The sequence below is a fragment of the Hevea brasiliensis genome, chromosome 7, assembly GCF_030052815.1.
Source record: "Hevea brasiliensis isolate MT/VB/25A 57/8 chromosome 7, ASM3005281v1, whole genome shotgun sequence".
NCBI lineage: Eukaryota > Viridiplantae > Streptophyta > Magnoliopsida > Malpighiales > Euphorbiaceae > Hevea > Hevea brasiliensis.
Genome location: NC_079499.1, coordinates 102,198,729 through 102,270,056, shown reverse-complemented (window position 1 = coordinate 102,270,056; position 71,328 = coordinate 102,198,729). Strand labels below are relative to the sequence as shown.

The 71,328-nt window shown below is 32.2% G+C and overlaps 5 protein-coding genes across 9 annotated transcripts; 4 read left to right on the top strand and 1 right to left on the bottom strand.

The window, feature by feature from the left end:
• The first annotated feature begins 12,295 nt into the window (after positions 1-12,295).
• LOC110642783 (protein HEAT INTOLERANT 4) lies at positions 12,296-20,872 on the top strand. Of its 2 annotated transcripts, XM_021794929.2 has the most exons (14): positions 12,298-12,706; positions 13,355-13,393; positions 13,500-13,553; positions 13,662-13,725; positions 13,974-14,032; positions 15,012-15,136; positions 15,240-15,299; positions 16,660-16,718; positions 16,998-17,077; positions 17,190-17,228; positions 17,870-17,932; positions 18,025-18,072; positions 18,938-19,066; positions 20,380-20,872. In XM_021794929.2, exons 1-14 carry the CDS (start codon positions 12,521-12,523, stop codon positions 20,425-20,427), a joined length of 1,053 nt encoding a protein of 350 aa, XP_021650621.2. In that variant the 5' UTR covers positions 12,298-12,520; the 3' UTR covers positions 20,428-20,872. The 2 variants fall into 2 exon arrangements, with proteins under 2 accessions (XP_021650622.2, XP_021650621.2); XM_021794930.2 differs by lacking the exon at positions 17,190-17,228 and having other exon boundaries at positions 12,296-12,706.
• Positions 20,873-21,423: 551 nt separating this feature from the next.
• LOC110642782 (protein CPR-5) lies at positions 21,424-25,549 on the bottom strand. The gene is made up of 5 exons (XM_021794928.2): positions 25,026-25,549; positions 24,172-24,228; positions 23,740-23,775; positions 22,858-23,577; positions 21,424-22,300 (listed from the first exon to the last, which is right to left on the bottom strand). The coding sequence occupies exons 1-5, from the start codon at positions 25,404-25,406 to the stop codon at positions 21,767-21,769; spliced, it is 1,728 nt and encodes a 575-aa protein (XP_021650620.2). The 5' UTR covers positions 25,407-25,549; the 3' UTR covers positions 21,424-21,766.
• Positions 25,550-29,920: 4,371 nt separating this feature from the next.
• LOC110664195 (somatic embryogenesis receptor kinase 2) lies at positions 29,921-39,212 on the top strand. Of its 3 annotated transcripts, none has more exons than XM_021823769.2 (11): positions 29,921-30,493; positions 31,466-31,598; positions 31,699-31,770; positions 33,220-33,363; positions 34,334-34,405; positions 34,510-34,581; positions 34,662-34,774; positions 35,153-35,284; positions 35,365-35,706; positions 37,349-37,743; positions 38,714-39,212. In XM_021823769.2, exons 1-11 carry the CDS (start codon positions 30,382-30,384, stop codon positions 39,026-39,028), a joined length of 1,902 nt encoding a protein of 633 aa, XP_021679461.1. In that variant the 5' UTR covers positions 29,921-30,381; the 3' UTR covers positions 39,029-39,212. The 3 variants fall into 3 exon arrangements, with proteins under 3 accessions (XP_021679461.1, XP_021679462.1, XP_058006343.1); XM_021823770.2 differs by having other exon boundaries at positions 29,922-30,466; XM_058150360.1 differs by lacking the exon at positions 34,334-34,405 and having other exon boundaries at positions 29,922-30,493.
• Positions 39,213-39,707: 495 nt separating this feature from the next.
• Positions 39,708-54,238, top strand: LOC110664194 (protein ACTIVITY OF BC1 COMPLEX KINASE 8, chloroplastic). Its single transcript, XM_021823768.2, has 21 exons — positions 39,708-40,349; positions 40,905-41,040; positions 41,411-41,577; positions 41,810-41,930; positions 42,039-42,139; positions 42,228-42,326; positions 46,225-46,335; positions 46,440-46,519; positions 46,662-46,731; positions 47,934-48,007; positions 48,114-48,183; positions 48,314-48,402; positions 48,969-49,093; positions 50,077-50,157; positions 50,243-50,303; positions 50,420-50,474; positions 50,597-50,695; positions 50,810-50,899; positions 51,395-51,454; positions 51,551-51,674; positions 53,775-54,238. The coding sequence occupies exons 1-20, from the start codon at positions 39,870-39,872 to the stop codon at positions 51,665-51,667; spliced, it is 2,286 nt and encodes a 761-aa protein (XP_021679460.2). The 5' UTR covers positions 39,708-39,869; the 3' UTR covers positions 51,668-51,674; positions 53,775-54,238.
• Positions 54,239-59,193: 4,955 nt separating this feature from the next.
• Positions 59,194-67,074, top strand: LOC110664193 (probable inactive receptor kinase At5g10020). 2 transcript variants are annotated; one of them, XM_021823766.2, is made up of 3 exons: positions 59,194-60,384; positions 61,185-62,855; positions 66,625-67,074. In XM_021823766.2, the coding sequence occupies exons 1-3, from the start codon at positions 59,427-59,429 to the stop codon at positions 66,657-66,659; spliced, it is 2,664 nt and encodes an 887-aa protein (XP_021679458.1). In that variant the 5' UTR covers positions 59,194-59,426; the 3' UTR covers positions 66,660-67,074. The 2 variants fall into 2 exon arrangements, with proteins under 2 accessions (XP_021679458.1, XP_021679456.1); XM_021823764.2 differs by lacking the exon at positions 66,625-67,074 and adding an exon at positions 65,819-66,623 and having other exon boundaries at positions 59,195-60,384.
• The last annotated feature ends 4,254 nt before the right edge of the window (positions 67,075-71,328 follow it).

Here is a 71,328-nt window from a genome sequence, read left to right as displayed (position 1 = left end):
GCATGAATTGAATGGTTTGAAAGGAGTATATAAACCTTAGTTAGTTGAATGACTATGGTTAAAGGCATGGAATCAAGTAAATGCAAAAATTAGTGTGAATTAGGGTTTGGACATTAGGGTTTAGGGACCAAAACTGTGAAGAAGTGCCAAATGATGTCTTTGAAATAGTTTAAGGAAAGAAATGGCCATTTGTGACCTAATTAAGTGCGTTAGAAGTGTTTGAATCAAAGTCAAATTCGGATTGGGTATGCACCATGACCAAAAGTCAACTTTGAGGGATCAAAAATGAAATTTTACAAGCCCAATTGATATGGGACCAATTGGGGATAAAAATAGGCACTAAATGATACAATTTTCATTTAGGAAGCATGCCCAAAAAGTGACTAAAACCTAGTGAACAAATTGATCAAAGTTGAAAATTTGTAGGCTGCCTTTGCACAAACTGACCAAATGAATAGTGTTTGTTCATTTGGTCATAACTCGATTTAGGCAGGTCAAAATGACCTGAAATTTTACCAGTGGTTAGATGAGATATAGACCTAAAACTTTAATAAAGAACACAAACCCAAATTATGCCATTAACCCACTCAAATTACTGAGCAAAGTTGGTGACCTGAATCTGTGATTTGCCATATGAACAGTAAAGTTTCAATGGCTATAACTCTCTCTAGAAAACTCCGATTTAGGTGATTGTTGAACCGATGGAAACCTAAGACATAGTAGAACATTTCATATGAAGAAAATTAGACTAAATTATGGACTTAACTTGATCAAATTGCTGAACGAAATTGGAATCAATAATCTACCAGAACAAAATTCTGTAGCATGAATAGTAACTGTAATTTGGGTATAACTTGAGCTACAAAACTCAAATTGGAGTGATTAAAAAAGGAGAATAAACTTAAGACAATAGGAAACATTTTCTATGAAGGAAGTTTTGTCAAATTCCAACAGAAAAGTGATCAATGGAACAGTGCAACCTTAGACACCAAAACTGAAAATTTATCAAATTTACCTAAAAGACTTAGAATTTGAATAAACAATCAAAACCAACAAATTTAGTGACCAAAATGTGGTATGTGGGTGAAGTTGGAATTCCCATACCTATTAAGTCTTAGAAAGTCAATAATTTAACTTAAATAGTGTAGTGAATAGTAACCCGAAATACAAAATTTCAAGAACGTCGAGTTAAGCGCGTTAGAGCTAGGTAAAAGTGAAGCTAAATTTATTTTGAATTTATTTTAAGTTCTAATACTGAAATATTGTAAAATTGTGTGTTTCAGTTGGAAAAAATACCGAGAAAGAACCCGAGGAACCGAGTCGAAGCCAAAAGGCGCCTCGGTTGAGGTTTGTGCACAACGTGTAATTTTTGTAAATTATTTGTTGCATATTGTTTTGAATGATTTGAAAAAGTGAATTGAGACATTATTTATGATGCTTTAATCGAAATTGTTGAAAGTTATTATGTATATTTGAAATGACAATGTTTAGCAAATTGTTAAGATAAGTTTTGAAACCACAGTGTCATGACCATATATTTGAACACCTCACTAGCACGACTAGTGGGGGTAATTAGTTTCGAATTTTGATTCCTTCTCTCAAGAAGTGTTGAGGTGTGCCAGTAGAAGAGGATGTGAATGGATATCCATATATTTTAGCTAGCTAGCCTTGTGATGTGATTTCTCTTTAGCCTCTGGCTATTGAGATTCTATTTGTTTCGAATGGCATGAACTAACTGTGGGTTTTATGAAGTGTGATTTGATATTTCAAAATGAAATTGTTTGGGATTAAAATCTCATAAATTATGTTTTGTGTTTAACTCGCATGCTCAGTTCAAATTTTGAATAAATGTGATTTTATTTCTGCATAAAAATTATTTTAGTATGTTGTGCACCACTGAGTCCTAGTACTCAGCGATAGCTTCTATTGCTGTCGCAGATACAGAGACTAGAAGAGCAGCAGACTGAGCTGCTAAAGATTAAAGATCATTCAGCTTGAAGTTATCGGGTATAATTTATACTCTAATTGTAAATATTTCTTTTGATGTATGTATTGCATATAAATGTATGGACATGTAAATGGGTCTTGAGCAGTTTGTACAAAATTTGTATGAAGTTTATAATAAAGTTTAGTTTGTATTTCTTTTGATGTAAATTTTGTAAGAATATATATAAATTGTTTTGTCTCTAATGAAATATGAGTACAACTATTTTATTTAATTTAAATGAAATGTATTGCTAGTATTCTGAGGATTATTGAATTTTAGAAATTGAGAAATGTTGATTGTGAAATCTTGAGATTTGAGATTGATTGAGAATTTGAAGTAGTTGTTGAGAAAACATTTTTAGAAGTACTTTTTACAGGTATTTGAAGAACTGTTTTCTCAAAATACAGACAGAACTCTGCCAAAATTTTTATCAAATTTGCAGAAAAATAAAATGGATCAAAAAATATTAACTAGTTTTAATTTTAATATAATTTTTTAAATACATATTAGAAAATGCTCACCACTTGTTAAAAATAAGAAAATTGTTTTAAAATCCCTTGTAGGGTACTTAATGAGTTATCGGTACTTGAAGTTCGGTAGTTCATTAGGTATTCTACGGGATCATGTTATGCCTTACAGAGGGGTAAGATGTGACAATACGCCAAATGTTAATAAAATAGGGGAAACTCCGTCAGTTTCTCCTTAGAAAAATAATTGATCTTGAAATATAATGAGTTTAAAATTATTAAAGGGATAAAGCAAGATGAGACAGGGTGCTTTGGCATCGAATGTGACATGTCTTGCTTGACTACACTGTGGACGGGTGAGGAGTGTCACATTTAACCTGCTTTTGTTCTTTGCAGGTCTACTGCTATTAATTTTACATTTTATACTGTTAAATACAATTCCTAGCTCTCTGCATGTGTAGAGATATATCAGTTAGTTTGAGACTGTAATATTTATCAATTTGGGATTGTAACTTATAAGATTTATGTATGTGTAATTGTGTGGTTAGATATTTATGATGGATGAAAGAGTTGAGCTCCAATTGATTTTATTTTGGAATTGTAATTGACTGACAGGTGAGCTGAGCTCTCCGAATATATTTTCATTGAGATTACAGATAGGGTGAGTTAATAACTCTCCGTTGGATAGTCTATTTTATGGTTGGACTATGTCCGGTTGGTCACTTGAAATTGGGCTTAATATGGGCTTATGGTTGGGCTAGAGTTTAGTTAGGCTTACTACGGACTTCGAGGGTTTTATGCTGACCCAAGTCCTAGTACCGGTCCAGCCCATGGGATCAGGTCGTGACAAGGAGTATTGAATCAAAGTTTTGTAAAATTAGCACAATAAATTCTCAATGAATAAAAGTACTTTCATTAGGTTAAATTGTAGTAAGTGGGGCCTTTTATAGGTGCTTTTCATTTCCAAAAATGCATGTTAGAGGTGTGTTTAATGGCTCTTTAAATTTCAAAAAATTAGTCTTTAGTTCATTGAAAGTTGTGCAGCAGAGTTATGTCAAGTCAAAGTATAAAAATAATTAACTAAAATTTTTACAGGTTAACTAGTTTTGTAAAATAAAAAATTTAACCGACAGAACTAATTAACTAATTTAGCTACTATCTGACTTGAATTTTGAAAATTTGAGTTTTTGAAGGATGGTTGTAAAAATTATTTTGATCATTCAAAAACTTTAGGAATGATATAAAAACACTTTTTAAACACTTGAATCTAAAAACAAAATTGATTTTAGATCTTAAATGGCATAGTCTCTCCAATCTTATATAATTGATCTAAGAACTTAATTTTTATCCTATTTCTTCATGGACTTTGATTCATCTTGTGTTATACAAGATGATAATCTCCTTTTAGAGTAGTCATTTTAATAGAATAATCTTTCCATCAATGTCTTTGCATGTCATAACCTATAAGATCACTTCAAATACTATGTATAAGAGGTTAAAGTATATTTCATTAAGTTTTGCTATCATTAAAATTAAGCTCATTATAACTTATGGGGCCTACATATATATATATATATATATATATATATATATATATATATATATATATATATATATATATATATATATATAATTTAGGGTAATTATAACAATATTTATTAAGAATTTAATAATAAATTAAAAACTAATTCTTTATTCAAATTTGTAGCTTTTTATTAATACATTTAAATACACACTAATTAATTATAGATATTTAAATTATTTCTTTTTTTTTTAAACTAAATGACCAAAAAAATCCTTTATAGGTTCTTTCCAATTTAAGTAAATTTTTTAATTTTATCAATTTGATGTAAATCTTTTGTATTAGTTTCAATATGAATAATGAAGTTAACTAAAATAGTTGAATCTATTAATTGACAATAATAATTTAAATCTTCTTACTAATTATAGTTAATCCTTTTAATTTTATTAATTTATTAAATAATTTTAATATTTTCTATTAATGAAAATTTTGTAATAATTAAATAATATATTTAATATTATTATTTTAATTTTTAAATTTCTTTCAATTATATATATATATATATATATCCGACTAATTAAGCTAATAAAATTAAATTAATGTGAAAATTTAAAAATTAAATTGATAAAATTAAAAAATTTGACTAAATTTGAAAAAATTTAGAAGTGTTTATTTTTAAAAAATTGTCTAACTTTTTTTTTAAAATTTCAACACTTATATTATTAAGTTTTAATGGTAAATTTTTTTAAATAAGGGTTTTTTTAAAAAAAAAAATAAGTGTATAAATAAATTTATCATATATTCGATCGAGAATATTATATTTTTATAGTCTCTTCAAAGCAATCAGTCACACTATATTAAATATAAATATACCAATATATTAAAATGAAAGTGGCGAGTTTCAAATTAAAAACATTTAGACTAAATGATTTTTTCTTACCATTTAAATCAACCATTTGAAGGCCTAAGGAGAAGTTGATTGCTAATATATTGATGATTAAAAATTAGTTAATAATTGATCAATGTCATGGAACATGTTTAGTGGGTTAGTTTATGGTGATGCGGTGCATGTACATGCCATATGATAATGTCGGTGACTTCCAATCACATTTAAGCACATAGATGCTTCAATTCAACACAACTAAATGGACCAAAGTAGAGGTATTTTCTGTGGTTGATAATCACCTGACCATGTGAATCAAATCATTTATATAAAGATGTAAAAAGTACTTATCGTGTATCTTAATATTTTTATAAATAAATTTTATTATATATTTTATATTTTAAATTGATGATAAATTATATTGACATAAAATTTCCTTTTAACTTTTAGCAAAGGAAACTAGTGATGATGTAGTAGACTAGGGCGGGCCATTTGTGTTATGTGTTGTTTTATTAGGTTGTCTCATCTTCACAAGAATGATACAAGCTACTTTGATAATAATAATTATTATAATTCTTAAATTAAATATTTATTTTCATATTAATATTTATATAAAATCAATTAAGATATATATAATTAATATATGAATATAAATATAAATATTTAATTCAATAGTTATTAAACTTATTTTCATGTGAAGTTAATTTTTATTTAGTCGTACTCAAATTTAAATACAATATAACTATTAATTATATGATAAAATTTTAAAATTAACACGATTTATTTATTAAATTAAATTACAAAATTCGATTTATATTGATACTATAACTACCAAAATGATATTTATAGGTAGGGGTGTGCAAACGGTCGGTTCGATTTCGAACGGAACCGAACTGATAAAATCGAAAATCAAAAATCGAAAATTTTAAAAACCGAACCGATTGATAAGAGAAAATCGAACCGAATCGAACCGATAAATTTCGGTTTGGTTCGATTTTAAACCGATCAAATCGAAATTTATAAAATTTCATATTTTTAACATTAAATCTAAATAATAAAAACATAAAAACAAAAAAAATTAGAAATCAAAACTCAAAAATCTTTAGGTTCGGTTCGGTTTTTTGATTTCGATTCGATTCGATTCGGTTCGATTCAATTTGATTCGATTTTTTTATTTCCTATATATATTAATAATTTCGGTTCGGTTTGATTTTTTTAATTTTGTTATGAAAATAATCGAACCGAACCGATTAACCGAAATTATCAAAATTATAAATCAAATCAAACCGATTAAATTTTAAAATCGAACCGATTGAACCGAATTAATCAATTCAGTTCGGTTTTTCGGTTTAAACCGAAAACTGTACACCCCTATTTATAGGCGAGTATCTGGCAGTGGTGTCCAAAGTTGAGTTGGATTCGAGCTAATATGCATCATTCGGACATTCTCCTTTAAGACACTTGGATAAAGGATACTCGCCTGGGATGTAACATATCCCTAGTTACTCAAATAATCTACAAAGAGATAAAGATTGGAGATAATGGCCAATATTAAAATGGACTCTCAAGTAATGTGGATTCCAAGTCGAACCTGATACTATATCCTAATCACAATAAGAATATACACTAAAACTTATATAAAGGCCATCAGGTATATATATTAATAATTTTTTAATTTTAATTTATTCATAATTTAATTTTTAATATTAATTTAAGCATTAGAGTGATGATTAACTAATTTAATTGATATTCTTTATTATTGCTTGGCAGATCCACGATTTATAATCTATACCCATAAAAGAGGTGAATAACATTGGGTGTAACTCTTTTAATAAACAAAATTAGATGGATCATGTTAATTCTATTCATTAATAAATTAATATAATTAACATAAAAAAAACTATTAGTTTGCAAGAGAGTTGCACATACATTTATAAGCATGCAATTATACATACTCTTTTTTAAATAAGTGAGGTAGGAATTTATTCTACTCCTACATCTTATTTTAAATTTGTCTTTTTAATTTTATTACTAAAAAAATAAATTTTTATTTTTAAACACTAACAATATTTAAAAAGTATTTAAAATCATTATATAATTTTGTAGGATTTATTTAAATAAAAAATTTACAAAATCAAATCAAATAAAGTTTTATATACTATTAAAGTAATATAAAATCTAATTTATTAAATTTATATATACTTGATTGAATTATTTTATTTTTTTAACTGAAAACTGAATTAATTAATTTTTAAAATCAAATTGAATTTAAAAAATTCAATTAAACTAAGTTTGTTTATTCACTTCATTGATTTTTTTTAAGAATAAATTATTATTTAGTCTTTATAATTTAATGAAATTAATTATTTTATTCATGTATTTTAAAAAATACACTATTAGTTCTTGTATTTGACTTCCGTTAAATTGTCTAGTGCTTTGTCAATTTTTATCTTAGTTAATATTGATTAATCTATTATTTAGTCTATTTATTTCAATAAAACCAATTAGTTAGTCATTATATATTAGAAAAATATATAAATTAGTCCTTATAATTAAATTCAATTAACTATTTAATTTATAATTATTTTTTTATACCTAAAATACCTTAATTACCTCTCCCTTATTTATTTTTTATCATCCCTTATTTCTCTATTTATGTTTTTATTTCTCTACACCACACTGTTTTTTCGTCATTTTCTTTTTGTTTTTATTTTTCTATAAAAATAATAAAAACTATTTACATAAAAAAGGTAGTTTATTTCCTTAAATTTCTAAATAATCAATGTTTTCAAGTGAAAAAAAAATAATATCTAAAAAATTAAAAATTAAAAAGAAAATTAATTTCAAATTTAATATTCACATAATAAAATTTTTATTTTTATCAAAAAATATATTTTTCAAAAAATATATATCAATTAATTAGTTTAACTAAAATAAAAAGACTAAATAATAATTTTTTTAAAAATATAAAAATTAATTAATTAATTTTTTTAAAATAGAATAATTAAATGATAATTTAAAAAGCGTGAATAATTAAAAATTTAATAAAAAAATAGTTTAGGTGAAAATAAAATATATACATTAAATATTATATTTTTTAAAATATATAAATTAAATAATTAATTTTATTAAAATATAAAAATTAAATAAAATTTTCTTAATGCACATATTAAAATGCCTAAAAGATGTGGCACGGGACCGCGCCTATAAGGACGCCGTGAAAAGCGAAAGAGCAAGTGACACTACGTGGCAAAATCCATGTGGAATTCCACCGAGCTTGTAACGGCCCTTTTCACGCCATTACAGCAAACTTTTCGAAGTCGCGTCGGGAAAATGCTATTTGTTCGTTAAAATTGCATACATATTTGCGTGTAGTTATTATAAATTTTATTTTATATAATAATTATTTTGATAATTTTAAATTAAATATTTATATTTTAAATAATTTTATATAAATATTTAATTTATAAATTATTAAATTTATTTTTATATAAAATAAAGTTTATATTAATTAAATAAATCTATGTATCTATATTGCTAGCAAATAAATTTTTTAAAAAAATTAAGCATCACTTTGATTTTTTTTTTTTCAGCCATAGGATCACTTCCAATTTGATTTGTTAAAATTGCAATCACTAAGTTGAAAAATAACGAAAAAAAAAAGAAGTAAAAAGTGGAAAGGATTCATCCTCTTATTTGGAAAGGAAAAACAAATAAATAAAATTATATGTTATCTCTCTATAATTAATTATTTGTTTTTTAATCTTTATTATTAATAGTGAAAAATCATTAATATAGGAAAAATAGAATTTAAATAAAAATTAATTAACTTGATTTTGATTAAAAGTTTTAAAAGAAATAACATGGTGAAGATAAAAAGATAATTATTTAGTGTTTGTATTAATTAAATTTATTTTTCATATTTAAAAAATAATAATTTTTTATAAGTATTTATGAAAATGGACACTTTACCTCCTTCACTGTTAAGGGATAAAAGTATTACACCAAAATTAACAAATGCAAATTCCACTGCCAATGCAGCCTCGTTTTGCTGAGCTTTTGAAAGGTGATTCAAGCATTGCAAGAGCAAAATTGATGGCATCATCGTGGACCAGCAGGGTTCTTTCTAGCAAAACCATTTGCCACCCGCGTCTCCTCCTCCCTGAGTTGCATTATCTGCAGGTAGCATTTCAAAATGACCCTTCTTATAGATAATAGTTACTCTGAAACAAATTTAAAAATTATTTATGTCGAGATGCAGAACAAAATAAATGACAGTTAGCCATAGCTCAAGCGTAAATCAACAGGTCGTACAGTTGTCTAACATCGAGGAATTCCAATTTCACAAGCATTAACTCTAGCAACAAATCGAAGAGAACACAGTGATTCACCAACTGAATGAAGTGGGTTATGGTAAAATATTGAAAACATCAGGGCTTTTCAATCCCCACCTAGACAAGGCTGTTCACATAAGCAATCAAAATTAGAAAACAACCAAATAAATAGAGAAATCAAAGAAAAAAAAGAAAAAATACAAGTATCATTTAGGAGACAACTAACCTCATTCAGCCATATATTCTTAATGTGAAAACAAAATGGCATATTGATGACTGCTTATTCATTTGTGCCTTTCGTACAAACCTGGAAAACATAGCACCAATTAATTCATAATTGGACTAATTAAACCTGTGGATTCAACCATGTCTACGTGAGGGAATCATTGCCGAGACCAAAGACGAGGAAGTTGCAAGGAGCGAGAGCCTTGAGGACGTCGAAGGCAACAGAGTTTTCGCCCAATGATTGCTCTGGGACGATTCTTGAGGTGGCGTAATGAACGATGGCATAGTGCTGGATCGTCGTGGAATCACAGGTTACGGAGTTCGCTAATGAGCAAATTTAGTATAACTTGCAAGCAGTGTTACTAAATTCGGTTAGATGTTGATCAGTGGTTGAACTAACGAGTTAATAATTCAATTAGTGAGTTATTAAAAATTAATTAAATATAATAAATATTAACATAGATAAATAAATAAATATAATTAATTATGTTTCAATAATTAAAAATGAAAATTTCAATATTTATTAAATTTTATTTATATAAATTTTAATAATATTTTTAAATTTTATGTAAAAAGTATTTAATTTAAATATTTATAAAATATTATTTATATGCTAGAAAATAAATAAAAATATTATTTTATAAAATTTATTATTTTATTATAAAATAAAAAATATATATAAATTAATAAATATATATTTTCAAATTTAATTTAATAAATTATAATTTATTAGTATAATTAATTAATTTAATCCGAATTTAATAACATTGCTTGCAAGAGCTAGATCAAAGCTTTGCATAGAAATGATGACGGTGAGAGTTGGAGGAAACATGAGCATGTGACTAGCGTTGGATTTAATTTGGCCAATAATTTAAGTATAGGCCTTTTGCCTTTTTTATGAGTACAAAGTGTATTGGGTTTTTCAGTCCAAAGCTAACATTTTCGTTGTTGGGTTGTAGGGATGTAATGAGCCCATTATCATTTTCATGGGAAACTCACGTAGGATGTTATTTCTAATTCAGTGCGACTCCTTTATCTATTATGACATCCCAAAGCATCTGAGCTAAATCCCTTTTATGTGTAACATACTCAATTCCTAGTAATTAATAAATTATTTCTTAATTCAAAATTGCTTACCCAAATTATCTGAATTATCAGGTATAAACGTGTATAAAATTTTTTAAGTATCTGATTTAATTAAGCTCTAATAAGAAAAGTAATATATAATTAATTTTATAATAAATTCGAATTTAATGAATGATACTTTTGTCAGGTTCAAATTTTATTTTGTAACATATATTATCTTTGTTATTTGAACATTTGCATTTCTGGTCATCACAATGATGATATTTATTAATTAATAAAACTTTAGGCCTTATTTAGTTGAGAATAAAATTTATTGAAAATGTAAAAAGCTCTCCTATTTGGTATACATTGTCAAACAAATTTTTTGAAAAGTTGGCTATTTTATTTCTCTTATACAAAAAATATATATATATAATATGCTTATAAAATGACTTTATAAGTTACACTGCCCTAATGAAGTGGAATGCAATTTATTATTTTGTCCTTTAACTTGCTACACTTCAATTATATTATGAGTATTATTACCTTCTTTATAAGTTACACTGCCCTCAATCTTAAAGATATGGCTTGTAGGAAGCCATTTTGCTCGTCAAACATGAAGGATTTTGATATGTCATTCTTGAAAAAGACTTCTAAATTGTTATCAATCGTCTTAAGGTTGCCTCTATTCCTCAAAACATTCATGGCATTGTTCAGAATATCATTCATTTTGCTTTGAGTTTAATGTAACTCTTTATCAATTTGTTAAGCCATATGTAAGTTTCAAAAGTTTTGTTGGACGAGTCATCCCTTTTTACTTCTTTAGCTTAACATTATTTTATAACCTTTGTCTTATTTTAACGCTTTCAATGATATTCTCATATTTAAAAAAAAAATTAAGAGAAAATTTACAAAAATTAATTTATATATTAAACATATTTATATTATACTTTTCAAAAAATAAAAATTTTAAAAGTGTATTTTCTAAAAAGCATACCTCCCAATACAAGGAATTTTATAGCATTTTGAACCAAACAAACAAACCTTAGTTCTTAATTATAAATTTAAAATTTTTAACTATGGTTTAATTTTGACGTAGTAAATTATAATATAATTTGAACTATCATCGAGTTTTTAAGAATTTAAAACGTAATTAATAAAAAAAAATTAAAATACAATATTTTACTTTATTTTATTCATTTAAAATTTTATATTTTTTTTACTGATGAAGATATATTGAGATCGATTGAAGTGTATTTTGTGAAAAATTTTAACAATTTTTTATAATTATAATAATACGCTTTAAATGAAATTTTAACTATATATTATGGAATTCTTAATTAACTTATTTAGTTTTTCTCTAAAAAAAAATTGAGTTTATTTATGGGCTTGACCTAATTCGTCTAATTGGGTTTAAGTTACAAGAATTGGGCCTAGTTAATTGATATATTAGGGTAAAATACATTATATTTAATATTATTTTAATTTATAATTAAAAATATAGAAAACAAATCATGTTAATTTATAATTTTTAGAAAGAACTAGTTAATAATTAAATCCTAAACATAAAAAATATAATAATTAAAAAATAAAATAAAATTTATTTTACAAATAATTTATTTACATTATCTTTAGTTTTCAAAATATTTATTTTTATTTGCAAAAAAAATCAAATGGAGTAATAATAAATAATAATTCTTATATTAGCAGACAGGGAGAGCCCACCCAGCCCAATCGTTGTGATTATACATTTTTTACGTTGTCCGTACGCCACGTGCCGTTCAAAATCATGAAATTTCAAATATGTGCGCCCGTCTCAACTCTCTAAAAACCCTATCACCCCGCGTCCGATCAACGCTTCAAAAATCCAAATTATAGTATCCGGCTCTCTCTCTCTCTCTGCCCTCAATTTTTTTTTTCTTCTTTCCTTCATTTTCTCTCTCTAGAAAAAAAATCAAATACGGATCCACCGCCTTCGATCCGAACCCTGAAACCCTATTCCCTTCTCTCTAGATTTTGTTCTTATCTACACAAACTATGCCAATGAGGAAGGGAGCCAAGAGGAAGAGAGTCCAGAAAGACAAAGAAGATGAAGCAAAAGCTTCTTCTTCTTCTCAAGAAAATCACAAGCAGGAATCCACCAAAGCTCCTACGCGAGCTAAAAGCGTCAAGGCCTCTAAACCCCAACCTGAGCCTGAATACTTCGAGGATAAGCGAAACTTGGTATAATATTTGGCTTTGCATTCTTTGTTTTTGATTCTCTGCATTCTTTGTTTAATTTTGGTTGTTTGTTTATTTGAAGTTTTTGTTTGATTACTCTGCGTTTTGTTTGGGTTTGTGTTTTGTGTGTTTTGAGAGGATTGTGGACAAGTTTATGACATGTTATTTTTATAGGTTTCTGTTTGATTACCGAGAAAAAAAAATGATAAAATCCTTGTAGAATCTTTTCTATTTTTTTTATTCGTTTAATTGCATTGGTAGTAGAATATGGAAAGTTAGCCTAGGTTAAGGTAAATAGCTGCAGTTGTTTGAGTTGAGTAGGTGGTTTTGCTCTATGAGGTCTTCAACTATTTTTCGAATTCAATAATCTTGAATCATTATGGTTTAGAGCTTTAAGCACGTATTATTTGTAATTTGAAGCCTTGCTTTCCAGTTTTACTGAGCAATGGTGTGGTTAAGGACACCTGTTTTTAAGCATAGAGGTATTGTGGAAGTATTTCATTTATTTTTGGACTAGGAATTGCCTGTCTAGTTTGGCTATTCTGCATTTTTTTTGGTTCATCTAATTTAAGTGGCTGTTTTTGTAGTTGGCAAAAAAATGGGCAGTATTGTTTCTGTGACTAACAGAATTTTTCGAATTGTGTTTTGTAGGAAGATCTATGGAAGGAAGCATTTCCTGTTGGGACAGAGGTTAGATTGGAATTTATGATTTTCTCATGCTCAATTATATGACAATTTTTTTCCTTTTCTTTTTAATGCTGTAATGCTGCTTATGTGCTATCATATGTTTGTACAGTGGGATCAATTGGATTCAGTGTATCAATTCAACTGGAATTTTTCCAACTTGGAAGTGAGTCACAGAGTCAATTGTTTTCTCATTTGACCTTTTTCCCATTCACTACTATTTGGTAAGTAGTGGTTTGGATTGATAGATAGAATTATTATTCTGCTTGGTCAGGATGCATTTGAAGAGGGAGGCATTCTACATGGAAAGAAAGTTTATCTATTTGGTTGTACAGAGCGTAAGTAACTTGCTAACTTGAATTCTGCAATTTATATGTTGTAAAGATTTTTCTTCTGCCACCTATACAGTTTTTGTTTTCTCCATAGTTGCCAGACTACTAAATTGCCGCACATCTCCTTTCTAGATTGCCTGCACACACTTCTTCCCATGCCCCTCAACCCACCGACCAGAACCCATACATGCCCTTCCTGTTCTTTCTTTCTTGTCGTTTTCATTCTTCATTTAAATTTATTTACGTTTTTGCAGCTCAATTGGTCCCTTACAAGGATGAACAGAAAGTAATTTGCATACCTGCAGTTGTGGCGGTAAGTTCATTGAGCCCTTTTTTATGCCCCTGTAAGCCTGGAACCAAATTTGAATAGGAATTTGCTGATTTTCAATGTATCTGCTTCTTTCAATGAAGTTTGTTTAGGTTGGGACTTTATCAAAATTAAATACTTACTGATGCTTTATGGCTGTTGTCTCTATAGTTCCTTTCTTGTTTAAAAAGAGTTGGGGGCATGTTCACTTGTAGAAAAATAGGGTGTTTTCTAGAAAATGTTTTCCAAGAATGAAAAATAGAGTATAGTGCTCAAATGTAAAAATTTTCCAAATAGAAAACTGAAAATTAGCCTTCCAATTTTCTAAAATTATATCCACTTCTAGAAAACAACTTTATGATGTTTCACCTGTTTTCCATTGTAAAATAATTGCTGTTTCCCAAGTAGAGAACACTGAGATCTCTGTATTTTCTGATTCTACGACATTCTTTTGCTGGGTTCAAAGCCCAACTTTGTTACTTTTTTTTTTCTCTATTCATTATTGCTATATTTTTCAATATTAACTCATTTTTTTGTTGGGCCATTTCATATACATTCTAAGACTTTGTTATTTTTTTAATTTTCTTTGTTTTAATATTCATTGTTGCTTATTTTTCACTTTTTTATTTAATATTGAATTTATTATTTTTAAATAAAAATTAGTTAGTCATGAAAACATAATGACAAAAATTAATAACTTATTTATAAATTAAATGACAATATCCCTTTAATTTTATTTGATGTTCTATTTGTAAAACAAGAAATTTTCAACTCCCTAACTATACAAAACAATTTTAATAAAAACATATTTTTCTAGTCTATATATCTATATTAGAAAATGATTTTGTTGTTCATTTAATGTTTTATAAGTTTTCCACAGAAAATGGAAATGGGAATTTTCTATGAAAATTTAAAATGGAAAGTGGAGAGTTGTTTTCTACACTATCATTTCTTTCTGAACTTTTTTTTCCCTGTTTTTTTCCAGATTACGTCTCCCTTCCCTCCTTCTGATAAGATTGGAATTAACTCAGTTCAGAGGGAGTCTGAAGAAATAGTTCCCATGAAACAAATGAAAATGGATTGGGTTCCATATATTCCTCTGGAGAATAGGTATCTAAATATTTTATGGATTTCATGGAATGTTATCTATTCAAGTTTTTATTTTGTCCTACAGATTTTTGTCATGTGTTTATGTAATCTAATCCTTCTACAGAGAGAGTCAGGTTGACAGACTGAAGTCTCAAATTTTTATTTTGAGCTGCACTCAGAGACGGTACTGCCCTCTCTCTATCTCCCTCTTGCACCCTCCATTTTTTCTTACTCCTTTAAAATTTATTTTAATTTTGGATGTTCAAATATGCCAAATCAGTTCAATATTTTGTTAAATTGGCAATTTATATTCTTATTTGATTTTTGTATTTACTAAACTTATTTCTACTTCCGTAAGTTTCTTAAGCTGTATATATGGAGCACATTTTGATAGTTTCAGTTAACAAGTTGGTGTTTAGTTTTCATATCCGTGATACCAAAGACATGAACAGTTATGAAGAGATGGATGGAAGTCCCAAAGGTTCTTAAGGGGGCTTTTGAAGGATTCAAGAGGTGCAAAACAAGTACTAAAAGAATAGATAGTGATGCGTCCCACATTGATTCTGCAGGGAGGTCTTAGGTGTTATATATATGAGTTTGCAAACCTCCCCTTGTGAGCTAGCTTTTGAAGCGGAGTTAGGCAGGTTCATATTATTTGGTATCAGAGCCTCACTCTGTATGAGTCGGTGGGCCATGTACAAAGGTTCCCTGACGTTATTCGGGAGAGGTTGGGGTGAACGAGTCATGACCCCGGTTACTTCACGAGGACGTTCAGTCTACAGGGGTCGGGAATGATGCGTCCCACATCGATTCTGCAGGGAGGTCTTAGGTGTTATATATATGAGTTTGCAAATCTCCCCTTGTAAGCTAGCTTTTGAAGCGGAGTTAGGCAGGTTCATATCAGATAGTTTCAGGGTTAGGGATTATCAAATGTATGACTGAGAGTTAAAATAAGATGAGCAAAGTTAGATTTTATTTTATGATAGGATGTGTGCACGGTACACCATAAATTGCATCCTAAGTGGTGTTTGGATAAAATCTTCAGGGAATTTGATGCAAACTCCTTTAAAGTGTCGTATGAATATATATGACATCTCTTGTCCCTGAGAATTAAAATTTAAAATAAGATGAGCAAAGTTATTTTTTGTTTTATGATAGGATGCGTGCACCGTAAATTGTATCCTAAGTGGTGTTTGGATAAAATCTCCAAGGAATTTGTTGTTGTTGACATGGGGTATGGTTTGACTTTTAAATATGGTTTGAAGAGAAAATTAAGTAAGAAATTTGAATAGAACTGTATTAAGGGAAAGATTAAAAGAAAAAGTCACACTTAGAATTTATTATGCATCACATTTAAGGTTGCATTAATTTCTTGGCGAGGGGTACAATACCATCACAATTGCGAGAGACCAAAGTCTGTTTTAACTCTTTTTGTCTATTAGAAACCAGTTGCTAATGTCCATTGACAATGATGCTATGATGTGCGCATGTGTGTTTGAAATTTGCTCTTTTTATGTCTACTTATGCACATGGTTTACTTGCAGGTCTGCTTTGAGACTTTTGAAGATAGACCGTGTTAAGAAATATGAGTACTGTCTGCCTTGTGAGTTTTAAGCAATTTTCAACTGTTCACATTGTTGCGTTTCACATAGTCCTTTTTGTAGATTAAAATGTCATGAGAAGGAAGAATGGAAGGAAAAAATCTATATAAATTATCATTTGTGACATTTATGGGTCAGAAACATAAACTCGTATGAACCAAGTTTGATTGTTAAGGCAAAGAATGATGCAAGCGTATTTTTTATCCCTTAGCATTTAGTAACATGTTTTTGCCTTTGCAAGTTGAGTCATATAAGTTTAATGACATGTGTTCTTTTGATAGATTTCTATCACCCTTTTAAGGAAGATGAGCTTGAACAAAGCACTGAAGTTCAGATAATTTTTCCAGCAGAACCAAAGCCGGTATGCAACAGAGAGTTGGGAACCTAGATCTTTGAGTTTGATGGCTGCTTTTTGACTGAGCTTGGTTACTGCACACTTCTATAAGTTGAATTTTATTTCTTGCCCCATGTAGGTTTTCTGTGAATTTGATTGGGAGTTAGATGAGCTCGAGGTACAAGATTAATTTTCTGATTTTGTCTTAGTTTAACTTGAATGGATTCTATTGAGTCAACTACGTGTCTATTTGGCATTACTTTTGAAGGCCTGAAACTGTTTTTTGAATAAAAACACTATTTTAGTCGTTGTTTAAAAAAACAGCTTGGAAAAGTTGTTTTGTTATTTTAGTGATCTTATGACTAAAATTTATTAAATTTAATTTTAAATTATTTTTTAATACTCTCTAAGCAGTATATCTGAAAAAGTGATTTTCTTAACAGTAATTCCAACAACAATGCCAAACAGGCCTTACAATGTTACTTGATGTCATGGAAGAGTTGACTCTAGTAAATGGCTTTGATATACATTGAACTATACCCACCATTCAGTTTTGTGGAATCTTTAGTCATTGGATGCTCTTTTACGTTGGTGAAGGGAATGCTGTAAAACAATGTATCTTTATGGAAAATTCTGCCAAGTTCTAACTTCTCAAATGAATTGTTCAACGGAGGGATCTTGAGTGTTTTTGGGGAAATATGTTCTACCCTCCCATTGCACAATTCTGTTAAAGTTGCTTCCTAATCACTTTACAGCTTCCTGGAGAAAAGGAAAAAGAAAAACCATTATTTTGTGCTAAAATTATTTATCAATCCACAGGAGTTTACTGATAATCTAATCAAGGAGGAGGAATTATCTGAAGATCAAAAAGATGCATTCAAGGTAAAATTCTTTGAATATATTCAAATAACTTGTAGGTTTCTCTTATTTTTAAATCGTTAATATTTGAGCCAAATAATTCTTTTCTTTCTCAGGAGTTTGTCAAAGAGAAAGTTCGAGAAGCAAAGAAAGCTAACCGAGAGGTATTAAGCAAATGATGGATATATGTTGTTTCTAGGGACGGATCGAGAAATTTTTATTACTAGGGCATTATATATATATATATATATATATATATATATATATATATATATATATATATATATATATATATATATATCAGTTAATAATGAAATAAGACACAAGATATATAGTAGTATTTATATATTTTGCATGTGAATTGCACATATTTATATTTTTGGTCCACTATCGGCCCTTGAAAAAAATTAGGTATAGGCAAAATATATAAGTAAATTTATACCATTTCTCTTTTTTTTGTTTTTGATCCATGCGCGCGCGCGCGTGTGTGTGTATGAAATGATTTGACACGTAAGAGATTTAGATTTGATTTTAATATAATTTATTTTAGCAAAAAATGTCTTATTATTTATGTAATTATATGTGTATGTATTTATTTATGAATGAATATTAATTCATAAATATATTAGATGACTCATTTATAAAAGATTTAAAATAATATTTTTTATAAAGTATTTTAAATTTACACTCATTAAATTTTCTCTACACTTATATATGTATATATAATCTAATTTTCTGGCTCTTCATCAAACTCAAAATTATTATAATTCAATTTTAATATATGAACAATATAACTTTTAAGAGAATAAGTGGATAATATTAAGTAGGAAAATAATTATTAAAGCATTCATATAAGTTTGGAAGAAAATATATATCTTTAAAAGCGGGGACACTCAAATTATTATATAAAATTTTTAAATATATTCAAAAGACAATTGCCCCTTCCCTAGATCTGTCCCTGGTTGTTTCTTTGTTTTGTTCAGGAGTTTGTGATATGGTAATTAGCTTTGTAGTAATCTTTTTATGCAGGCGAGGGAATCCAGGAAAAAGGCCTTGGCAGAAATGAGTGAGGAAACCAAAAAAGCATATGAAAATATGAGGTTTTACAAGTTTTATCCTGTGGAAACCCCAGATACTCCTGACATATCAAAAGTAAAGGTGAGATGTTGGAAATTACTGCACAATGCACTTCAAGGGGTTACAGTTTCTTATAGGAAGTATTTTTGTGCAAGCATGGTTATCAAATTTAATTAATTTGTCTTTATGACTGGAATTTTTCTTGTTGGTAACCTTTTGTTGCATCCTTAGAGAGCCTGTCAAAAGTCTTGAGTACTGATTTGTCATTATATCTCTAAATCGTGAAGATAATCTAGTTATCATTCTGATGACTTTCTAGGTTTCAGATGTGAAAAGAAGACATAGGTATATGATGGCTGCTTCAAGTTGTTTATTATTATTATTATTATTATTTGCACTTTTAGTCCATCTTTACATACATATTCCTGAATGTGTTTGCCAAATGCTAACTCCTCTTCAATGATTGAAAGCAATTTTCTTTCTTGATGAAATTTTACAAATGTCTGTCCTTTCTGTATGTTGTTATTTTGTATTTCTATCCATCGAAATGCCCACAGGTGTCATATCTCCATTAACCAAGATCACTTTGGGTTGGTGAATAATGTGATGGGATTCATGAGAAATTCGAAGAAAGGTGTTTGCTTTTAGAATATTCAAACTATCAGGCCATAAGAAGCTTAGATATGAACAAGGAGTCAAATATTGCAATCAAAATATCCCTAAAATTTAGGCACTCTAGTTTTCTTAGTTATTAAATGAACTAGTGTTAAATTCAAAATGATTAGAATTTCTATGTAAAAATGGGTTGTCAGTCGGCTAGGGACATTCCAAAATGGCAAGGTGGACAGGAAAATTTGGGACTTGGGGGTATATACTATATAGTCATTTTTCAAAATGTTTTCTTGGGTAAAATTACTATGAAGTCTCTATAGTTTGTTAAAATTAATTAGTCCCTTTTTCCCCAATTAAAATGTCCTTGTATTTTGTAAAATTAAACTCTTTAGTCTTTTAGTTAAAGAAAATGTTAGTAAACTTGTTTTAACTTCGAATATTTATACTGTTTAGTTTATGAAATTTTAACTATCCATAGTATTTAGTCTCTCTAATCAAGGTTGAAACAGGTTAACTAATGTTTTCTTTGACTGAAATCTAAGAAAAGGAATAAAGAGTTTGATTTTTCAAAATACTGGACGATTTAATTGGGTTTAAAAAGAATAGGAACTAAGTAGTTAATTTTAACAAATTACAAGGACTTGATAGTAATTTACCCCTTTTTTTTTCATTTATGGGACTGAGGGTATATGATATTAATGGAATTCATTAGTCAATCTGGGTAGAATGCTTGCATACTTTTCAGAAAGAGATTATTTGCTAATTTGCATTTTGTCTTGCAGGCTCCATTCATAAACAGGTATTACGGCAAGGCTCATGAGGTTTTCTGATTACAATCGAGTAGGAGCAGCATTGACAGAGAATGCTGTAAAAGTTTGCTTTAGCTGCCAAAAGGTTGAATTTGAAGATTTTGTTTACCTCGAAGAAGTTGGGAGGCATACCTCTGGTGCCCTATGATACATTTCTTTCATCAAAGCTTTAGGTATCATAGTCAAAAGGTGTAAACTCTTAGTATCAGAATTTTTAGATATAGACAATTGGAGGTGGCCATCGCTATAGGAAGCATTTTGTAAGATACAATGTTGAGGCTTTTGATAATTTCAGTGTCTGGTTGAGCTGCAGGTGGTGAAATTTCCCTGTCTTGCTCGAGTTTATCTTGATTTCCCTTGTATCTCTCTCAAATCTTTTGTTCTCATACCATGTTATTACTTCTTGTATGACCAAAAGTAATACTTGAGAGAAGGTGAATAATGGATTTAGTTTATTTTTTAAGAATTCTGTATTGTGCTTTTCCATGGGTTTCGTTTACTTTTTTAGTTTACTTTTTTAGAATTCTGTGTTGTGCTTTTCCATGGATTTACAGGTGCAGCAAGCACATGGTCTCCCAAAATAGTAGCCAATGCAATCCATTTCCTCCCAACGAGTCCACAGAATTTGGCGGCAAAACAACAGACAGTTCCTAAAAGAGACGGGATAAATGTTACAGGCATTGTCTGACTTGGGAATGCTGATCGTCGAAGAAGCAAATAAGCAACTGACAGAATTATTATCAGGCCAAACAGCATTCGGCTCACAACCTGAAGGTGTCAACCTGAAGACGAATGACACCGTAGAGAATGCCACCCCGAGTTGAAAGACGAAATTGGCTATGGGAGCCACCGTGATTTGAAATCCTGAATCAGATTAAATAAACATGACTTTTGTAGGCGTCTTGCATGACTAGAACAAAAGCTGGAGAAATATAGCCAAGAAAATCCATCTGCTTGCAAAGGTGTTGAGTGACAAATCTTTGACATCACATCACATGACTAGATGTTGAATGGAAATTTTAAAAGAAGAAAATTAAAAGCATATATTAATCATAGAGCATAAATTAAGGGTATGCATTCTCTTTCAGGCTTCTTGACATAATTGGCCTCGGGGTACCTTTTTATTACAAATTTAACTTGAGGACCCTATCCGACAAATGAGTCAAACCACATGGTAGTAAATTGTAATTTCCCATGGAAAGAAAGACTCCAAAAATGGTTTATATGTTAATGGACTCAATATATACAAACAGCTGCCTACATAATTATCGAGGAGCTTGGCATACAATACACATCACATACAGAAGTCACAGACAACCAGTTGCAGCAAGAAGTCGTTTCGGTTTTGCAATCTGTGGACTCAATCATCTGTAATAAAGAGAGAATTGGTGGCAAGTTTCAAGAAATGATCTTTCCATTCACCAGGACCAGCGAAAGGCAAAAGACCACAGCTCAGTGGCAGAAACAAGAGCACTACAGTATAGAAAAGAATTCGCCGGAACCAGTATGGACATATCGCATTGGATTTTATCCCTTCAGAGATGGTGACAGGCCCATGAAGTACATAGAACAATGTCGATGTAAAGACATTTGAGAAGAAGTGCAGCAAGCACAAAGTCTCCCAATATAGTAGCCAATGCAATCCACTTCCTCCCAATGTGTCCACACAAAATTTACCAGCAAAACCACAGACTGCTCCTAAAAGCAACAGGATGAATGTTACTGGCATCGTCTGACGTGACATTGCTGATCGTTGAAGAAGCAAATAAGCAACTGCCAGAATTATTAACATGCCAAACAGCATTCGGCTTACAACCTGAACATGACACCGGAGAGTATGCAGCCCTGAGTTGAAAGACGAAAATGGCCTTGGGAACCACCATGATTTGGACTCCTGAATCAGATAAAAGAAACATGAATTTTGTAGTTATCTTGTATGACTAAAACAAAAGCTGAAGATGTATCAGCCAAGAAAATCCATCTGATAGCAAAGGTGTGACATGAAAATTCTTTGACATCAAATAAATCAAGTAGATGTTGAAGATAGCAAATCCTGTTTGAGCCATTAAAACAAACCAAAACAAAATTTCATTATGCTCTTGGCTATGACACAATATATTTTGAACTGGCAAGAGAATGAAAACCCAATAAAATCAAGCTTCAACCTTAAAATCAAGGCTCTCTCCAGAGGTACAAGGTGGGGATTCATTCTACATATCCAATTAATTTTATCAAACATTTAAAGCAATATCTGTTATCTTTACACACTGCATAAGGCCAAAGGACAATAAACTGTACTCTTCACAGTTTCTCTGTAGAATCTCTGCAGTTCCAGAGAAAATAGTATGACAAAGAAAACATATAAATTCAGATAACTAGATCAACAATACTGATGATCACGTGAATTGAAGAAACAACCAATTGAAGCTACCAAGAAGATATGATCCTTACCTCAACTGAAGGATTACAGGATGCAGTAGCATCAGTGATCCTTTGGTAAGAAAAGACATATGCACCATATAAAAGGCAGGCAGACATGAGGAACAAACCGGCAACAAGGCAATCTATGCAAGTCTTAAGCAGTTCAGCATGCTTTGTATCTTCTACTTGGTTCTTGAATTTTTCAGCTTTAAAGGATGCCTTTGACACGCCCATTGCTAATTTTGATCTTTCAAGATGATTTGAATCAAAGCTAAGAGCCAGCTGTGCCTCTTTTAACTCCAATTTTTTCATTGTAAGACCAATCTCCAATGTCCTCAGGTCATTAGAACGCGCTTCCTCCATGACCAATTTCTCAATAGTGCTGCAATGGTTGATTACAGAACCTAATGAACTTGGAACACAAATCTGTTGGTTTAATTGTCCACTCAAGGGAAGTTCCTGGTTCAAGCAAGGAACGCTCTCTTCTACATCTTCAGCCACATGCACTTGATTTTGGGCTGAGATGGAAGGCAACTCAGTTTCTGATTGATAATCCTTGATGCCAGTGCTACTACAATCAACCCCATTTTCAAGAGTCAAGTGTGAAGCCCAGCTTTCTACATTCAGGTGGCTTAAGTGATATGCTTCCTTGTTGATGGATGCTTCATTAATCAATCTAAGGGTCCTCAATGTACTCCCAAATGATTTCTCAAAGTTCCTGGCAAAAAATTCAAATTTATCACCGACGACCTGTTGCGACATATGGAGCAAACGAGGAGGCCATAAATATAACATTAGCATTTGGGCTTTGTCTGATGATGATAGAACAAATGAAGGAACTTAACTTGAAAAACCAGTCCATGAATGAGTCAATGTTTAAACTTTAAATTTAAATTTTTAAGTATGGCTTACATTAGCTAAAGATTCTCCGACAGCTAAAGCACAAATCTGCAAATGAACAGACAAATAATATATTGTTAATACCCAATATTTCAATATTCAGTAAAGTGAAACCAATTGACAAAATATTGCAGATAAACTGACAAAGCACAAAGCTGTGACCACCTTTCTGGGGGCTTTGCCTCTCTATTTGTCAGACTGACTTGGATGTTTTGGTATGAAAAGTTTACAAGCCAAATAATTTCAGTAATCGCGTATCATTGTCTTTTATATAAGAACTAAATGAGAAAGAGCCCAACGGAGTTTTCAACAGTAAATGTGTTTTTTTTTTTTTCCACATTCCAAACAAAGAATTGTGAATGGATCAAAATCCATGGTCAATAACTTCCATAGGTTCATTTCTCGATCCATCATTTGTCTTGTAAAGGGATAAAAAGTATGCACCTTTGAAAGATAATCAACGGACATCTTTTCACCTGCCACATCTTTCCTCTCAAGAACCTGAAATCGTGAAGCAACCATGCACAAATATCAGCCATTGGATACTAAACAGAATCCAAGGAAAGCATGATATATTATTATTATTATTATTATTATTATTATTATCTACCAGGATAAAAATATAGTATTGGCCAGTATCAGGTAGTCCTGAGCAGCTAGAAAAAACACAGTTCTACTAAATGTATAATGGACAGTCTAAGCAACATTCCAAACCAATATTTCAGCCAATTGTTAGATATCTATACCTTTCACAAGCACTGCACATATTTTCATGACCTAAACTTGTACGCAACTCGTTTCACTTCCAAAAGCTTCAGGACCATTTACTCACCATTTATCAGTTGTGGCGATCCCAATTACAGAAGGCAGCAATTGATCACCAGATTCATTACACAACACATTATACAAACCAAGTTTATAGCTTTTCTTTGAATTTGGTGCTCCATTTCAGTTACCAAATAAACTTGAAGAAAATGAAATGAACAAGCAATCATTATGGAAAACTTCAATGCAAAATATCCAACACATTCCAATTTCAACAAATCAATTAAAATAAGAAATTAGCACAAAAAGGGAAGAACCATTAACAACCCCTTATCAAAAACCAAAACTTTCATCCCCAACAAAGACCGTCATAAGAAAAAGAAAAAATCTTTTAACAACTACCAATCCAGAGAAAGGCACCAAAACGCTACAGCAAACATCAAGATACAAAATTTACCAAAAATCAACTCCAATAACTTAAAACACAACATAATCTGTGCATATTATACCAAAAACTGAAAGTTTCAACGAACCTGAGCAACAATAGCAGCAAAAGACATTCCAAGAGGGAGAGCAACGGCATTCAAATCACCTTCCCCGAAGCGGCCACCACGCCGAACTGGAGCGATCACCACCTTAGGGTTCTTGCGTTTATAAGCAATGCGCGTACTTCTGTGCTTAGAAGGAAGAGCCGCCGAACGAGAAGAAGAAGAGGACATCATAACAACGTCTTCATCGGCTTTTTTCTTCTTCTTCTCCCTCTTCTTCTTCTTCTCCTTCTCCTTGTAACGTGTCATAATTAGGTTTCCGTTTTCAAACGGTTCTGAGAACGGAAGACTCTCCACCGTCGGATTTGAATTGGCGGTGGTGTTGGATTCTTGGGCAGGCGGAGCAGAAGAAGAAAGGCTCTCCATAGAAGAGAGGGAGGGAGACCAGGGAGCAACCGATTACGTAGACAGTACCGGGATATGTAAAATCCGATCTTTCATTGAATAAACATAAAACCACAATAAATATTTAATATAGGTAATGTAAAACCCGACATTTGACAACCGATTCTAAGTCAGGCCCAGTACACCATTCACACTTAAATTTTATAAATATATATATATATATATATATAAAACCTTAAATTTTTAAAAGACAATGTGATAAAAAAAAAATTTAAAAGACAAACATCAACTCAACCCTAAATTAAGATATTCTTAAAACCTTACGTGGCAACAATATGTAATTTGTTATTTAAGGTTCCAATGATTAAGGGTGAGCACTTTTTAATTTGATTCTATTTAATTTTAATAATTATTAAAAAATTGATAGAATTGAATTAAATTAAATTAATTTATTAATTTTTAAATTATTTTATTTTTATATTAAATTTATAAATTATATATATTTATATATATATAAATTATTTAATTTTATTAATTAATGATTATTAGATTCAAATTAAAGTTAAAATCAAATCAAATCACTTAAAAATTAAATAAAAATAAAAAAGCATCAAAGTCCAAACACCTATCTGTTCCAACCCGATTGAATTAGGGTGGTTTAGTTCGGTTCATTTTTTAATGCATTTTAATTTTTTTTAGTTTTTAAAATATAATAATTCAGTTAATTTAATAGTTTGATTCGATTTGAACAAAATACTTAGCCTTATAAATAGTATCTTAATTTCGCTTTTATAAGGGTTAAGGTATATTATAAGACATTTATTATGGGATGAAACGTTTTAAAAATTTAGGGTATTACGAGATTTTATTGATAAAGTTATGGGTGAATTTATGTATTCAGCTTTCTAAATTGTTTTTGTTACTATGACACTGGTAGAATATGAATTTATTTATTTTTCATTAAAATTTAACACATACAAAAAAAATTATTCTCTCTATTATCAGCTTTGACAATTTAATTTGTTTAAATTACACTTTAATAACTCATAATCTATTTATTTAAAATTATTAATTCATGTAATAATGTATTTTTTTAATTTAATAAATAAAATATTATCATAAATAACTTAAAAATTAAAATTAGGTCCCTTTTTGACCTTTTAATCAGTTATTTAATTTATATCATAACAAAATTATAATATTTTTTGACATATTCATTATTTATTTATTTATTTATTACAATCTTATTTTTTATATAATGAAATAAAATTTTTTTATGTATTAATTTGATTAATAAATCACCACATGATGTATTATTATTTTAAAAATCATATTTTTTAAATAAAAACAATGAACAAATAATGAGTTTTAATTTAATAAATATTAAAAAATTGTGAAATTTTAAACTTAAATTAAATTATAAAATGGTCATTTTTCTATAATATTTTGCTCATCATATTATATTTTTATATTTTCATTTTTTTATGGAAATTCACCTTTTATTACTTGATATTTAAATGTGAAATTAATTGTAGGCCAGCTTTAATAATTTATAAACTAATAGTCATTGCCATTTTATAAAATTAAATTTATTTTTTAAACTTAATTTGAATATCATAATATTTAATTAAAGACTTGAATTAAATGAAAATACTGGCGGTGATATTATTCATAAATGAGACTAAAAATCCTTTGTAATTGCTTATCTTTAATTTAATTTTTATTATAATAAATAAGTTATGATAAATTAATATCATATTATGCTTAAAGAAAGAATCATGCTGTACTAGATTAAAAATTATAATTATAATTATGCTTAAAGAATCATATTTTTCAATAGGCATATGTGTTCTCTCTAATTTTTGTTGTTGGATGAAGACTACAAAATTTATGATTTTTATTTTTAAAATTGTACGCATTAAGGATAATAAAATAGATAATAAGGGGTGAGCTTAAATCGACTAATTTTTTATAATTTTTATTTTATAGATGAATAATTTTTTTTATTCTATACTGTTATTTAATAAAATTATATCAATTGAATAATAATTTTTTCTGGCATCAATTTATGTTTTACTTATATATTTAATAAATATTTAATTTTGCATATTTTAATTTCAAATTAGAAATTAAAATAAAATAATATAAAAATTTAAGAATTAAAAATTGTATTAAATTAAAATAAAAATTAATTTGTGAAAGTAAGAGAAGAAAATCAAAGCACATGGAAACACTACTTTTCACTGTTTTTTTTTTTTGAATTTAGGTGAAAAATAAAATATCTCAAAATGCTTTTTGAGTATTTTTCACATAAATTTTCATATTTTTTTTATATAAAATATGAGAATTCAACCGTTAATTTTAAATAGCAAATTGTCATATTTTCGATCTTATTTTCTAGAATATTAGGGATTCAAATTGCAACTTTTTTTCTTAATAATAATTAACAAAAATATAAGAATAAGATTAAAAATAATTTTCTATTTAATATACATGTTTTATCATTATTATTTAAAAACTGAAGTATTTAGATTTACCGTTTTGCTTTTGTCATGCATTTCTCATTTTTGTCCCTATCAATTGTTTCTTTCTCCTTTGGCATCTCTGGAAGAGCAGGAACAGCTTCCCTTGTTCGAGTCCATTACAATGGCTGTCAATCATCACGGTGATTTCCTGGCAGTCCAAGCGCAATTGCATGATCCTTCAGGGAATTCAAGTCACGATAGCGAGCCTAATGGAGTCACGAATTGGATTCCTCCTGGCAAGAATGTGGTGAAAGTCATGGTTAATAAGCAAAGGAATGCATGGCCAGTAGATGCCGTTGCTAGGGATCACCAAAGTTTTCCATGCAGTTTTCCATGCACATGCCTTGATCCTGGCCAAGGCCAAAGGTTTCAGGAATGTAACCATTGAAGGTGACTCTTGGATTGCCATCAATGCAGTACGGGACGGACCAATCCCCTTGTCCATTCATACTTATCATCTCGGATATTCAGTTTTTCTGGAATGGTTTTGAAGCTATCACTTTCTCCTTTACTAAGAGAAACTGTAATCATGCGGCTCATGTTTTAGCATCTTGCGTGCTTTACGATCAATGATTTTTTCTGCATCAACTCTTTAAAGTAAGTATATTTTGTTTCTTTCTGGTTTAGCATTGCAATTCTCCTTTTATATCTGTATAAATTTTTTTTTTTTTCAAAAAATTATTAAATGTACCATATGCATGTACATGATATCTCATAATTACGTGAAATTTACTCAATATAAAAAGAATATATTTTTTTTTTTATGTGAGAAAGAAAGTACTATTTTTATTTAATAATATATTTCTTTCTCTCTTTCTCACTATTTTTTCTGTGTATCTCTCTCTTGTTTCTCTCTCTATCAACTGTTTGATTTTACAAATTCATCTATATTTTATTTTGATTTTAAAAATTAATTACTTTTAATTTTATTTAATTATAAAAATTTAAAAAATGATATTATTATATAAAAACTAGTAAAATTACTTGAAAATCCATTTAATTATTTTTTATTTAAATTAGTGATAAAATATTACCTTCATTCTAATTTTGATTGTTCGGACATAATTGCTAAGAAAATTTGAAAGTGCTAAAAGCTAAAATCATGGGAAAAAAAAAATGCTAAAATTACAAAAACACAAATATTTATGGTGTCAAGTGTGAGATCTGGTCCGAACTTACAACATAGGAAGCCCATAACATGAGAATGGGGGCTCAGGTCCATGTGTATAAAATAAGTGAATTATTAATAATTAAATATATAAAATTAATTAATTAATTATATCACTTATTAATATAAATAAATACTATAATTAGATAAATTTGAATAATTTAAAATTAAAATTTAATATTTATTGAGTTATATTAATATAAATTTTAATAGCATTCTTAAATTTTATATAAAATTATTAGAGTAAACAATAGATAAATTTTTTTTTATAAATGTGTGACTATTAATTTAATATTTATGAAATATTTATATAAAATTTATTATATTATTATAAAATAAAAGAATATATTTTTTAAATAATAAACATATAACTATCCACTTAATTCAATTAATTTTAATGATATTTTATGAGACGTTGGTCAATTCTCTTTGTTAACATTCTGAAAAATTTTACCCTAATTAATTGTTGAATTGACCGCGTTAATCTGTTAATATCAATTCACCGGTCCGATTGCTTGATCAACTGAGCCGATTTATAAACCTAAATCAACTTGAGGTCCGGTTTATCAATTCGATTGACGGATTGGTCCGAATTTAGTAAATATCGTAATGATCATGAATTTGGAACTGTAGACAATCATGCGTAGTTGGACTAACGACTACCCAGAAGGCGAAAATTGTTGACCCGGATCCTAGCTGGCAACCGTGGGGTCCACAAGCGAGCTCTACTCCTACTCCACTGTGCGAGTCTCAAAGAGTTTGCGTGCTTTGACTGGGGCCCAGGGCTACTAAACTCTTTCTCACTGCACCACTGCACGCCAGTCATCTTCTCTCCTCACTCGCAACTCGCAATAAAGCTAGAGGCTAAGGCTAAAAACCCCAAAACCGAAAAGCAAGCCACTGCACACAAGCTATAATCAATCCCCAAGTCCATTTTCAAGGGAAAAAAGTACACAAAAGTTAGGCATTTTGCAAAGATTTTCAAGATTCTTCTTTCTCTATCTCTCTTTCTCTCCCTCTCTCTCTCTCTCTCTCTCTCTCTCTCTCTCTCTCTTCTCATAATCTTATCCGCTTTCACTTTTTTGACATTATAGATTAGACCAGCTTTTTCATTTTGAAAGTGAAAACTACCCATTTGGTTTTTTTCCCCATCTGTTAATTATGGCTTTCTTGGGTGTATTACGAGTGTAATCCGAGTTTTTTTTTTTTGGCTTAAATGAGTTACCAAGTTTGGGTTGTTCCTGGTGATGTGGATTTGTATGGGTGATGTGGATTTGTATGGGTGATAGATTTATCAAGATTGATGGACACAAACACTGGTGTTTGGGTTCTGGTGTGGATGATCCTGGTGGTGCCTCCTTTTTCAAGGATCTCTGCAAATATGGAAGGTTCTTACTGGCTTCTTCTTATTTTATGTAATAATTTCTGGATTTTTGTTTTCTCTCTCTGTCTTTGAAAATTTGTCATTAGATTTTATTAAAGTGCGTGGAATTATGAATATCAGTTTTTAATTTCTGTGATGTTGACTGCTATATAGTGTTATGCTTGATGTAATGGTTGTGGTTCACTGGAATGTTATATTAGCATGTTTTTATGAGCTGAATTAGACTAGTTGTGAAAATTTTGTAGCAATTTACTGTCGTGTTGTGCAATTGAGGAATCTTTTATATGCATCTTACCTGATAATGACTATTGACTGGTATATATATTAGATTATCTTTCACGAATTGATATGTTAATTTGTTATCGATAGGACCGTCATTTTCCAATGATATAAAAGAGGTTATGTTTATTATTTTGGTTCAAATTAATTTTTTAATCTCCTTAAAGAAGATAGTTTGTTTTTCAAGGGTAAATACTTACAATGAGAAGTTTTATAAAGGTGGTCACTTATTTTCTTTGTATGGTTCTGGTGCTTCAACTAGTCATTACCAAAGTTAAGACTTTTGACTTGTGATCTACTACGTTCTTTTGTATTTTACCTTCATAAGTTGGGAGTTTGATTGCTGTGAGCAATTTGGTTTACATTTAAATGGAGATTCAAGTGAGATTAGACTATATAGGATCAGACAAGCAATTTGTTTTCACCATCTGGTCACTTGTTCCAGGACCTGATTTAGTTGAAAGATGCATCTTCCTATTTTTTTTGGGTATAACCATTCTTGGCAGGGTATTTTTTGTGTAGAGAATTTAAATAACTGGGACATTACAGTTCTTTTATCCTTCAAGAGTACAGTTCGATGAATTTTTCTATAGAGCTTCTGAATTAAAAGTACAGCTGCATCTTTTATTTTATTCCCACAGCTAATCTGCACTTTTTAACTCCCTTTTTCTTATTCATCTACACTCTTCCATTTGTGATTGATGATGTTTGCATCTGAAAGCAGGTGATGCTTTGCATAACCTCCGGACAAATTTACAAGATCCTAACAATGTCCTGCAGAGCTGGGATCCTACCCTTGTTAATCCCTGTACATGGTTTCATGTTACATGTAACTATGAAAATAGTGTTATTAGAGTGTAAGCAACTTAGTTCATTAAAAAGATATGTTCAGATTTTTTTGCAAGTTTTAAAATCGTCCATGAGATATATTAAAGTATTTTTTCTTATATCATGCAGTGACCTTGGAAATGCAGCACTATCTGGCCAATTGGTCCCACAGCTTGGCCAGCTTAAGAATTTACAGTACTTGTAAGTCATTTTTGACAATGTCTATTATCTCTTCACGTGGATATTTTGCTTATTAATATTGCCAAAGTCTTCTCTTTTTCTATTCGTCTTGCATCCTCAATTGCACTTTGTATATTCTTTATAGAAAGTTTTGCTGTTCACTGTTTTCTAGTTTCATAATACTGATTTATGAAATTTATTATTTTGTGAATAATATCTATCAATCGAACTTTTAGAAATTGTGAGTTGGCACTGCATGGCAGTAGTAGACTAGTTTCTGTCCTATTAATGAAGAATGCCTTCTTTTTTCCTATACAAAGGGAGAAAGGGAAAAAGGGAAAAAGAATGATAAACAAATATGAATAGATGGAGGTTTTCAAGTCTATGGTTTATTTCCTTAGTTATATCTGATGTAAAGTTGCTAAACGGAGGATCTTGCAACCTTTTCAGCCTAAAACTAATTAATAACAAATCAATCGACGATTAGTGGTAAGTTGAATTTTAATTATTAAAGTTCGCTATGCTTTCAAAGGAATTGATTTTCCAAATGGAGCGAAAGCTGTTGTCTCTGGGCATAATTATTATGATACATCTAAAAGCATTTATTGTATTTTGTGTATATTCTGAGGTCATCAATAATAGTACTGCAATTATTACACAAAACTTTGATTAATTGAATATTATTACACACATTAAAGAAGAAAATGTATTAAAACTATGTTTTCAAGCATTTGTGTTGGCATTCTAATGGTGACAGGCTATAACTGTGCACCTGGGAACACTGGATACTTGTGTACTTTCTGCGTTTTATGTCCTGCATATTGCATGATTATCAATGAGCTATAAGATTTTGTATGATTATCAATGAGCTATAAGTATAGATTAAATTCGTTATGGGATTTTTTGTTAAAGTTATGAAAAGACAAAACTATCAAAATAAGTTGTAATCATATTTTTGCTAGGCATTTTCTGATTTAATGTTAACAAAATTGATTGCTTTACTTTTCAAGCTTTGCTCTAACTCAAAAGCTTCATTCTGGGCCTGGGGCTGATTTGGTGATGTAGAACCCTAGGTTCTTACATCCAAATAGTTTAATTCAATAAAAAAAACTAAATATGGAGGCTAAAACTTATGTAGAGAAACAAAATAGAAATTTCTAAACAACCCTACTAAAAATATAAAAATTTACTAAACAATCTTAGATATAAATGAAGAATAAAAAAAAAAAAAAATGCTAAGAGACCCTTCTTTCCAAGACAGGCTTGGGTCATGGTTAGGACTTGGGCTATGCTTCTGAGGAGAATATGAATTTGCCTTGTCCAAGTTATACACAATTGCGTACAAAGAAGTGGTTATATCCATGCACATGCACATATACTATGCTTTCTTTGGTATTACTTATCAGGCAATACTTTCTTTTTTATTGTTTTTACCTATTTTATTGGTGCACACTCATTGTCTTATGGCAGGGAACTCTATGGCAACAATATAAGTGGACCAATTCCTAGTGATCTTGGGAATCTAACAAACTTGGTGAGCTTGGATCTTTACATGAATGGTTTCACTGGTCCTATTCCGGACACATTGGGCAAACTGACGAAACTGCGTTTCCTGTATGAATATACATCCTCTATCTTATGCTACGCAATTGTTTTTCTTTTGGAATTTGTTTTATATTTATTTATTCATATTCAAAACACTTCATTTATCAATAGATGCAACTTACCACAAAGTTTAATTTTGTTTATGAATGCGTAGCAGTAGCACCATAATTATGTGGAACTTCACCCATGAGCAACAGTATAAAGCAAACCCCAAACTTGTTATATATTGAAGGCAGGGGTGGGGTACTGGGGTTGCGGATGGTGTTAAAGTCTGAGTCCTATCCTTCCTCTGCATTGAAGTTGATATTCTTTGCATATGATGCCATGACTAATGAATGATAGAATATCAAGCAGCTACTGGATTTCACTAGTTGCAGGTTTAAATATCTATGAGGATGGTAAAAATGAATAATGTCTTGTTCCAGGAAGGCTGTTTGAGAGTTGATTTGGAATATCCACATGGTAGGCTAGTTCCAGGCTTCCAGTAAGAAAGTTTGCTATTTGCGTGCTGCATCTTTATTAGATATCTTTTGTATCCTTTAGCATCATGAAAAATAAAACAGTCAGTTTGAGCTTGATAATTTTTAAGGTGGTAAAAATATTCCATTTATTAAAATTTGATGGGGAATTTATTGCAGACTTCATTTGCTTGCAAGTAGTAGGCAAAATAGCACATAAATAGTTGCATAAGGTCTTTGAGCTGGACTGATATACTTTCCGAATTGTCATCCAAATGATTTTATGAATTGTGTTATTATCTGTGACAATGGAGATTCTTTTAGTGGTTGTTAGTCCCCCAAGGTCACATTCAGCCATCTGCTTTCTTAAAATTCAATGCACTTTTGTCTTCTCTTATTATCTGAATGTGCATGTCTGTATTATGTCTTCTAATTCCAGCAGGGTTCTACAATTATATTTATATGTGAAAATGATGAATGGAACTTAACATTGTTTTCTTGGTATGTATATGTAAGGATAGTCGACTCAACAACAATAGCCTGTCAGGTTCAATACCATTGTCCTTGATTAATATCACTACACTGCAAGTCTTGTAAGTGCCTAGATAAATTCAAATTTCTTCTTCATTTTCTTGAGCCATCAGTTTTATCTTGGCAATAATGATGTGATATTGACCTTTTATAATTTTGTTGGCAGGGACTTGTCAAACAATCGTCTATCAGGACCTGTACCAGATAACGGATCCTTTTCACTATTTACACCCATCAGGTTTTCTTATAATTAATATTGTATTTGTCTTGTTTGACTAGCTTGGACAAATTAGTTATTTGTTGATTAACCTTTTACAGCTTTGCAAATAACTTGGATCTATGTGGGCCGGTTACTGGAAAGCCTTGCCCTGGATCTCCACCATTTTCTCCGCCACCTCCATTTGTTCCAACATATACAGCTCCTTATCCTGGTAATCTCTTATACCAATAATTTAAAGGAAAGGACTTAGTCCTATTACTGTGTACTGGACTGATTTTTAAATCTGTAGCCAACTTTTCTTTTGATGAAGAGACAACATGGAGATATTTTGAACATAATCAACTTAAATAATGACGTTGTAGCAGCCACTGTTCTACTAATAGCAGTAAACAGACTACAAAATGCCTAAAAAAATATTATAATATGCATTGAATTTCAATATAATTTTCCTAGTAAAGCTAGTTTCATCATTGGCAACTGGAATTTCCTATTAAAATAGTGGTTTGCTTTGCTGTTTGTTGAAATCATCTGATAGGATGAGTACTGTTCTAACCATGCATGAGAGGACTCAACTGTATTATGATTTCAGGAGAAAGTAGCCCCACTGGAGCGATTGCTGGGGGAGTGGCTGTTGGTGCTGCTTTATTGTTTGCTGCTCCTGCTATTTGGTTTGCGTACTGGAAGCGAAGGAAGCTACCAGAGCTTTTCTTTGATGTACCTGGTTTGTATTTTAAATTCAAAAACTGATTAGCTCTGATGTTTGGAGCTAGAATGTGCTTTGAGCTGTTACTCTCCCTTCAGGTGAGGAGGACCCTGACGTTCACTTGGGACAGCTTAAAAGGTTTTCTTTGCGAGAACTGCAGGTGGCAACTGATAGTTTTAGCAACAAGAACATTCTGGGCAGGGGTGGATTTGGTAAGGTGTATAAGGGGCGCTTGGCTGATGGCACTTTGGTGGCTGTAAAAAGACTTAAAGAGGAGCGGACTCCAGGTGGGGAATTGCAGTTTCAAACAGAAGTGGAAATGATCAGCATGGCTGTGCATCGAAATCTCCTCCGACTGCGTGGTTTTTGCATGACGCCTACTGAACGGCTGCTTGTTTATCCATACATGGCTAATGGCAGTGTCGCATCATGTCTCAGAGGTACTGCTTGATTGGCTTTCGCTTGATTTTAGTACCATGAACTGATTTTTTTTTTTAATAAATCAAACTAAGAAATCCAATCATTTTAAAAAGAACATGGTTTGGGGGTATACTGCTCGTCTTTGGTCAAAACAAATACTCTATGAGAATTTGGCCGAAAAGAATACCTATTTTCAAAATTGATGCTTTGTGCTGTGGTTTAACAAAGGTTTTAAATCACAGTTGTGGTACAGAGGTGTTGCATTTAAAGTTTAGCAATCGTGGTTATTACTATTATATGATCCTTTTTAAACACTAGCTTGCAAGAAGAGGAGGAGGAGGAGGAGGAGGAGGGGTGGGGGGGGGGGGGGGGGGGTGGGTTTGGTGGGGTGGAGAGGGGAGGGGGAGTTGTATTCTAAATCATGCTGTTGGTAACAAAAATAGGTCTGTAACAGCCTTAATGTAACGGTAACAGTTCGTCGCTGCGCAAATTTTTTTTTGAAAAATTTTTAAAATTCATGCAATGAATAGATATGTAAAGATATAATTAAAATTATGATATACAACTAATAATAAGCATAATAACAACAACAACAACAACTACAACAACAAAGCCTTAATTCCAAACTAGTTGAGGGTCGGCCATACGGATATTTTTTTGCCATTTAGCTCTGTTGGACTCCAAATAACAGGCATAAATATATCAAATAAAGACGTTAAATGCATTTGATGATCTAAGCTCAAGACTTAAGTTCATGATCAAGAAATATATATTTAAAGATATAACTAAAACTAAGATACACAATTAAGTATTGATTTGCCCCCCCTCACTTCTGATAAAACTTTTCTATTTGATGATCTAAGCTCAAGAACTCAAGCATGCCTAAAGAAAGGAAGTTTCACTTGATAAAATTGAGAGAAAATGGCTAGAGAAAGTGAAAGTGTAGTAAACTGAATGAATAAAGCCAACACTGTGTCTGCCCAAAAAAAAAAAAAAAAGAAACTCTAGCTGCTGCCTGATGTGAAGACTGTCGGTAATGGTCTTTACCATTACTTAGCGGCCGTAATGGCTTTGACACATCAAATTTTGAAAATGCCCTTATTTCAAGGCTGTAACAGCAATGGCATTGGTAGGTTAAAATACCTGTAAATAATAGCTGTTATGTAATGTTGTTTTTTAAGACCATGGATGTAGCGTAACAGTTGTAATGAAAAAGTGTAACAGGGTGTAAAGGCTGTAATGGACCAGGACCAGTTCACCTGTGATTTCCAAATATCTTTATCAAAACAGCCTGTAACATAATGGCAGATGAAAAACTGATGCATTATGGCTGTTATTTAAAACCCTGGTTTCAAAATGAATGTCTGGGTGATATTTTTTATAAAGGCTTGATGCATATTATGCATTGTTTTTAATTCGAAAATATATTATAATAAGTTAACAACCATTACCCCTTAAGCCTTATGCAACCGCATTGATATACTCTTTTATATGATTTTCGTAATAACATTGAGCTTTCATACTAACTTACTGTTTTTTCTGGTTTTATGCCTCTATTATATTAATTCAGTTATGTTAATCTAGGATTGGGATCTTATAAAAAAATGATTCTTTGCCTTGTGCAACTGGAGGACATGTAATCTTTTTGATTTATTCTCATAGAACGCCCGCCATTAGAAGCCCCTCTTGATTGGCCGACAAGGAAGAGAATTGCATTGGGGTCTGCAAGAGGGCTTTCTTATTTACATGATCATTGTGATCCAAAGATTATTCACCGTGATGTAAAAGCTGCAAATATATTGTTGGATGAGGAGTTTGAGGCTGTTGTTGGTGATTTTGGGTTGGCTAAACTAATGGACTACAAAGATACCCATGTTACAACTGCTGTACGTGGGACCATCGGACATATTGCTCCAGAGTATCTCTCTACTGGAAAGTCATCAGAGAAGACTGATGTTTTTGGTTATGGCATCATGCTTTTAGAGCTGATCACAGGGCAGAGAGCTTTTGATCTTGCAAGGCTTGCAAATGATGATGATGTTATGCTGCTTGATTGGGTAATGCACTGACCACCTTCCTACATTTTATTTCTCTGAAGCTTTATTATCTGCTTGTTACTGCATGAAGCTAATGAAGTTATTTATTTATTTATTTTTATCTAAGTATCATTTGACTGTTCCATTTTATACAATGATAATATTATTGTTTAATGCATGGATTCTGTATACTTGTCTTGTTTTATACACAAATGGATTTATGATGGCTTTGGTCTGTTATAACAGTGACCTTTCCTCTTTCTTACTGTTCCTTTTGACTTCTCTTGTTTCAGCCAAACACTGATAAAATTTGAATTTTTGAAAAATTATCATCAGTAATAAGTGATTGTTGTTTTTTCCTTTGATTGTTCAGCCGTGTTTTTGCTTCTCTTTGTGCTTTAATTTGGCCAATCTCGTTTTGGTCTGATCAGGAATTGTAGTGACATCTAAAGGCAAAGCTAAAGGCATGACTACGTATGTGATTTGTAACTGTTGGATCATATAATTTTATCATCTTAATTGGATCATTGAATAGCTGTTGGTTCCATTGCCATAACTGATGATTTAGGGAATTAGGATTGATTTGGTAAATTGCTTATGAAATCCCTATAATTTTGAGGTCTAGTATTCGTTCTTCTCAGTGATGATAGTTCGCAGTTTTGAACTGTCCCATACACTGTGATTTGTTTACATATATACACATAAACAACGTACTTAAATAGTTCAGTGGTCATGGGGTGCCCACATGGGCACAAACTATAGCTAACCTTCTTAGTAACCTACTTCAAGTCTTGATTTCTTTTTTGTTTGTATCATTAAGATTCATGCCTGTAGTAGCATACAGCCTATGCTTCATAGCTGGCAAGAAGCAGAGAATTAGTGATTGCCTATGCCACTCTCATTTTAGTAATGCCTCATCTCTAAGGATTTTTCCATCCTTCCTCCAGATCTGAGGTTTTTCACGTAATTAACTATTCTGCAAGTTTTGCAGGTTAAAGCCCTTCTGAAAGAGAAGAAGTTGGAGATGCTGGTTGATCCAGACCTGCAGAAAAATTATGTTGACACTGAGGTAGAGCAGCTAATACAAGTAGCATTGCTATGCACCCAAAGCTCCCCGATGGAGCGGCCTAAGATGTCGGAGGTTGTGAGAATGCTTGAAGGTGATGGACTAGCAGAAAAATGGGAGGAGTGGCAAAAGGTAGAAGTGGTCCGACAACAGGTTGATTTAGCCCCATCCCGGAGCTCCGAATGGATCCTTGACTCGACTGAGAACCTCCATGCCGTAGAATTGTCTGGTCCGAGATGATGCTACTTTATAGTAGATATCAAAAAGAAAAAGAAAAAAAAATTTCGTTTACTCTTTTTCATCTTTGAATATCATTTCTTTTTTTCCTGCACACTTTGTTGTCAGCTAATGCCAATGTAGTGCCTGTTGGAACGTAAATTACAATTTTTGTATATCAATATACCTCCTACTAGCTGTTGCCCTATGCTTTTTCTTAATTTTGTAGTATTGACATGGTTCTTCAGACTTCAATATCAAAAAATTTGTACGATGACCAATGAAAATCTACCCTGTGCATCGGGGGGTTCATGTTCTTTTTTCTTGTATTTAAAGACGAGTTTTGTTGGATTGCATAAAGGAAAAGGGCAAGGCCAACTCCCGCTGCGTAACCCATAGTTTTACATTACCCGGTCCGTGCCTTATTGAATAAAAAAAAGAGTTGAAAAAATTCATTTCCTGCGTGTCTTCTCAGATTATTTTTCTAGCTAAAAAGACACGTAAGCCAAAAAGTGTCCAAAAAAAACTCCAACACAGACAAATTATCTTTGTGATTACACAGCTCCGACAGCTGTCACGCCCAATTAAAACCCCGCAAAATCTCAGCACTCATCTCTTCAATTCCCACGTGTTTTCTCATTCTCCACCCTTTTTTTCCCTCCTTTTATTTATTTATTTATTTTTGCCTTTCACTGTCTGTCGTCTTCCTCAACTTACCTCTCCTTTGCTTCCACACCACAAAGCCTTCGCTCACTCTCTCTCTCTCTCTCTCTCTCTCTCTCTCTCCGAGAAATCATGAGAATTAGGATTTGGATTTGATCAGCTTCTTCTGGTTTTTAGGTTTCAAGAGTAAAAATCTCCATTGATGGCTTCGTTATTGCCTCTACCAGACCTCACTTTCCTCTGTCCACAAACCACTCCTAAACACAGCCTTTCTTTCTCTAGATTTCCTCTTTCTTTTAACCAGCGTAAGAGCGCTTTCCTCCTCCGCACTCGAGTTCGGTCTGTTAGAGAAGACAGTGTGGTGATTGAAGAGAGGGAGCGTGAATTGTTGAAGGAAGTGAATGGAAATGGGGCTGCTTCTACTAGTACTTCCGATAACTATGGTTTAAATGGATCGTCAATAGGGAGTTATAGTAATGGTGGCGTTAGTGTGGTGGAAAGTGATAAGGGAGTAAGCAATGGAAGTTTGGTAAAGTACGTGAATGGCAGCGGTGTTACAGCGGCGGAAATGGTGGTGGAGGAAGAGGCTGAATTGTCAGAAGATGAACGGAAGAAAAGAATAGAAGAGATTGGGAAAGAAGATGCCTGGTTTAAACGTGCAAATGATCAGCAACAGATTGAGGTACCTTTATTATTGCATTTGGGTTGGTTGAATATAACTTATTCTGTCTAATTTCTGCCTATTATGTGGTGCTAGGTGTTATCACAACACATTATCAGTTTGTATGAGCTATGAACTATTAGAAGGTTGAGCTTATCGGTTATAGGGAATTGGCTGTTAGCCAGTCATTGAGAGATTAATATCTTTTACGATGAGTCTGGTATTGTACTTGAGAGTTGAGCTAGAAATGTTAATTAAACTAGAGAGTTTCGTTTTGTGCGCTTTAAAGTATTTTATTTGGTCATTAAATTAAAATGAATAGATAAAAATAGAAAAATAAATAAAAAATGAGCTACTAACAGTGAAGGTGGTTAGTGCTGTGTGTATATGAAATCTTGATGGTTTTACCAAATGTTATTTCATGTTAGTTGAATTTATTTATTGCAATCGAATAATCATTGACTTTAATCGGACTGCATTAGTTTTGAATCTTTTCTTTCATGAGCATTTGTACATTTTGCATTGCATCTCAGTTTTGAAACTTTGCTCTCTTTTGACAATTTATGGATTTTGCAGGTTTCTGTTGCACCCGGGGGCCGCTGGAGTAGATTTAAATCCTACTCAACAATTCAAAGGACGTTGGAAATATGGGGATTTGTTTTTACATTCATAATCAGAGCTTGGCTGAACAACCAGAAATTCTCTTATCGAGGTCAGTTGCTTCTTTGTGGATTAGTATAGGTAACTGTATGGTTATATTAAGCTACAGTTTATTCCTTTATCTATTGCAGTAGAATCTTCTATTCTGTTATTGATACCAGAAACAGTTATGGAGTACAGTATTTATATTTGACCCGTAGCTAATGATTGATCTTTGAAAAGATGTTAAAAGTTTAACATGCTTAAACATAAAATGATAACATGTTTTAGTTCATGCTTTTTGACATAAATTGATTTTATTTATTTGTGGGGATGATTAGCCTCTAGAATCTAGCGAAGCTTCCCCTCACCCTTTTCTTAGACATAATTCACAGTTTTTTCCCCTTCTCATTCTATCTAAATTTATCCTGGTAACTGTGCAGGAGGAATGACAGAGGAGAAAAAAGTTCTGAGACGGAAAGCCCTTGCCAAGTGGTTAAAGGAAAACATATTGAGATTAGGTCCTACGTTCATCAAAATTGGCCAGCAGTTGTCCACTAGAGTGGATATTCTTGCTCAGGAATATGTTGATCAGTTGTCTGAACTTCAGGTGTATGCCTTTTTACAGTTCTTCTGATCTCAATCTCCTTTACTTGTATAATTCCTTCTAGTTTATTATGCAGGCAACAAATATTTTTCAGCAAAATCGTTTTATGGTAGCAATATTTTCAAGGCATTGCCTATTACATCTTCAATTAATCGGTTTGATTTCCAGTTAGGTCTAGTGTTATTTTCTGAATTGGTAACTTTTCAGGAAGGACTGAATTGATATTCCTCTGCAGGATCAAGTTCCTCCCTTCCCATCAGAGACAGCTGTGTCTATAGTTGAAGAAGAGCTTGGAGGCCCATTGGATGACATCTTTGATCAGTTTGACTATGAACCAATTGCTGCTGCAAGTCTTGGTAATGTTAATGTTGATTGATTTTTCCTTTGATGCAATAGCATATAAGAAACTAGATTCTAACATCGCATTTTTTCTTAATGTGTATGCATATATTTATTTAATGCAGGTCAGGTTCACCGTGCAAGATTGAAGGGACAGGAAGTTGTGGTTAAAGTACAAAGACCTGGTCTCAAGGATCTTTTTGATATTGATCTTAAAAACCTGAGGGTTAGTTTTCTTGGTACTTAAAATTCTGTTTGTCTTCATCCATGTTGAGGGTTTAAACATGCATGGACATGTTGGCCATTGTTTCCAGGTAATAGCAGAATATCTTCAAAAAATTGACCCAAAGTCAGATGGTGCAAAGAGGGACTGGGTAGCAATTTATGATGAATGTGCAACTGTCTTGTATCAGGTAATGATATTCTTGTTTACTGACTCATTATTTTTAGTGCTCACTGCTCAGAAAAATACAAGTAGCAATTTATTCTTGTTTCTCTGCAATTGCTTAGGCAAAGGGAATCATTGACTTTTTCCTCAAAGTCTTTGTTATGACTAGGCTGGTCATGCCCCAAGACGCAATTTAAGTTTAGCTGAAATTAGAAATTTGACATGGATGAGCAACAAAACAAGAGGGAAAGACCTCAACAAATGTTGGTTGACGTTGCAAGATCTGCATCCTTCATTTTATGTTAGGATGGGGCTTTATTTTGAACATCTATGAGGCACAGGAGTCCTTGGGTATACCTCAGTGGGAATGTGGGAAGTGGACCTGTCTGTCTGAGTCCCTTCTCTCTCTCTTTTTTCTTGTTTTTTTTTTGGTGGTTGGGGAGGGGGGAGGTGGGGGGGGGTGTTTTGTAACGATCGGGAACCAACCACTAGAGGAATTATCCGTTTTGGCTATAAGCCTCACGGTTTTGTCCCATAGGTGGAGTGGAGAACTTCCAGGAGGTCACCCATCCTAGGATTTCTCTCAAGCGAGCACGCTTAACCCTGGAGTTCTTCCAACTCTCCAGGCCATTCCACCAAAAGGCGCCTCTAGTGATTAGTTCCCCCATTTTATATATCATTACTTTTTGAGCCCAAGACCATCTCCGTGCTTTGCCGATGTGGGATTTGCCTAAGGTACCTTTCTCCCCCCTTTCGAGACTCAGCGTCCTCGCTGAGGTTTGCCCCACCATCGCCCAAGAGGACACGCGAGCGGCTCTGATACCAATTGTAACGATCGGGAACCAACCACTAGAGAAATTGTCCGCTTTGGCTATAAGCCTCACGGTTTTGTCCCATAGGTGGAGTGGAGAACTTCCCAGGAGGTCACCCATCCTAGGATTTCTCTCAAGCAAGCACGCTTAACCCTGGAGTTCTTCCAACTCTCCAGGCCATTCCACCAAAAGGCGCCTCTAGTGATTAGTTCCCCCATTTTATATATCATTACTTTTTGAGCCCAAGACCATCTCCGTGCTTTGCCGATGTGGGATTACACCCCTCACCCGACTACAGTGTAGCCAAGCAAAGTGTGCTACATTCGGTGCCGGAGCACCCTATCTTATCTTACTTTATTCCTTTCATATTTTGATCTCGATATATTTTAATATTAATAAATTTTTCGACGGAGAAACCAGCGGAGTTTCCCCTATTTTATTACCAGTTGACGTATTTTACTATTTACCTGTTTGAAAGTTTCAATAATATTTTACAAATAAAATCTCATCAATTATTTTTTCATATATCTCAATTTCATATTCATTTCCATGCATTATCTATTTATTTCAAATCTGTCTTCGAATCCATACAATCTCATTCATGCTCAAATCACATAAGTAAAATTTTCAAATTTCTTTAATTTACATAATTTCATAATTTACATGATATATAAATTAATTACATATGAAAAAGCTAATTTATTAAATTACATTACATTTCTATTAATTACCTGCTCATAATCTACATTATAATACAATATCTAGCATTTCATACTACATACAAAATATGATCTATATGGGCCCTATCTACATGCATTGCTGAGGAGGTGACAACCTTGAATACTCCAGCCACTTCTGCAGATCTGGACTCCAAAAATCTTAGTCAAAGTACCTGCGCGAGGAAACAAATCCATCGCGCTAAGCATTGCTGCTTAGTGGTGCAATAATAGAACAAGAAAATAAAATATACAAATAAAGAAAGAACGAAGCATAATTTGAATATTTAAGAATCAATTTAATTTAATACAATGTGTCTAATATTAATTATCTTTTGTTCTCATTTGTTTCGCTTTGAAAGCGTTTAATTCAAATTCACAGGATAATGTACAACATACGTAATTAATAAAAATACTCAGTTTATATTTATATGGCAATAGAAGGTACATTTAAAATATTTAGTTAAGTTATACCTATTTTTGCAACTCTTTTATCATTTTACTTAACAATTTTTATGTGGTTTGGATCATTTCATAATTGTAACTAATTCTTTTGAAGTCTTATTAACTCATTTATTTGATTTCTAATATTTTTAATTACTAATAGTCTTAATTTATTTTAATAAATTACACTGCCCAAGTAACGTACGACAGGCTGACTAAACTGGATAACGGGTCGTTGGCTCTGGACACCGTGGTGCCTCGGGCCGTCATACCATGGGACGCAGAACGTCAACCACGTATGCAGTCAGTATGGCTAAAAGGGCCATGATAACACAATCGGACATAAAAGCCATAAATGTTGGCATAAAGCCATGAATACGGGCATAAATCCATGAATATAGGCATAAAGCCTTTCGCAGTACTGCTAAAACAATACCCTATTGGCATGCCAAACTATCCAATCTGACACACATGTCTAGGCAATACACGGGCACATAATATCATTAAATATTAATATATTGTGTTTTATGACTTCATTATTTCATGATAAATTTCAATTATAATTCATACATTCATTTGATCATTTATATGATCACAATTCACATCAATTATCCTTTTATACCATTGTACTTAAAATACTTCTCCTCTCTACAATAATGAGAACTAATGTCTCATTCATACATTAATATGGTTCATTTATTCATTCATTATATTATTCATATTAATCACAATTCTAAACAATGGTTCACATGTACCATTGTATTCAAAACATTTTCCCTTTTCTCATTTATACATTCAAGAATCTACTTATGTAATTACAAATTTTATATTTCAAGTTGAATTATTAATATTTTATGAATTACATTTGTGATGGGCATATAAGCCCTAACTATCTAAAAAAGGTCCCTTAGGCAAATCCCACGTCGGCAAAGCACGGAGATGGTCTTGGGCTCAAAAAGTAATGATATATAAAATGGGGAACTAATCACTAGAGGCGCCTTTTGGTGGAATGGCCTGGAGAGTTGGAAGAACTCCAGGGTTAAGCGTGCTCGCTTGAGAGAAATCCTAGGATGGGTGACCTCCTGGGAAGTTCTCCACTCCACCTATGGGACAAAACCGTGAGGCTTATAGCCAAAGCGGACAATTCCTCTAGTGGTTGGTTCCCGATCGTTACAATTGGTATCAGAGCTGCTCGCGTGTCCTCTTGGGCGATGGTGGGGCAAACCTCAGCGAGGACGCTGAGTCCCGAAAGGGGGGGAGAAAGGTCCCTTAGGCAAATCCCACATCGGCAAAGCACGGAGATGGTCTTGGGCTCAAAAAGTAATGATATATAAAATGGGAGAACTAATCACTAGAGGCGCCTTTTGGTCGAATGGCCTGGAGAGTTGGAAGAACTCCAGGGTTAAGCGTGCTCGCTTGAGAGAAATCCTAGGATGGGTGACCTCCTGGGAAGTTCTCCACTCCACCTATGGGACAAAACCGTGAGGCTTATAGTCAAAGCGGACAATTCCTCTAGTGGTTGGTTCCCTATCGTTACATGTTTCAGGGTGGTAGTATGTTCTACATGGTTTGTTTCGAACCCTTTTCAGTATAAGTTGGTGCAAAAATACCCTATAACAGCAAAGAGCTCAAGTTTACTGGTGATTTGGCACTGAAACTGTTGCTAATGGTTTGACATATATTAAACTTTTTAAGATGGACTATGATTTTGTGTAGATTGAATCATTGAAGTGATTAGGATTGCCTTTCTAATTTAACTTTCTGTAAATTTTAGAATTCTAGGAATAAAAATGTAAATCCTTAACATTATTAATGATCCTTATTTAACTCATGGTTTTGTTGCTTAATGGATCGTTAGCATAATTTCTCAAAGTATCTTATCTCTTTACATTCTACAAATTTTTAATTGCCATTTATGACTGTGATAGCTAATGGAATGCGACATTTTCAGGAGATTGATTACACCAAGGAAGCTGCTAATGCTGAACTTTTTGCGAGTAATTTCAAAGATATGGATTATGTCAAAGTCCCGACTATTTTGTGGGAATACACAACACCACAGGTTCCCTTTAATAATCATGAAGTTCTATGAATGCTATTTTTCTAGATTAAACCCTTGTTAAATTTGTTCATGACCTATTATTTATTTATTTTTCTGCCATGCAGGTTCTGACAATGGAATATGTCCCAGGGATCAAAATAAACAAAATAAAAGCTTTAGATCAATTGGGTGTTGATCGTAAGAGGTTAGAATGATGTCCTGTTGTTAACCTCTATTAACACACAATCTTCAATACATATGCTCTTGATGCTTTTTTTTTTTCCAAACTGAGACAATTAATTTTAATATTGCTTATAATTCTTTTCCTGTTTTACTATGTTCTGCAGGTTGGGCCGATATGCTGTTGAATCTTACTTGGAACAAATTCTATCTCATGGTTTTTTCCATGCTGATCCTGTGAGTTTTGGTTGACACTTTTGATATCTGGTGCTAAAGTTCCTAAGGTTGTGTTTGGATAGAAGGTTCCAAATCCTAGGAAGATTTCAGAAGAACCATTTAACCATACTTTAGGGAATGCCTTCAAAATGAAGCTCCAAAACATTAATCTACCCAAATAGAGAAAATCCAGAACTTTCTTTGTGCCCCATAAGATAAGTCTTCCAAACACAGGAATTGCATGCTCTGACATGCAATATGCTTGAGAAAATTGAAAATAAGATACTATTTAATTGTTGTTTCTGCACTTTATCATGCAATTCTTTACTAGTCATATAAAGAAATAATTGTTTGTTCTTCCTTTTAAATTTCCAAGTTGTGACTGGACAATGGATTTTCTTACCATGGGAATTCACTTCCTTTGCCATGATGTGATCCTTTGACTACTCTGCATTTATTTATCTTATAAACCAAAATAACCAGCACCATTAATTCTGAGAATGTTCTCCGTATGAATTTTGAAAATGACTCTAGAAACTACCTGCTAATTGACTGCACGTGTTGATTTAGAGCTTCCTTGCATCCAAAGGTATATCGAATAGCATAATGCATTCTAATATTGGGAAATTTGGCACAGAGATATTATTCAATTTAGGATGAAGTATAAAATGATGATGCATGAGTAATTTACACCTAAAGTGTTAGTAGCCACTGTATTTAATGTGGCAGCCCATGAAATGTTTAAGGTTCAAGTATTTGATCATCATCCAACTTCAGCTGATGTAGCCACTGTAGTTAATGTGGCTCTCTCTGAAATATTTGAGGTGGATTATTTACATTGTTTTGCTGATGCACACCTGGATTAAGAAATGCTGAAAGAAAGGTTTCCTTTTTGAAGACTTCCAAACATGTTCTGTGAGCTCAATATAGCCAAAGAAGATGCATTAATGTGAGAAAAAAAAAAAAAGGATACATCTGCAATGTGCAACATCCATCATTCATTCTGTTTCCTTATGCATCCACGCGGAACATATGTTGTGCTCCTGTCTAACAGCTTTGGAACGAACCATCATCTCAGGACTTCTCAAATCCTTCCTTGAAACCTTTCATGAGATATAATCATATAGGAGACTCAGAATATGTGACCCTTGTGTTTTATAATTACATAATATCTTCAAAGTTCGTTATCTACTTGTAGTGAAAACATTTTTTTTTCTCTGCAGCATCCAGGAAATATCGCTGTTGATGATGTCAACGGTGGGAGGTTGATCTTTTATGATTTTGGAATGATGGGAAGGTATTTTCTGATCCTCCATAGGCTGTCTGCAATAAGTATTCCTACCAACTACCAAGTCCATTTGGTAAACTTTATGTTGTGACTATTCTGTCTTGATATGCCACAGTATCAGTCCAAATATTAGAGAAGGGTTGTTGGAAGCATTTTATGGAGTTTACGAGAAGGATCCTGATAAGGTGAGTATATTTTTTACTAAGGTGGCCTGCTGCCAGGCTAAGTTTCTTGATTGTAATAGTAATGTTAATGATATTGTAGCACTTGGATCGATGTGATTATGTACCAATAAAAATGTCTATGTTTGTGTAGGTCCTTCAATCAATGATCCAAATGGGTGTCCTTGTGCCTATTGGAGACATGACAGCTGTTAGACGAACTGCCCAATTCTTTCTTAATAGGTTTACCAGAATATTTTTGTCTTTCTTTTTATTACCATCATTACATTTATCGTTGATTCAGGATACAACTGGATTGATCTCAAACTGCTGATTTAGGTTACTGGACAGTAATTATAAATCTAAAATCAAAGTAGTAATTTAAATAGAAAGATAAGGCTGATTTCAATTGCCCACTAACTTCGAAATTCCAGATAGATGACTCGTTGATAATCTGAAACTATGCTAGACGAAAAGATAGTTCGCTCAAAGTTGCTACACCACTGTAGTTCTTACAAATATAAATATTACTTTGATAACCGGCTGGCTGTGATGTATAAATGCTTGATGCCTAGTTTTTCCTTATTTCTTTTCCTTTTTCCCCCTGGTAGAATTACACTGATCTAAGTACACGTTACTTATCTGTATTAGGAAGCATAAAATATCCGCATTTTTTTGCACTTTTGATATTGTAAGTTTTCTGCATAGTAGGGAACATTAAAACCCTTGGACAAACCCAGATAAATAAGAACCAAAATGCATATGTTTCTTTTATTCAAACATAAGTGCAACTGTGAAATTCTTGGCAGTTTTGAGGAGCGTCTTGCTACGCAAAGACGAGAGAGAGAAATGGCTACAGCAGAACTTGGATTTAAAAAGCCATTGACCAAGGAGGAAAAAATAGAGAAAAAGAAGGAACGCCTGGCTGCAATTGGTAATTCAAATGGTTTAATTCCATATGTGGATAAGGTTATGTTCTTGTTGACTAAATTCATGTAATGAGAGTAATCAATTGAGCTCAGTGCATACATTTTCAACAAATTTGTGGTGCAAATTCAATACTTCATAAATCTTTAAATCTTATTATTGTATTCCACATTCTGTTGGTATCTTCAGCATAAAGTAAATAATATGAACAGATATATATTCATTCAAAATTACGTGTCTCTATTATTTGCTAATGCTTCTTCAGCCAAGCTGTTTTTATTGCTTGGATTTTAAGTTTCCATTAAACATTCTGGGATATCAAATCCTATGAAGCACTGACACTTTGTTTTTGCTGAACTGTCCATGGCTGGCACTTCTACAACATGAATCCAACTCTTGTTTGTACAAGTCAAAATTTGGACACAACAAGGATGCAACAATTTTTTTATTTTCCTGGTCATGTTAGCTCATTTTTTTTTTTATAAATGCCATCTATATGGTAGATTACTAGATGATTGTGATCTCTTTTTAAAGGATATGATTCCTAAATCCTACTTCATTGATATATGTGATGGACAGATTTTATCTTTAAGTAGATGGTGGATATTATTGAAATTGGATTAAACCATATTTATGTGGAATATATATGCCTTTCACAGAATCTTGATTTAAATTTGAATACTTGTATGTTTGAAATATAATAAAAAAGATTTTCTTTTATTAATGCATCCCTCCAATGTGATATCTTAGTTTTTTAAGAATATCTGAGTCAGTCCGTGCATGTTGTATAGATATTTTTTGTGCCCAGGCCTCAGCTGAAATCTGACAGTTACAACCCTGTCCTACATTCAAATTTGTTGCTCTGATTAGTTGATTTGTCCTGCTTGTCTGATGTGAATAAGTCAATAAGATGATGTGGCCTTTTGATCTTTTCACCTGATTGTTGAGCACATTTAAATACAACTCACATTTGTTGGATTCTCTTAACAGGGGAAGATTTATTAGCCATTGCAGCAGATCAACCTTTTCGATTTCCTGCCACATTCACATTTGTTGTCAGAGCATTTTCAGGTGTTGTAATAGAATCTGTTGGATTCATCATTTTGTGATGCTATGTGCACCATTAACTTCGGACCAATAATTTATTTTTCTGCAGTGCTGGATGGCATTGGAAAGGGCCTTGACCCTCGGTTTGATATAACAGAGATTGCCAAACCGTGAGAACCGTCTAGCTCCTACATTTCTTTCAAAAGAATTGCAACTGAGCTTTCTAAAATTTGGTTCCCTATGCTTTTTATGCATCTAAAGTTTTCTTCACGCTTCACCTGTGTAGTTATGCACTCGAGTTGCTGAGGTTTCGCGAAGCTGGAGTTGAAGTTCTCCTGAAGGTAGAACTTTTCTTTCTTTCTTTATTTATGGCAAGGGATCTGGAATGTAAACTTGGGCTATCTTAATTTTGTACTAGACAGGATATGGTTTTATTTTCATAGTCGATGCATAAATATTTCAGGACCTCAGAAAGAGATGGGACAGGCAGTCTCGTGCTTTCTACAACTTATTTAGACAGGCAGATAGAGTTGACAAGCTTGCTGAAACTATCCAACGATTGGTAGGATTATGGAATCCTTGCTGTACTTTAATTCAAAAGGCTTAAATAATTATGGTGCCACAAATGCCATGTTGATCCCAGTTATTTAATTTAACATTTAACGTTATTTTACAGGAGCAAGGTGATTTGAAGCTTCGAGTTAGAAATTTGGAGTCTGAAAGGGCATTCCAGCGTGTTGCTGTTGTTCAGAAGACAGTAGGGAGTGTAAGTTTTTATCTATCTTACAAACCAATGGAATTGTCAACTCATCAAATTTATGTTTGTCTTTATTTGAGGTTCCATTGAATATAAAGTTGCTTCGATTTGTGTCTAAAACTTGTATGAATAGTAAATTAGTAATAAGAAAAATCATCTTCAATTACATTGGCTTTTTGGATTTTTTTACCACTAAAATCACACCACATTATTCATTGAGAATACTTCTCTGTGTATGCTGCTTCTAGATGCTAGGAATCATTCTATTGTAGTTACATATGTGGTCAAAAATTATAAATTGGTAAGCAGATGCACGCATGGTTGTGTTCAGATGTCTAGACTTTAGGAGTTAACGTGCCTGCCTGCCTTATGTTAGAGTTGAAGAACAAGCTATATGTTTGTCCTTATATCATGATTTGTTTTGTTAATTTTTCATATTAGAATATGTTTTGATGGGACTGGCTGTTTACTCTCTGATTATATTACCCTCTGACCCATCAACAGGCAGTAGCTGCTGGAAGCCTAATGAACCTTGCAACAATTTTGTATCTCAATTCCATTCGAGTATGCCATCCACTGTAATTTGTGCTGTTAAACATAGTCTTTTAATTGTACTTATGGTTTTTGATAGTCAATTAATTAAATGATTTTCTTTTCCAGGTACCAGCCATTGCAGCATATGCCTTTTGTGCATTCTTCAGCTTCCAAGTTCTCTTAGGCATTGTAAAGGTCAAAAAATTTGATCAGCAGGAAAGGTTGATAACAGGAACTGCATAACAAACTGGCAAGTATATTTGTTGTATGCTATTTTGCAACTTTCATTTGGGCTCTACTTGCTTTTTGGTAGATAAAGTGTTTAACAGTTGTTTAATGTGAAAGTTTCTACGTCAAATGGGATTGTGAGGCTGAAATTGCATGCAATGATTCACAAGCGTACTTATCATAATTCAGCTGCGCTCTCCATACCTCCATCCTCTCCCTATGGGAAAACTGCTCCCTTTTATGAGAGCTGCTAAAACAAATTCATTTTGGTCTCTTATCTTACTTCGCCCACTACTCTTCATAACATCTTAGGCCTTCAAATCTCAACACCAAGCTTATGAGTTGGGCTTGGGTTTCTGATATAGTATTAAAGCCAAGTTTCTTTCTTTTGGGTTGTTTCTCATAGGCGTCCATGGAGGTGGGCTGTTAATAAGCCTCTTATCTCATTCGCCTATTTATAGACCTTGGGATCTCGTCATAACCTCTTAGGCTTTCTAACTTTCACTGAGTTTTGAGGTTAGGATTGGGTTTCTAATAAGAGGGAACCCCTATGAAAATATATAACCTAACGAATATGGGATTTAGATTTTGGTGCTTGGCTCTTGTTACACAAAAATGTGGGACTTTTATGGCTTTACAAGTCCCACATTGAAGACAAACAAGCTGGGAACCCCTACCCTCTAGTCCTGTGCCATTTATTAGTGTTGTGGTCTACTTTGTTTAAGGCTTACTTATGAGACAATTTGTAATGAGTTCCTTGAAAATTTATGTGATTATTAAATTTAGTTTAATTCAATTCCAGCTCAAGCTTGATACATTTTATGTCAGACATTGCTGAGCTTGAAGGGTGAAGCTCAATTCAAGCTGAATCCTAGTGAAAAAATGTTGAGCCAAGCCTTACTACATCAAAGCTTGGCTTGGCTAAACTTTGTTTGCAGTCTGATGCTCTGATGGGAATCTGATCTCAATGTAGAATAAGTAGCAGAATGTTAGAATTTAATGAGTATAACTTCTAGAAATTGTCAAATAAAGGGTTGATGTCAATCTTGAGTACATGGCAGAATATTAGGATATAATCCCTTTTACTGCTAGAAAATGTTGAATAAAAGAAATCTCAAGTACGAAGTGGAATGGTAGAATATACTTCATATTACTGCTAGAAATTGAGAAGCTAATATGGACTTTAAGGCCCATCACCTGAAGAATGTAGGCGTGAATCCTCTTCCTGTCCATTTGCTTGAGATCCTGGGTAAACCAGTTAGAGGTTGTGGACTATTGAGATTGGTGAGGTCCATATGCTGAGCTTCCATCTAATTTTTTGTTTGCCTTTGGCTCCAAAGGGGAGTTATTTTATGCGGACGTGACAAGGTTGCTGCCTCCTATTTTTTGTTTTCATGTCTCTTAACATTTGTACAATGACTGGATTCTAAATTGGAAGAACATAAGTACATCTTGGACTTCTTAGGAAAAGCAGGCTCATGTTTCTTTCCTGCATATTTGAATTATTGACCTTGAGTGATTATATGGCCCCTTGCTCAATGACAAAGTACTCACTTCCAAGATTTTAAATTCTTGTATATAAATTTCTAAAATGCCCCCTAATTGATTGGGGTTAAGGCTGAGTTGAGTGAGTTTTAAGACTTCTCAAGTGTCCGAGCAAGCAGCGAGGTAACTCAGATTAGCTGGATATTTTATCATTTGCTTACTCTTTCAGAAACTACAAAACGATCACTACCCCAATGCACTGCACTGCATTAAAATAAGTACACTGATACACAGCTGTTTTTGTAGCCTCAGATCCCATTAATGCTCACAAGATGACAAGAGTGTTGAGATATTGTCTTTTCATTTGAATATCCATGATACTTCTAAAGAAACCAAATACCTCAAATTATAGAAGCGTAATAACACATAGAGCCGGCTAAAATGCTGTAATGAGGAGTAAACTCTTCCTCATATCGTGACTGAAGCAAGGATGACAGGAATTTCTTTATTGGCTTATTATCTGTTCCATGTTCATTTTCTAATGCTTAAATGCCTTTTATTCTTGTGGCTTTATATGATATCTTACCTTGAGAAGCACCAAATCTTAGAGCTTTTGTTTTCTCTGAGATAATTGCAGATCCTTGTAATGAGGTCATTACAGATTTAGAGTAGAGATTCAGCTAAGCAAGACTCGGTATTGCAAGTTCTGACCATTCAAATATGGAGCTTGATGAATGTTTTGTCAAATGTTGTTTCAATAGCAGCATATAAATTTGATGAAGACCTCTCAAGACTAAATGGTTGGGCTGTGTTTTTCTCGGAAGCTTACCAAGAATAGAATATATGTTTTGGATTCACAATTGCCATTATTTCTCCAATGTCACTAGAGGTTTTTGGGCTGGCTATTTACCATAATTAACGGTTCTAAGAATGGAGAGTTAATTATTTAAGAGTTCTGTGGCCAATATTGGCATGTGTAGCTTTCAGCATAATTCTACAGAAAATCATTTTCATAAACTGTGTATAATACTTCAACATGATGTGATGTTCTTTAGTGAAATTTGTGAGCCATATACCATTCTTATGTGGGAATTTGAATTATGGATTTTTGTTCATTATTTTACATATTCATGTATTTCAAAATAAAGGGATTCACTCGTAAAAAACATAAACCCTAAAGACCATATTGTAATTCTCCCAATATCTAATTAGGGATTGGGCCCTTTAGCACATGGTAAAAGCATTCTTCCTTTTCGTAAAGAGTCTCTTCAGACCCATCATTTCCTTTTTGGCACCCTGCAGCACTCAGATTTTCCCTGCATCATTTAAGGGAAACTTTTAAAATACAACGATTGAACATAGAAAGGCTGTAATAAAACTATTGATTATTGTGAGTCCATCATGTAACGTTTGCACTGAATAAATTCTCTATTTGAAGCACCAAATTAATCTATCATGTAAACCATTAATGTGAACGAACATTGTTGGCAGAATTTGAATTTCCAGTGGCCACCGGCAAATCAACGGTACCAGTAGTAAACACCAAATACAAGAAGAAAGCAAAGACTATGGAAGTACGTACTCCATTCTTAAATAGCTTATTGGTCTAGAATTAATAATAATAATTATTATAATCTATTTTTGACCTGTCTTCTGATTCTTAAACAGAAAGTTCAACCTTCAACATTTAGCATATGGGTTGGCTGTTTCCGTCCATTAATTTCTGACTATAATATTTCATGCAGATCCACAGAGACACAGAGAGAGAGAGAGAGAGTGATGAGTTGTTTCCTGTTTGGCCTCCAAGATTAATTCCTCGAGTCTTTTTAGCATATGGGTTGGCTGTTTCCGTCCATTAATTTCTGACTATAATATTTCATGCAGATCCACAGAGACACAGAGAGAGAGAGAGAGAGTGATGAGTTGTTTCCTGTTTGGCCTCCAAGATTAATTCCTCGAGTCTTTTTCTCAGTTCTTCTTTTTCCTGCATGTACAGCCATTCTAATTTACACTTTCATTCAATCAAGCAGCTTCTGGTGCCATGACTTTGGCAATGAACAATTGAACATGTCCTGATATTAGCTGCTAATGAGATTTTTGCATGGCAATGTTTATCTCCACTACCCATTTAAAGTTATGTATGAAAAGTTAATTCACAGTGAAATTAATGAAATATTGATTTAATGATAATTACAATAATTAAAGGCTAAAATTTTTTTGAAATCAAGAGACATATTTTACATTATATTTCAACTAATATATATATATATATATTCCGATTTTTTGTTTGATGTGTTGGATGCATACTTTCAGAAATTTCAATAAAAGCTAACTAAATAAAGTCTTACCATACAAAATGAAAGTAACGTTAAGATTTAATGTTTGATTAATAAATTAGGATGAGATGTTAATATCAATCATGCTCTGCATGATTGTTTGTTTGATAGCTGATAAAAGTTTCTTGCAAGTTTTATTGTTAACAGGGTGTTTTTGAAAAGCAACTTATGGATTTCTTATTCAAAGCTGACTTTGAAATTTCTTTTCTTTTTTTTTTAAAATAAATAAAAGATAAATAAGTTATTTCGAGAAAATTCTTACACGCATCTGAGTGTATACATTCATCTAATCAGATATTAACAAGTAATTTAAAATTATAAGAGGCCTTATCAAAATTTTATTTAAGTCAAAAGAAAATTTTGATTAAGATTTGAGAATTCTAAGATACATTGTATCTGTGTTTTAGTGTTATGGAAACAAGTCTTCCATTTCCACTCAATACAAGCTTAGCTAACATGGTTTGCCTAGCTGGAGGGTGAGTGACAAAGGCATTTTGAAATTGTTGCTTCCATCTATATAGAAATAGAAAATTATAGGGCATTTGTTTACAACCCTTTCAAGTCAAGCTTTGTCCTATTTGTTAAAGCACCTTTACTAATAGCCAAGAGCTAAAGGTCCAAAAGTTTTAGTTCTTTTTGCCAAGCTAGTCTTGCAAGTCTTCCTATCTAAATCCAAACATGGCTAACATTAAAGTGGATTGGCACTTCCTTCTCTCTCCTCTCAAATATTCCACAACTCTTCCCCTTCTTTGGCCTTTCCCCAATGGCCAAGCCTTTCTCCTCTCATTCTGCCGCCCATCTTTCCTGTGATAAACCTCTTTTAATTGTTTTTTTTTCTCCCCATTTTCATTAAATGGGGTAGTTTTATTTATTTATTTATTTTTACATATTCATTTGATTCTAATTAATATTTAAATTCAAGACCTCACAGTATGATTCTAAATTGAGTTAAAGTTTATCAAATCTTTTTTTTTATGGCTAAAAGAGTAGTTAACCTTTTGATAATTAATTCATTTGATCTATCTTTTAATTCATAATTAAATAAATAAATAAATTAGTTTATATTTAATTACATGTTCATATATATTGGGAATAAAAAATTGGAGCACCGAAAGATGCAAAAATTAGACAATAGTGATAAAATAATATAAGTTTACATATTGGTTGTATTTATATGTATATATGCTAAGGTGATTCAATAAAATATTATTCTCCTTTTTATCTTATTTTATTGGCTATCACTTTACATATATTATATTCTATTCTGATTCTCCACTTTGAATTATCTGCCTGCCGCCTTATCATATTTAATTTCTTGTATTTTATCACCTTCAATTATTATTATTATTATTTTAATAATTTTTTTGATAGTAGGAGTTCTGTTCTCTTCTTAAAAGTTTGATCATACCCATCTTAATGGTAGAATGATTCTGTTTCGATCTTTCAAGACAGCACTTGCGTAATTTTACTGATTTAATTAATTATAAATTATAATATGTAAATTTTATAATTTTAAATTAAATATTATAATAAATGAAGTTACTACAAACTTCTATTACACTCCTAGTAGAAATACGAAAAATTGAACTGAGGTGGAATAATAATTATCTCATTAAATTAATTATTAAATTATTATGCTTAGTAAAAAAAATATATGATTTGATTCGATTTTAAAGGTACAATATTAGATTTTAAGTGTAGACTTCCTTATATCAATTTGATGAATTTAAAATTATTATTTATAAAATAATTTTTAATTAATAAAGGAAGTAAACTAATATTCTTATTTTTGTCAAGAAAGGCGGATTTGCTTGAAATATAAATCTCAAAGTCTTACAAAAAGATATTGTGTGAAGATTGAGATAGGCAGGTAGGTAGGTAGGTGGTGAAATAAAATCTTTACCATAACCACTGATAAAATCTTTACCATAACCACTGAGATTTGGATTCTTATCTTGGCATGCAACCAATTTTCAAATATTCCAATTTCCACTATCTAATACCTGATTTTTCCTTTTTTTTTTTTTCAAATTTTTTTCTTCATTCAATAAGTGAAATTGGGAATTTAAAAATTGATTGATACATACTACAGGTAAGCATCATTGGGTTCAAATTGAATAAATCAAATTGAATCATCTTAATTCAATAATTTGATTCAGTTTTTAAAATATTTCAGTTTAGTTTGGTTCGGTTCGATTTTATATTATAAAAATTTAAGTTATTTCGGTTCTGTTCAGTTTTAAACAGAAAAAAATCGATTAAACCGGATCAAACTGAATAGTTTTATTGATTTTTGAATTGATTTATTGTTATGGGGATTTATGAATTATATGTAATTATATATATATAAATTATTTAATTTCATTGATTAATGATTATTAGGTTCAAATCAAGGTTAAAATTAAAACCAAATAACTTCAAAATAAGTCTAAATTAAAAAATCAATTAAAAATCAAAACCGATCGACTTGAACCAAATTGAACTGAAATAGAGTGGTTCGGTTTGATTTGATTTTTCATCCATTTTGGTTCAATTTAATTTCTAAAATATTTAATTCAATTTTTATGACTTAATTCAGTTTGGCTCGATTTAATTTGAACCGAATGCTTACTTCTACGTATTTCTTTATGATTCTTCAGGTATATTATATATTTTCAGTATAATTTTATATATTTATATATATTAATTTAATAGCTGAAAATATATCACTCACTTGATAGAATTATATTTTTTATTTTATATAAAGAAAAAAATTTTCCATTATAGTATGTGCAATTTATGCTGAGTTTGCATTTCATGTATTTTTCTAATTTCTGTAAAACTCCAAGATGGTATAGTTATTTGAAACAGGTAGCTCTGTGTAAGATTCCACAGTAGAACATTATAATTCGCCAGCAAACGATGATATAAACTGCAGAACCTTTCTTTTTCAGATGCATATTTAACATTTCTATATACAATAATTCAATGGCCTATTTTTATTTTTATTTTATTATATATTTAAATTAGTGATCAATAAAAAAATCAAATAATAAAAAAAATTGATATTCCTTCCTTATTAATTAAATAATAAAAATAAGGAATATCATACGGAACACTAATAATAAAAATTAACATGCCAATTTCTACTGGAGCGGATTTAATTTTATTTTAATATTAATTAAGATAATTTGATAATTAAAATATTTTAAATTTATTATTTAAATTGAATCAAATCATTAAATTAAATTATTAATTTAAATTTTAATTCAATTAAAACCCATTAAATTACTAATTGATTTTGGTCTCAATTAGCGAACTTTGAAGTTTAAACCTATCCTTACTTAGAGGTGATCTGATTTTTTTTTTTTTATATAAAAACCTAGTTTTAATATAGAATCAGACAAGTTTAAATTAAATGATTTCATTTAGATTGTAATTAATTTCAGTTTCTAAATTGGATGAATTCAGCCGGCCCTGCCTTACCTTTACTCCAGGAAGATATTTTCGACTGCTACAAGTAGAAATAAAGTATGATTACAGTCCAACAACACAGCAGAAGATGAGCTGGATCACCTATTGCGGAAGTCTCTCCACCAATTACATAAATACTTAACCATTTCAATTTTTTTAAAGAAAAAACACCTTAACGCCGTCAAAATAACGTGCGTGGGCCCTTGAAAGGGAGCTGTATAGTAACAGTGACGGAGGAAGGGATAAAGAGAGAGAGAGGGGAGGTTGTCCTTTGCTTTACAGTCTGTAGTTACTCACTCTCACAGTGTCACCAATCAACACTCTCCACCTGACCTCTAAACCGCCATTTTTAACGGACCTTTTCCTTTCTCTCTCTACAGAGGAAAAGAAAAACCCTAGCCCTTCTCCATCTCTCTCTCTCTTTCTGATTTCGCATTCTAGCGTTTCGAGTTCTGAAATGAATCATTAGAGTGTTTCGTTTCTGCTTCTTCTTTCACTAAATGAGTCTCGGTTGTTTCGTTCTGTTTCTCTGCTCTCTCTCTTTGCTCTTTTACTTCACTCCTTCAGCTTCTCAGTCCGATCCATTGGAGCTCCGATCGTTACTTGAGTTCAAGAAGGGTATCCAGTACGACCCGCTTGATAGAATCATATCAGCATGGAACTTATCCAATCTAACCAACCAGAGCTCCTGCCCCGACTCGTGGCCCGGCATCACTTGCGATTCGACTGCCAATTCAGTCACCGGCATTATCCTCGACCGCCTGAGTCTTTCCGGTGACCTCAAGTTTTCGACTTTGCTCAACCTTAAGTCCCTTCAGAACTTGTCTCTCTCTGGTAACCGCTTCACGGGTCGACTTGTACCCACATTGGGTTCCATGAGCTCACTCCAGCACTTGGATCTGTCAGACAATCAATTTTCTGGGCCGATCCCGGGTCGGATCTCTGAGTTGTGGAACTTGAAGTACATAAATTTGTCAACGAATGGTTTTGAAGGTGGATTTCCGGTTGGGTTGCCAGTCCCGTTCAGAAATTTGCAGCAATTGAGGGTATTGGATTTGCATTCTAATAAGCTTAGAGGCAATGTTCGCGAGGTGTTAAGTGAATTGATTAATTTGGACCATTTGGATTTGAGCGATAATGAGTTTTATGGCGAGCTTAGTGGCCTTGGTGTGGAGAACGTGTCTGGTTTGGCTAATACGGTGCATTTTGTCAACTTCAGCAGAAATAGTTTGACCGGTGGGTTTTTGAAAGCAGAGGTGATTGGATTATTTAGGAGTCTGGAGGTTTTGGATTTAAGTAACAATGCGATTAATGGGGAGTTACCTTCATTTGGGTCTATGCTGCATTTGAGGGTATTGAGATTGGGGAATAATCAGTTGTTTGGGGCTATTCGCGAGGAATTGTTAAATGGGTCGATGCCAATTGAAGAATTGGATCTTAGTGGCAATGGAATTTCAGGTAGTGAAATCTTCATTTCTGTTTGTAATAATTGTGTTTTTGAATTGTTGCATGTGCAGATTTTTCTTTTTTTGTTAGAATTTGATTGGATTATCTAGTCAACTGAAGTAATAATTATGATTAACTTCAAGTAATTTTAAGGCTATATATATTTTTAAATGTGATATTATTATTTAAAATTGCTGGTTTGATTGATGCAGAGATCCTGGAATTTGACTCTTCCTCCTTTTTTGGTTTGATTTTTTCCCCCTCTGAAGGTGACTTTATTTGTTATGATTTGTCTGACTTGCCTATTTTTAGGGTTAGGATTGGCGTGGGCAAAACAATGTTCACTTTCCAAAGACGGGGATAGATTTGTATAGTCTGTGGGTTAGCATCGTAAAAATTTTCAATACATTAAGTTGCAATTTTGAGTTGGAACAAATTTACGTGTAGTGTTTGATCATCAACTTTGTTCCATCGCTTTCTATACGTATTTACACAATCTAATTAGTTAGATCTTTTTGGTAAGAGCAAAGAGTTCAAAGGACTTGAAAAGAGGATACAGATTCACATGGAATTACTTTACTAACCTGAATAAAAGGTAAACATTTCTTGACGTTTGGTGTTGAACGCTATCAAAAGTTAAATGGCTGTGGGCATCTAGATTCTTTTCTTCCATCATGACTTCTCCTATATCTGCTATGTCTGATATTTCAACATTTATATCTGTACACGTTCTATACAAGTAATTAGTTCATCTGCGGCTGACTTATAGCTGTAGGGTGTCTATCTGATGTTAAGCATTTATCTATTTGCAGATTCTATTCCTGGAATTAATTCTACAACTCTGAATATTTTGAATCTCTCTTCGAATGGTTTATCTGGTCCTTTGCCCACTTTTCTTAAGAGATGTACAGTTGTGGATTTGAGTAGAAATAATCTCTCTGCTGACATGTCTGTTATGCAGTATTGGGAAGCCACTCTAGAGGTTCTTGATTTGAGTTCAAACAAGTTGTCAGGAAGTTTGCCAAACTTAACTTCCCAGTTTTTTAGATTAAGCAAACTCATTCTTAGAAATAATTCCCTAGAAGGTAATTTGCCCCTTCAATTGGGGGATAGTCCAGGATTATCTGCAATTGATCTCAGTTTAAATCAACTCAGTGGGCCTATTCCAAGTGGTTTGTTTACTTCAATGACCTTGACAAACCTGAATCTTTCAAGAAATCAGTTTACAGGACCAATTCCACTGCAAGGCTCACGAGTGGGTGAATTGTTATTTTTGCCTTCTTATCCAAAGATGGAGTCTCTTGATCTTTCCTACAATTCCTTGACAGGTGGGTTGCCTTCAGATATAGGTAACATGGGAAGTCTCAAATTGCTGAATCTTTCAAACAACGGCTTATCAGGAGAGCTGCCAATTGAATTGAGTAAACTTGCCTACTTGCAGTACCTTGATTTATCTGGCAACAAATTTAAGGGTGAAATCCCTGATAAGCTTCCATCCAGCCTAATTGGATTCAATGTATCCTATAATGATCTAAGTGGCACTGTTCCGGAAAACTTGAGAAGAAAATTTGACATTTCTTCATTTCATCCTGGAAATTCATTGCTGGTCTTTCCAGATGGCCTGCCATCAACAAATTCTGTTCCAGATCAGCTTCCTGCCCATGGTAAACATCACAGTTCAAAACGTGGTGTTACAATAGGAATAATTGTTGGTGTAGTTGTAGCTACTCTTACAATCTTGGTTTTATTGGCCTATCACCGAGTGCAGCAAAAAGAATTTCTTGGAAGAAGTGGATTTGTAGGCCAAACTACAGTGGAAGATGCTAAGGTTGAAAGATCTACAAGATCTTCTCTTTTCAAATTCCAATCAAATGTTCACCGCGCACCAACTTCGTTGAGTTTTTCAAATGATCACTTGCTTACTTCAAATTCAAGGTCATTATCTGGGCAGACAGAGTTTCCAAATGAAATTGTTGAGCATGATTTACCTGGGGGTGTGGCGGCCATCTCAGCGCCTTTCAATCCTAATGTGCTAGAGAGTTGTCCCACAACATCTGGAAGGAAATCCTCCCCAGGCTCTCCGTTGACTTCCTCACCCCGTTTTGTTGAGCCACGCGAACAATCTGTGAAGTTAGATGTCTATTCACCAGATCGGTTGGCTGGAGAACTATTCTTCCTTGATACTTCACTAGCATTTACTGCTGAGGAGTTATCTCGAGCTCCAGCTGAAGTTCTTGGCAGAAGCAGCCATGGAACTCTGTACAAAGCAACTCTAGATGGCGGACATATGTTGACTGTGAAGTGGTTGCGGGTGGGACTGGTTAAACATAAGAAAGAATTTGCTAAGGAAGTTAAAAGAATAGGATCTATAAAGCATCCAAATATTGTTCCATTGCGAGCTTATTATTGGGGCCCTAGAGAGCAGGAGAGACTTCTTCTAGCAGACTATATTCATGGAGACAGCTTGGCCCTACATCTCTATGGTAAGCATTTTTATTTCCTTCTAACTTTTTGTATTTATCTTGTCATAATTTGCTTGCTTAAAATTATCTTGAAAATTTCAGTAGGAGGTATAATGAAAAGGAATTACATTATTGCTGCATTTTGGCTGTTTTATGGTTTTTCAACTTATTCATCTTTTTGAGCTAGGTAAGTCATGGCAACACTTGTTCTAAGACCTATTCATGTCGGGGTTTATAAACTTCAGGTTGTACCTTAGTTGAACTTGTTACACAAAATACAATTTATTTTACTACAAGATATACTATTAAAAATTTCATTTTTCATATTTTTGTAGCTTTTATGGCACAATTGATATTTGCATATTCATGGAATACTAAGACCATGATGTGGCACATTGCTGAACCTAGCCGTCTGCAACTTGAATGTTTTCTAGTTTAGTCTTGAATTGTTATATATCTATGCATAGTCTACTGTTGAAGTTTGCAACAATTTGGTTCTTTCCAATAATTTGGTTCTTTATTACATTGTCTCAGCCAAACAATGTAACCAACAAAAAGAATGTCTGGTCCTGGTTGTTGCCCTTGTTATGGATTGGTTAGTTTTACCTCCAGAATAGATTAAGTAGGAACCTACATCTAGACACTACATATTTTTGATACTATCATGGCTTTTTTTCCATCAGTTGCCTCAAAACCTCTTCATTCATACTGGGCTTTCTTGTCATGCAAACAACAAAGGAACTCCATATTGGAAATTAATGATTTTAGCATGTTATTATTCACACTAATGTAGCGGTGTTATTTTTATTAATCAGGAGTATTTCAGCAATTTCACAAATTATCTGAATTTGGATTGGCTTCAGTATCTTGGTTGTTAATAACTGTTTCATTCATGCGCACTAGCCTTCTTCAACCTCCAGAGAGAGAGAGAGCTTTGCTTGAAATCATCAGAGAAATTGAGAGTGAAGGAAGAGAAAAAAAAGAGGTTGGGGGGGGGGGGGTGTTGCGGGGTTGGGGGTGTGGGGGGAAGTGTGCCTTCGTGTGCTCTTATAAGAAGTCAATGATTGAAATGAAGCCAAGATTTCAACTTTTGTTGTGTGTTTTGAAAACGTTTTTGAAGATTGAAAAAACAACAATGCAGCTTGGTAAATGAACAAGTTGTGTGTGCGTGTCTTTTATTATTCTTTTACATGAAAGAAAAAAAAAAAAAAAAAAAAGAGAAACTGCAGTGATACTAAACAACCCTAAACTCTTAATGCATATTAATTAGTTTTTTTTTTCTAGCAATTATGTCTTTGAGTTGGATAAGAATCTGAGGTTTTCTTGATATGAGTAAGTCATAGATCCTACCAGTGTGAGGCTTGTAATTTAATTTTTTTTGCTTTCTTTTAAATGGATTTTCTCAAGGTAATCAGATCTGCAAAGTTACCTTTTAGCCCTAATGCTTGAGTTCTATAGACCCTAGCCTAATCTTTAAAAATCAATAGTAACCAGTATGAGTGAACCAAGTAGTTCAGATAAGAAGACTAGTTTCATATATAAAGTTTATTATAATAATATAATCTAATTAATTAGCCAGCTTTTTCAGGAATTTTGTATGTTTAGTTCATAAGTGGTAATTAGTCAGATATACAAGGGGAGTTTGTAGCTTTCAATTGAGAGCAATGTCCTCCCTTTCATCATGTGACATTGTAAACCTATTTGGGAATTCCTAGTTGTCATATTTTCTTTTTTAAACTTATTTGGTACTTAGTTGTTTCTGTTGTTTTAAGTCCTTAATTCAGGAGAAGAAGGCAAATAATATTTATATGAGTGACACTCTGTTGGGCAAATGGCTGATTTTTATTATATAGACTAATGGCTTCTAAAAAGAATGGATTTTGGGGGACAATGACTAAGATTGAAGTAATGAGAAATGGTTTGAATAAGATTTACATGAAGATTAAGATTTTAATTCCTGAATGTGCCAATTAAGTGAAATCAATTTGGTTTAGGAGGGGTGCTACAAAAATTTTATGCAGATAAGAGTTTTCTGCTGCTTCTCATATTCTGTTGGAAAAGTGGATATGCGATACTATGATGCTTAATTTATTGATGTAATCGCACACATAGATTATGTGAATGTGGTGTTCGCTGGTCATTTGATTAGCAGTGCCAGTTATCAGGTCATTAACTGGGAGAATGTAGATAGAATTATAGTTTGGGATGTCTAAGCTTGGACATGGATTTCTTTCAGCTTTGGAATGTTCCTGGTGTGTGGCAGCAAATTCTGGTTTTTGTGAAGTTAGGTGTCTGAATGGTAATGTAGGTTTACATGTGTAGAAATTCGTGGGTCTTATGTGCCCTTTGCATTTAGTTTTAGAATAGCATGTCATCTTAATAGGCATGGGGTTTATGGGATTAGGACCAGAGTTTATATTGATGATAACAATTGCAAACATTACAAGAATGGCATTGGTTTCAGTTTTTACATCCTTTCCTTCTCTTTTCATTCAATAGTTATAACCTTGGTATTAGAATATAGTTGTCACAGCCTTAGTACATGTGGACTAGCAACTGAGGCAAGGCTGGACCTGAATCATGTAATCCAAAGGTTAATCCTTGATTGTTTGATGCAGTTCACACAGGCCATTAAATATAGATATTCCCTTCATAATGTGGGACTTAGGGAATATCGATATTCCCTTCATAATGTGGGACTTAGGGCATCACTTTTATACTGTCATATTAACACCTTTTCAAGGAGAACTTCGAGTGATTAATGAATCTATTATTTATAGTGGTACTCAAGGAGACTAGACCGTGTTAATATTTTTCTGGAGTGCTAACCGTTAGGCATGTCATGGCTGAAACCAGAAAACCTGTGGCCCAAGGAGTGGTCTTCACATCTTCACTTACACATTATAAATTGTGTGGAGGAATGTTTCTGATTTTTTCAGCAAGCTTTTTTCTATGTTTTTATTTCATCAATATATGTTACACAGAGACAACACCTCGGAGGTACTCGCTGTTATCATTCAACCAAAGACTAAAAGTTGCTGCTGATGTTGCTCGGTCTCTGTTGTACATTCATGATAGAGGCATGCTTCATGGGAATTTGAAGCCAACAAATATACTTCTGGAAGGTCCTGATTATAATGTTCGTCTTACCGATTATGGTCTTCACCGCTTGATGACGCCTGCTGGCCTTGCAGAGCAGATTTTGAATCTGGGAGCACTGGGATACTGTGCTCCAGAACTCTCAAGTGCATCTAAAACGGTCCCTTCATTCAAGGCTGATGTGTATGCATTTGGAGTGATCTTGATGGAATTGTTAACCAGAAGAAGTGCTGGTGACATAATATCAGGACAATCAGGAGCAGTTGATCTTACAGATTGGGTTCGGCTGTGTGATCAAGAAGGTAGACGGATGGACTGTATTGACAGAGATCTTGCAGGTGGAGAAGAACCCTCGAAAGCAATGGATGATTTGCTTGCTTTATCGCTAAGGTGTATTCTCCCTGTAAATGAGAGACCTAACATCAGACAAGTCTTGGAAGATCTTTGTTCTCTCCCTGTTTGAAATTTTGTACATGTGTCTTGGAATTAATTTTTGTCATTCCTCGACCCAATTGTCCATTTTCTCCATTTTTTTTCAGTAATTGTTTTTCTAGCATTCTGATTTTTGGGCTAATTATTACATTTTTTTTGGGGGAAATTTTCTTGTAAAGAAACAACCAATCCATTGATTATTTGACTGTTTTGAGTTTGATCTTCTAATGAAAAGGATTGCAATTCTTTGTGTTTTCAGGAACAGGAAACAACATGCTTCATTGCAGTGCATGAGAGGAACATTATTCTTTGCAATATATATATATATATATATATATAGACACACACACGCGCTGGAAGAGAAGCAATCATGTAATAAGTATGAATCATGCAGGGGTTTGGAGTTCTTTTTTCCAATTCTCATTAGAAATTTGTGCTTGTTTTTCTATCGTTGTAAAGCAACCATTTAATAGTTTCTGTTCAAAAGCTCTATGACGAAAAAAAAAAATGACGGAAGCCTCACCAGCATGGAGAATTATTATATACACTTGGAGCACTTTAGTGCTCCTTTAGAGAGTAAAAATCAGTTTTTCCTTGATTTTAGAGAATTAAGATTTATGCTTTTAGAGAGATGATGTATGTATATCGCATTTACTGAATAATTTCTCCACAAACATAATTTACAATTCAAGTAATAGTATATTTAGTATTCTATATGAATTTTCTTTTATAAATTTACACTTCATAAATTTGATATGCATAAAAATTAATTTGTAATTTTTAATTTTTTTAATCGAATTCTATAAAAAAATATAAAATTTATAAATTAAATCTAAAATATCAAGATTGCAATGCTATAATGTATATATATATATATATATATATATATATATATATATATATATATATATATATTCAAAGAAAATTATTCAATGCAAGGGTAATTTTAAAATTTACCTATATTATATCCAAAGCTTGTGCCAAGGCTTCCAATCTCCAATATTCCCAAATCATCCACACCCATATCATAAAATCGCCATTTTACTCTAGTATCTTTGCACAAACAGCGATGCTTATGTAAAATGTCATCAACTAGATATGGGGCATAACCTATTTGTGAAAATGCCAAAAGGGCTGCTTCCTGAAATGTGATGCTTGTGGGTTTCGCATAACTGGGTTTCCCTGATTAGGTCTACATGGATTTTGCCTGATTCAATCACAATTATGGGAACCAATCAGGGCGGTATTATGTATGAAGCAATTGGAGTTAGGAAAGGTATACAAATTCATTCTCATGGAATTAGATTTGGTTGTGATTCAGATATTCACGGGATTAATACTCTTATTTAACAACATGTGTAACAGAGGTTGTGCTACTTTCTAGTATGTTTAGGGATAGCAATCGTCCCGTTTGGATTACTTCGCAACTAAACATTTTTATCAAACTTTTTCTTAGATTTTCATATTTATGCAGGGTGGAGATAGAAAGAAGGTCTCCCTATCCTAAATTCCATAACCCACCCTGTAAATTATATATTATTTTATATTAAAAAAATAATTTATTTTATATATTTAAATATTATAATTAAAAAAAATTATAGATATATTATTCAGCAAATGCAAGTGTTGCCTAAATTTGTTACACAGCTGTCCCAAGTTTGTTAGACAGCTAGCAAATTTGTTATGGGTGGTTAGAGCTAAAATTGTACAGAATAGAATAGTCCAGTAGGATCTAGAATACTCTCAACCTGGATATAAATTGTGTCATGATGATATCATTTTTCATATGAATAAAAGAATATTTTTCAGTCATATTACTGTCTCTATAGCATACTTGGGCTGCTATGATAAGTGGTTAAGCTAAGGAAGGGGATATCATATTAGAATTTGTTTAATGTTATGGAAGCAGCTGTTGAGAAACCTGATTCAGTAAATGTCCTTCTTATGATTTCAGGTTGTGGCCAAACTGGTGTTCTTGAAGTTGGAAGGTGGAAAAAAACTTGAGGAAGTACCATGAAGACCACTTTAATTACCCTTTGTTTGGATTGAGGGAAATGAAGAGAAAAGAAAAGAAAAAAATTTTAATTTCTCTTAATTCTCTTATCTGGATATCAAATAAAGAAAAGAAAGGAGAAGAAATCTCATTTCTTAACTCATTTGTAGTTAAACCATAACATTTCTCTTCAAATTGATGGAAAATAAAGAATAATAAAGAGAAATTGCTATAAAATACTTAAATATCCTTGCACAATATGATAGACATAAGAAAAAGAAAGGATATAAAGTTATTTTTTCTTTTTATTTTAAAAAATAAATTATATCTCTCTTTCTGTTTTAATAACCTATTTAAACAACACGGAGAAATTTTTTTTTCTCTTTATTTTTTTTATTTAATTTCTCTTTAATTTCCTTACACAATTAAGTATTCAAATAATTAATGTTTGTGTTGTTAAACAGCCTCAGTCCTTTGCCCAATCCTTCATATCTAAGGATTGGCCTCCTCATTTCCATCATTATTCTCACCAGGAAATTCTTGCCTATAATTGATTCATAGTGGATATAGGAGCGGAGTTAAAAAATTAAATTAATGGGTCAAAAAATTTTATTTTGTTGAATTGAAAAATATTGCATGCAATAATCAATTATCTATTAAGAAAAATATATATTCAATATATAACAATAATTAAGTAAAAAAAATATATTTCATAAAATAACAAATTCTCTCTATAATATTAAATTTATAATTGTCTTCGATGAGCTTTTATTATTATTTTTTTTTAGATATTGTAAAAATTGCACTTTTGATACTTGCAGTTATAAAAAATAAAATCAACGTCAATGTAATAACATGAATTTTGAAAATATACAATATTTTTATTTTTGAAATTATGTTAATAATATTAATTTATTTATATATATTTCCATGAGATTATTTTAAAGTTTTAAATTTTGATTTTTGATTACCGAATGTGGGTATATATAGTTTGAATTATTGCTATTATTTTTTTAACTAGAAATTATTTTCTTTAATTATTATTATTATTAATTTAATATAAGTATAATAATTCATTATTAGAAGAACAATAAATTAAAATATAATATATAAAATTATGATCATTAAAATGGTATTGAACCTTTTTGAAAATAGTTTCTGAACCTCATAGAAATAGCTTAAAAAGCTTAAAGATTTAAAAGTATAAAGCAAAAAGAAAAAAAAAAGTTAAAACGTGCAACAGACACCCTCTCTCTCTCTCTCTCTCTCTCTCTCTCTCTCTCTCTCTCTCCCCTTTCTTTTTCTTTTTTTTTGGCCATATCTCCCTTCTCTGGTCACTTTTTCTGATGTTTTTAGTATCAAAATGCTCCTCTCTTCATAGGCATCACGTAAATACCAAGTTTGCATGGTATCGTTTTTCGATTCGTGCGAATCGAGTTTTAAAAGTTTTAGCCAATTTTAATTTTTAGACAAATTTCTCCCATACTGGAATTTTTTCTAAAAAATCCGAGTATATCAGTGCGTTGTAGACTCTGAGAGTTTCAAAATGATAGCAATTTGAGAATTTTTTGACATTGAAAATTTTTTGGGACCCACGAGCTTATTGGAGAGATTTTAGGTCTTTAAAGCCATCTTTTGGGTTAAATAAAATTATATTATAACCCTTTATGGTTTGAGCTTTGTATAGGTACTTTCGTTTCATAGAAATTTTACTGACCCCCAGGATTGCAATTTTAGTCTGGATGCGTGGTGTAACGCTCTCACTTTAGGTAGTCCGTACATTCTACTGTTCCGATGACTAACTTCTATTCGGAGAGTTAGAATGTTTGGAACTACACTCGAACTGGAGTGAGGAGTCATGAGATGATTAAATAAAGATCAAGAAAAAATTAAGAAAAAAATAAAAGAAATGAATTGTAAATGAGTTAAACGAGTCGGAGTCACGGCGATGGGTGACCTTACTGGGAAGTGACTGTGAAGACAGTTGTAGACCCCAGACCCGCGAGGAACCTTGTGACATAAATATTTGAGACTAAATTAGAGGATTTATGAAGATTAAATGACATAAAAAATGTCAAAGAAAATTCAAGAAAATTAGCCAGTGGTAAAGGGAAATTATAACCTGACAAGCATAACGAAGGGCATTTTAATCATTTTAACCTCAGAGTTAAATTTTGACCTAAATGTTAATTAAAATGAGGGAGATTAAAACACATAAAATCAATTAAAATTATGAAAAATGCAATGAAAATGGGAAAAGAAAAGAAAAGAAAAAGAAATAAAAATTTTGATGTAAGCATGACCTCATGCTCACCTAAGTATAACCTAAGCATGGTGTTAATATTACATAATTAAAATTTTATGTAAATTTGCCATGGATATATATAAGCATAAGATGACAAATTGTAATTAAACAAAAGTCTTCTTCTTCTTCCTTATCACCCATGGCCAAACCACCATCCCAAAAGAGCTCCCACCATTTTTTATTTCCAAAGCTTGATTTTCTCCCTTTTTCACCCCAAATCTTATACTTGCTTTCGCTAAAAATTTATTCCACACCTTGAGAAAGATAGTGGTTGCCAAGAAGTGAAGAGAAATTGAGGTTTTTAGTAAGTCCAAGAATTGGTCACAAGAGGTTAGTGCAAGATTACTCTTCCTCTCTTCTTTAAGTATGTTAATCATGCCTAAGGGAGTGGAAATTGAATGAAAGTGAAAGGAATTGTTGGCTAATTGCATGACCCTAATTTCGATCAGCCTAGGGAAGTGAGGGATGTTGAATTTAATTGAATTAAAATTTCAATCCTAGCTTAGATAACATGAAATATATGGTATATGTGTTGAATTGTATGTGGTATGCAAAAATTGATAAATTTGAGCTAGGGTTTTTGACTTAATTTTGGGAATTTGGTATGTGACTTAAAATTGAGAATGTTGAGATGACTTGTTGCCTATTAGAAGTGCTATGAATGC

What these genes read in the sequence shown, in the direction of transcription:
- LOC110642782 (XM_021794928.2), bottom strand. Translation starts at nt 25,406, where the DNA reads ATGGAGAGCCTTTCTTCTTCTGCTCCGCCTGCCCAAGAATCCAACACC. An exon ending in TCGGAGAATCTTTAGCTAAT is followed by an intron (nt 23,578 to 23,739) that starts GTAAGCCATACT and finishes ATGTCGCAACAG; the next exon opens with GTCGTCGGTGATAAATTTGA. An exon ending in CCTGTAATCCTTCAGTTGAG is followed by an intron (nt 22,301 to 22,857) that starts GTAAGGATCATA and finishes TATCTGATTCAG; the next exon opens with GAGTCCAAATCATGGTGGTT.
- LOC110664194 (XM_021823768.2), top strand. Translation starts at nt 39,870, where the DNA reads ATGGCTTCGTTATTGCCTCTACCAGACCTCACTTTCCTCTGTCCACAA. An exon ending in GGGAATACACAACACCACAG is followed by an intron (nt 46,336 to 46,439) that starts GTTCCCTTTAAT and finishes TCTGCCATGCAG; the next exon opens with GTTCTGACAATGGAATATGT. An exon ending in TTCAGAAGACAGTAGGGAGT is followed by an intron (nt 50,900 to 51,394) that starts GTAAGTTTTTAT and finishes ACCCATCAACAG; the next exon opens with GCAGTAGCTGCTGGAAGCCT.
- LOC110642783 (XM_021794929.2), top strand. Translation starts at nt 12,521, where the DNA reads ATGCCAATGAGGAAGGGAGCCAAGAGGAAGAGAGTCCAGAAAGACAAA. An exon ending in TTCCAGCAGAACCAAAGCCG is followed by an intron (nt 17,078 to 17,189) that starts GTATGCAACAGA and finishes TGCCCCATGTAG; the next exon opens with GTTTTCTGTGAATTTGATTG. An exon ending in GGGAGTTAGATGAGCTCGAG is followed by an intron (nt 17,229 to 17,869) that starts GTACAAGATTAA and finishes ATCAATCCACAG; the next exon opens with GAGTTTACTGATAATCTAAT.
- LOC110664195 (XM_021823769.2), top strand. Translation starts at nt 30,382, where the DNA reads ATGGACACAAACACTGGTGTTTGGGTTCTGGTGTGGATGATCCTGGTG. An exon ending in TCACTATTTACACCCATCAG is followed by an intron (nt 34,582 to 34,661) that starts GTTTTCTTATAA and finishes AACCTTTTACAG; the next exon opens with CTTTGCAAATAACTTGGATC. An exon ending in GCTTTTCTTTGATGTACCTG is followed by an intron (nt 35,285 to 35,364) that starts GTTTGTATTTTA and finishes CTCTCCCTTCAG; the next exon opens with GTGAGGAGGACCCTGACGTT.
- LOC110664193 (XM_021823764.2), top strand. Translation starts at nt 59,427, where the DNA reads ATGAGTCTCGGTTGTTTCGTTCTGTTTCTCTGCTCTCTCTCTTTGCTC. An exon ending in TAGTGGCAATGGAATTTCAG is followed by an intron (nt 60,385 to 61,184) that starts GTAGTGAAATCT and finishes ATCTATTTGCAG; the next exon opens with ATTCTATTCCTGGAATTAAT. An exon ending in CTTGGCCCTACATCTCTATG is followed by an intron (nt 62,856 to 65,818) that starts GTAAGCATTTTT and finishes TATGTTACACAG; the next exon opens with AGACAACACCTCGGAGGTAC.